This window comes from Melospiza melodia, chromosome 15, assembly GCF_035770615.1.
Source record: "Melospiza melodia melodia isolate bMelMel2 chromosome 15, bMelMel2.pri, whole genome shotgun sequence".
NCBI classification, from domain to species: Eukaryota; Metazoa; Chordata; class Aves; order Passeriformes; family Passerellidae; genus Melospiza; species Melospiza melodia.
Genome location: NC_086208.1, coordinates 20067628 through 20126688, shown reverse-complemented (window position 1 = coordinate 20126688; position 59061 = coordinate 20067628). Strand labels below are relative to the sequence as shown.

The window sequence follows — 59061 nt, the reverse complement described above, 5'->3', positions numbered from 1 at the left end:
TGTGTGCCCCTGCACGGCTCCGTGCCACCGCCCAAACTGCACCCCCAGCTCTGACAAAAGCTCAGGGACAGGGAATGGGACGCTCTGGTGGCCCTAGGGTGGCTGTCCTGGTTCCTGCAGTGCCCTGGGGTCCTTGTGCTGGGGCACAAAAGGGTGAAAGTTCTTCTCTGGAGCAGCAATTTGGGAAAATGAGCCAGATGCCTAACGCAGGCCCCTGGAAGCAGGGATGTTCCCGGTCCCTCGGGCAGTGGAGCATTGCTGGGGCACTGGGAGGTGACTCCCGGGAGCTGCTGCATTTCCCAGCGTTTCCAGTTCAACTGGGCTGGGGAGCCCTGTCCCTCCCTGCTGCTGCTGCCCCACGCACCGGGCTGGGCATTTGCTGCCATCGGCCTCTGGGGACACCGAGGAACAGCCAGGGAGCCACCGAGGAGGGGACGGGGCCAGTTCCATGGGATCCCATCGGGCAGGATTTGGGGCGCTGGAGGAACCCGGGATGCTCCTCCAAAGCCGGGAGGACACACAGGGGCCACCACCCTCATCTGGAGCAAAAAGTCCTAAAATCGCTCCTTGGTATTAGGAATCCTGTGCATTTATAGCAGGGAGGGACAACTGCAGAGGGCACCAGCGAGCCACGGCACCGCGGCGCCGGGAGGAGCCTGCCGGGGACCCAGCCCGGGGACCCAGCCCGGGGACCCGGCCCGGGGATCAATCCCGGGGATCCATCCCGGGGACCCAGCCCGGGGATCCATCCTGGGGACCCAGCCCGGGGACCCAGCCCGGGGATCAATCCCGGGGATCCATCCCGGGGACCCAGCCCGGGGACCCAGCCCGGGGATCAATCCCGGGGATCCATCCCGGGGATCAATCCCGGGGATCCAGCCCGGGGATCCAGCCCGGGGACCCAGCCCGGGGACCCAGCCCGGGGATCAGTCCCGGGGATCCATCCCGGGGACCCAGCCCGGGGACCCAGCCCGGGGACCCAGCCCGGGGACCCAATCCTGGGGACCCAATCCTGGGGACTCAGCCCGGGGACCCAATCCTGGGGACTCAGCCCGGGGACCAATCCCGGAGACCCAGCCCGGGGACCCAGCCGCCTTTCCAGGGCTGAAATCCCGTTTCCATCCCGGAGCTCCTGGCTGGAGGAGAAAGAGAGCCGGGGGCTGCTCCCCTGTCCCATGGCCACGCAGAGCGCTAGGGTTTGCACACACTTTACTCGGGGTGTAACTTACTCACCGCAGACGGCAGCGGAGCAGTCGCGTGTACAGACAGAGCTATTTTTACCGCGTGGGTATTTCTAAATGTTTACACCCGGCTGAGCCTTCCCTCGGAGCGGGCTGGGGGCTGTGGGTTGGGGCAGCCCTGCCCTCCCACATGTGGAACAGCTTTACTGAATTTCCCAACCAAATGATTGCTCCGGGTGAGCAAACACAGCGTGCCCTGGTACCAGCTGGGGAGGGGGCAGCTCCTTTCCCTCCCTTCCTGCCCTTTTCTGGGCTTTACTTCCCCCCGGGAATGTCCCTGTGCAATGGCAGCCCCGGGGTGAGCTGCCGGAGCTGTGGCCGGGGTGCAGCACCCCGGGGCGGGTGGCTGGGTGAGGGCTGTTCCCTCCGGGAGCAGCTGGCAGGGATCAGCTGCCAATAACATCCAAACAAAAACATCAACCAGTGACACTTTCAAATCCTTCCCTTGCTGTCCTGGCTTTGCCGCCCCTCTGTGCTGGGCCCGTGAAGCCTTTCTGTGTGGCACAAGGAGGTTTTAAGAACAAGAGGAAATAAACCCATTTGTTATTGTTATCTAGAAAGCACCGGTGGGAGCTGAGCTGCTCCTGGCCCCTCTGGCTTCGCTGCCTCCTTGCCTGCTCAGGGTGGGATTGTGCCCCTCCCAGCCCATGGTGAAGGGCTGGTGACCCCTCTGGCTCCCTGGGAGCTAAATCCCTCCAGGTGAGCTCACCTGGGCTGGACAGAGGTGAGCTCTGAGGGCTGTGAGGTGAGGTCTGAGGGTGAGGTCTGAGGGCTGTGACCACAGGTGCTCTGTCAGGACATCCAGCAGCTCCCGGGGCTGCGGAAGCGCTTGCAGCGTTCCCGAGGGCCTGAGACACAAACAGGCTCCTCCACAGCTGCTGCTGCTGCTGCTGCTTCCCCACCAACGAGCTCCTCTTCCTTCCTGGCTCCAGCGTGGAAACGGCTGGGGGTGACCAAGGCAGGCACCAAGGTCTGACTTCTGGTCTGAAGCCAACAGGTCTCTCAGAGAGTCCTCCAGGAGATCATGGAAGCACGGAGGGCTTTGGGTGGGAAGGGACCTGAAAGCCCACCCAGTTCCTCCCCCTGCCACAGGGTAGGAGTGGATGGGCTTTCAGGTCCCCTCTCACCCAAACCATTCCACGATCCTATTTCAAACATCTTTTGATCCACGAGCCCTTTCCTCCTTTCGCCCCACCGCAGCAGCTCTGTCTGAATAACATCCTGCTTGTGTTGAGACAATAAAAGCGCCTTTAGAAGAAGAAAAAAGGCATTTCTACATCCCATCCGAGCCTGCCCTCTGTCAGTGGGAAGCCATTCCCCTTCTCCTGTCACGCCAGCCCTTGTGAAGAGCCTCCTTGCACAGACACTCACTGGAGGTGTCTCACTGAAAGAAAATATCGCAGATATTTAAGCCAGATGTGTTTTATTGTCACTGACAATGCAGTTTCTGTGCTTGTTATGTGGCTAAAAACGGCCTGGTGTCCCACAGGAGGGATTACCCGTGCCCTCAGCCACAGCTGGGACCCTGCACATGGAGAGGCACTGCAGGAGGGGCTCACCAGGTCCTGTGCCACAAATAAATTGATTTTCAGAATGATTTACCCCATCAGCCCGGCTCACGTTTTAATCAACAAATCCCAGTTGCAAAGGGCAGCTGTGAATGATTTTCAGATGCAAACTGATCCTTCCTTCCTGCTGCCAGTGCCTGAACCATCTCCAATTAGCTGAAAACCTTCAGAATTCCCCACGGGGAGGAGAAAATGTGAAACCCACCTGCTTCCTTCAGTAACTGTTTAATTTAACAGTTTGTGAGCTGTGGCCACGAGACCCCAGCACAAGGGTCATCCCTTTGCAATCCTGGGAGGGTGACAGGGTGTGGGACAGATGGTGCTGGGGACAAGGAAACCAGGGCTGGACACGGGTTCTTGGACCATAAAAACTGTACACCACCTTGGAACGGAATAAAGCACAAATGGTGAGGTCACGGCTTGTGTTTTACATACAAACCACACACAGGCATTCGGGCTGAGTGCTGCTGCACCTGGAGCTCTGCAGCCCAAATGGGATGGGCTCCAGCCTGGCTCTGCCCATGCAGGGAGGACTGCCCTTCAAGGTGCTCCAGGTTTTGGGCACCCTCCATAGCCTGAAGAGTAATAGGGAAAGGAATTCCTACCTAAACGCTCCTGCCCTCCTCCAGAGACCAACCTGGCAGGAACCCCTCCCCAGACAGGCAGGGATTTGTTCCCACGCCGCTCTGGGAGCGGGCAGTAGGGGCTGTGCCTCAGAGTAAATTGGATATTCTAGTTAAAAATCAGCTAACCTTAACAGAGGAGAATCTAGATAAGCAGGGAAAAAGGGTTCAGCCCGTAAGGCCACAGAAAAACACCTTAACCAAGCATTACACTGCTACACATAGAGAAATCCAGGGACTGAGCACTTGGCTGCCCACGAGGGAGGGGATGTGCCACTCACTGCCAGGGCAGCTTCCCTCTGCTGCCCAAATCATGCAAGGGAATGCCCTGGTGGCCTCCAAACCTCGGTGTCCCTGGTGGTGCCCTCTGCTCCAGAGGGACACAGCAATGGCTTTGGCAGAGAAAGCCAGCAGTGGGGAGACAGAGCCCTGCACAGCCCCAGCTGAAGCTGAAACATTACTCCTCTGCCCTGCCTCCACTTCTTAAATTAAATCTATTTAGCTTCAGTGGGTAAACATTTTAATGAAAATTACACGAGTGGGTTGCCAGCTTCAAGTCCCTTAAAGTTAAAATAAAAAACCCCTACCCCAAAGGGTCGGCAGAGCCGGTGGAATGCTGGATGCTCACCTCAGAGATATAAAAATAACAATAAAAATCAAGGTTCGTGCTGGCCAGCCAACACCTTCGAGAGGCTGCAAATGTCAAATGATAGCACCATGAGCATTTCTGAGAGGTTCTCCCCAAATTATTGCTGCTTGCAGTTCCCTTTCCCTGCCCTCCGCTGGCAGGCTGGGGCAGGGTGACCCTGGCAGCATCCCCTGGATGTGGTGGGGAGCAGCGGGACGTGCCCAGCCCCAGCAGCAGCCCCGGGGATGGTTTGAGCACCGTTTGAGAGTGGCAGAGTCGGAGAGGCGGGCACGCCGGGCACGCCGGGCACACGGAGCGGCGGTGCCAGCCTGGTGGGCGCGGCGCTGTCACCTGCGGGCCAGGCGCTGCTGGCCGCGCTGCCGCCCCGGCGCTGGCAGGGCGGGCTGGCAGCTGCGGCAGCACTGGGCACGCACCGTGGGCAGCGGGCACCGGCCCAGCAGCCGCAGCGTCTGGCAGAAGGCGAAGCTCAGGCGGTCGCGCTCGCAGGGGACGCCTGGAGGGGAGAGAGCAGCACGGGAGGGCGTCAGTGCCGCTGGCACCGCGGGCACCGGGTGTCTGCTGTGGGAACGAGATCATCGTTAGTGTCCCTCCAGCCCACACCGACCCGGGCTCTGTGGGAGCTGCAGGGCTGGGGAGACACGGACAGGGCAGAGCCCTCCTGCACCTGGGCACCTGGGCACTGCCCATCCCCAGCAGCTCCAAAGCACCTGGGCACTGCCATCCCCAGCAGGAAGCACACCTGTGCTGCTGCCAGCAGCTCCAGAGCACCTGCCCAGGGCACAGAGCTGAGGTGCAGGGGACAAATCCCCCCAGTGTTACCTCCTGCCAGCCCCCCCAGTGCCAGCAGAGTGGCGGAAAGGCCAGAATTCCTTTTTTCTTTGAATTGTTTTGGTTATTTTGAGAACCTGCATCATCTGGTTCGCTTCCTGCAGGTGTCCTGCAGCCCTTAAAACAACTCTGGTGCTGCTCTGAGGACGGGCTTTGTTTAGGGAATGGCTGCTCCAGGGGCAGCCCAGGCCCCACTGGGCTCAGTCCAGCAGCACAGACCCATGCCCAGGTACCCATGGTTTATATGAATACAAAGCTGCTTTGTTGGAGTTTTTGATTTCCTCCTTCTCTGTCTCAGAGCAAGGCCCAACTCGCTGAGCCTGCAGCTTCTCACCCAGCGGTGTCAGACTCACATAAATTACACCAACTCAAAACTGAGCCTAAGCTTGAAATCTAAGATTCTGTGATTCCAATGTTACCTCCCGTACAAGGAACTAAAATAGATGACAGCTTTCCTCTGCAAAAGGGCAGAGCTGATGCACTCTGGGGCCACCCCCCCGTGGCTTCTCCCTGGGCCATGGGACAGAAATGGGGCAGGGCAATGGGATCTTCTCTTTCTCAGGACACAGGGGAGCTCTGGCTGACCACTGGCCCTCTCCCTGTCCCCTCTGGGAACAAAGGCTGTGCTGAGGGAAGGGCTGCTGGCCCCATTCCCACGGGAGGAGCTGCAGCGAGGGATGCGGCAGATGCAGAGCAGAGACTTCTCCCTGCTTTGGGATTTCAGCCACAGCCCCCTCCCCCAGCCCAGCAGAGAGAAGATCACTACACTGCTCGAAAACTTATTTTCTGTTTCAGCTGAGGTATTTCCTCCCTGCCTCCCAAGCTGCAGCTCTTTGTGCCCGGCCAGGGTGTCCCTGTGCCCCCAAAAAGCGATTTATCACTGCTCTGCTGGATCAGCAGTGCTGAGAGAGCAGGGTGGAGGGATCCCAGCTTCACAGCACACCTCAGCCTGGGGGCTGCTCCAGCCCTGCATGGCGGGGTGGGAATGTCCTGGGCACTGCTGGGGGATGCCCATGGAGGGGTGGGAATGCCCTGGGCACTGCTGGGGGATGCCCTGCCCTGGTGGGAATGCCCTGGGCACTGCTGGGGGATGCTCTGCCCTGGTGGAAATGCCCATGGAGGGGTGGGAATGTCCTGGGCACTGCTGGGGGATGCCCATGGAGGGGTGGGAATGCCCTGGGCACTGCTGGATATTCCCTGCCTGCCCAGCCCCTCAGGACATTCAGCACTCACAGCTTCCTAGAAAGTTATTTATGGATCACCACCAAGCTGCCTTCCCTGGAAAGAGCTGGGAAGGCTCACACTGCTTTCCAGGCCTGGGGTGATGGTTCAGCTCTTTGCTGCTCCCTCTCCAGTGGCTCAGGAAATTCCTGGGCCCATCAGGAAATTCCCGTGCCTGCCCCATGCCCAGGCAGCACCGAGCCCACCCTGCCAGGGGTCACTGCTCCCTGAACAGCTCCTCAGCCACCCAGGGTGGGCTCACTGCGCAGAACAGCAGGGATGGGCTTGGGGATGGGGAGAAGAGCCACCACCCTTGGCTGCAGCTCTGCTGACCCTACAGGAGACCCCAGCAGAGCCTGGGCCCCAAAGCCAAGCGACCTCGTGGATGATCAAATATCCAGCTTGGCAGGCACACACAGGGACCATCCTGCACAGGACACCCCCTCAGTCCCAGCCCAGGCCTGAGAGCGTTCCCAGCGCTCCCTGAACTCCGTGCAGCCAGTGGGAGTCACTGAGGGGCTGAGTTCCCATCACTCTCCCAGATCCTGCTCAGTCTCAGCGTGGATGCATGCAGGGTCAGCCTCAGGTCTGAAAATCTTGGCTGAGCTTGTGATTCCTCCCTGGAATTTGGGCTTGGGCAAGGGAAGCTGCAATAAGCACTTAATTTGTCAGCTCTTCAGAGAGGGACCTACAGAACCCACCCAATTCTCATTGAATGCTTTTACTGCTATTTCTTTCTATTAACAATTTTTTATATAATGCTCACACTTCATTTGGAAACACATTCCATAATTCCGTGCCAAATTTTAGGCTAAAGAAATAGCTTAAAGCAGGGCTTTAAAAATCCAGGCTAAGTCAGCACATCAGGGACTGAAAACCCCCACTTTTTTTGGGGCTGTTTTTTTAGGTCGGCGTGGAAGTCACTTTAAATTTCATTTAAGCTTCTGCCAGCCAGGCCTAAGCTTTTACTTTTATTCCTGGGAAAAACAAACTTCCTGGAACAGGTTTTGTGAAAACAAGGAAAGGTTGAGCTTGGAGCTGAGCTGGCAAATCCAGGGAATTAGGCTGCTGACCTCTGGCCCTCGGGACGCTCTCGGAGCCAGGGCTGAATTTAACAAGGAAATTATCCCAGGGTCCTGCTCTGGGTGTCTGGTCAGCATGAAGGGATGGAGGGGATGGGGAGGATGGATGGGATGAAGGGGATGGAGGGGATGCATGGGATGCATCCCCACTGACACGGCCACAGCTGGCAAAACTGGGAGAAACCCACAAACCCCACAGCTTTCAGCCCTGCTGCAAACATCTTTCTCCTACATTTTATCAAAACAGGGAGTCCTTTCTGCAGCATCCCTTTCCCACTGGCTCCTGCTGTAAATTAGCAGTTAATTAATTGCTCTCCATGCCTCACTCAGCAGCACCTCCTGGCCTCACCACTCGGAAAATTGGGATTTGTTGCAATTATTTCCCACACGGATCCCTTGTGGATGAACTCTGTGACTTGCTGAGCCATGGACAATTTCATTTCCTCGCTCAGAGCACCACGTTTAATTGGCAATTAATGGAAATGCAGCCAGCCCTGGCTAAGGAGGCAGCAAACAGGAGCAGTGGGACAGAGATGGTGTCAGGGACTGACCCTGTGTGAGCAGAGCCCTCACTCCTTGCCCCCAGGCTCTGCTGCTCCCAGGACACGGGCTGGGCTCCATCCTGCTCCCAGAGGAGCTGCACCCCTGGATACACACACACAGCACTTTACACACACTTGTCCTCCAGCCAGTGGAGCGTGCACCTCATCCCCTTGGAATTCCAAGCTGAGACACCTGTGGAGCAGCTGTGTTTGCTGCTGGAGCCAAGAACTGGCCCCATCACCTGCCTGGGCAGATTTGGGGAGCTCAGAGACCTCCCTGGTATCAGATCTGGAGAAATGGGCACAAGAGAACTGACTAATTCCATGGTATGACCTGATGAGCACCCAGGGCTGCCCTGCTCTGGCCGGGGCAGGGATGTGTCACCACCACCACCACCACCACCAGGAGCTGCTGTGCCCAGCACAGCCACCACCCTGCAGGGACCAGCTGAGTGACCAGCTCCGTTCACCCTGATTCCTCCTTCAGTGCACAGCAAATTCCCACTTTTCTGTTCTAAATCTGGTTTAAATCTGGATGAACTGCTGCAGGCTTCTCCAGGCCCCCACGCAGACCTGGGCCCAGCTCCTTTCCATAACACCATAAACAATTCCCAGATAAACATCCCCAGGCTCTGGAGCATCACACGGAGGCACTGGGGTGCCCACGGCCCTGGAGCTCCCAGGAGCCATCTAAGGACACCCTCACAGCTGGCTGCAGCTGTAAGGCAACAGCCACATTCAAAAATAACCTTGCTGGAATCTCCAATTAATTTATAACCTGGCAACAGCTCAGAACTCTGGTTCTAATTAATCCCGACCTCCTTTAATTGAGGAGCCGACTGCTGTGAGATGTTTGTTTGTGCTTCATCTGCTCCATCTCTGCTCCACATCCATCTGATAACGGTTTGAACATTTAAACCCTGCTGGGGTTATTGGCACTTTCGTGTCCAGTGAGGACATGGGCAGTCACAGAGCCAGCCCTGGTTCTGCTGGCACTGGAGCACCTTGTGCAGAGGAGGGAGAGGCTCCTTGTGCTCCTCACAAAAACACAGATTGCTCCAGCCTGAGCCCATTTGTGCAGTAAAGATCCCCTAAAGCACAGGAAAGGGCTGGAGTTACATTTCTGTCTTTCTGGGATCCTTTGCCTGTGCATTTACACATCTGGGATTTCCTGCCATGTGAAAGTTTTGTTCCCCTTCATGCTTTGGCTGGAAACGTTTGTATTTCCAAGAGGCGTTTCCTGCCCTGGGCTGCAGCCAGAGCGTTTATGTCATTTTTGATCCAGGCTTTTACCATTTATTTGTGTGCTTCCTACACATCTCAGTGGTTATTCTGGTCCAGCCTTGGCTCCACAGCTCTCATCACCAAGCCTGGCACGGAAATTTTCCCCTGACCAAAACAGCCGGAACCGCACATCGTGTCTTGAGCAGGGCTGACTCACCATTTCCTAAACGCTGGAGTGCCCCATGGCCCTGCAAATGCTCCAGAAAAGGAGCAGATTCATGGCTGAAAACTTCCTGATGGCCAGCAGCGCCAGTGCCCAAATCCCAGCTAACCAAAGCCAGCGCTGCCTGCTCTGGAATTGGTGTTGGGATAAACAAAAAGAGCTGGAAGGCTGGAATGAGTGTCCAGAGGGGACCTCAGGGATGTGTGGAGCAGCCATGGACCCACTCCTCCACCCCAGGCAGCTACTGCTGCCCCCTGCCCCACCTCTCAGCCCTCCCTTTGGCCAGCAAACCTCCTGGAGGCCCAACAATACCTTCTGGGCAGCCAAAGAGCTTTTCTTTTGCACAGACACATTAAAGAGATAAAGCTGGTAAGTGACTGACATGCTGATATCAGTGACATCTAATCCCTCATTATACTGCTTTTCTGTAAGTGCTGTTAACCCTTGCAGTGCCCAGATTTCTGTCTCCCAGGGAACTGTCTGGTGCTGGGGATGTATCTCTGTGAGTGGAAGAGGGAGAAGAAGCCAAGTGAGTGCCCGTGGTGTGGCCAAGCATTGTGGCTGCAGCTGGGGCAGGTAAAGGACAAACAGGGGCTGGCTCCCTGGAGCACCTGCTCAGACACACCTGAAGATGCTGAGAACGGTTCCTTTATTCCATTTTCTCATGCTGGGCCCAGCCTGTTTCACAAGTCTTGTGTTCTGGGACTTTACCACTGAACAGCTTCCTGAGAGCTCCATCGCTGGGTATTCCCTGTGCCTTCCTTTCCCTGAATGCCCTGTTGCCTCTGGATGGGTCCTTTCACCCCACAGGGTCCCTGGGGTGTCCCTGAGGTGGGTGACACTGCTGACCCCAACAAGCCCATCCCACCTCACAAAACCCTGCTGGCCCCTCGAGGGACAGATGCTCTGGACATTTACAGACAGTTACAACATTCCCACTGAATCCTCAGGTCATCCTTACACAATCCACGCAGGAACCGCTCCCTCCACCTCCCAGATCTCCCACACCATTCTCCAGCCTGGTGCTGCTCACCTGGCTCGGAGCTGTCGCACTCCTGCGGGTTGCACTTCTGGGTGCTCTCTGGCCACGGCTCGTGGTCACACAGGCTGCTGTCCTCCTCGGCCACCCCGCTCCTGGTGTCGATGCACTTCACCTGCCGCCGCTGGATGCCCCCTCCACAGGGAGCTGAGCACTGTGGGGACGCGGGGCTCAGCCTGGGACAGCCCCAGAGGGTCCCCATTCCCTGCAGGTGCCCCGGGAGGGCCCAGCCCCGCTCACCTGTCCCCAGGAGCCCACCACCCAGGTGGTGCAGGGCTGGCTGTTGCAGGGCCGGGTGCTGTTGGGCCTCAGGCTCTCCTCGCAGCGCCCCGGCTCCGGGCACGTCACCAGCCGGGCCTGCTCCCCGCCGCCACACGGCTCTGAGCACTGCGGGACACACGGCACGGCAGGGCAGGGCAGGGCAGGGATGAGCCCCTGCTGCACACAGCAGGGCCTGGAGGGGCTCCAGGAGAGCTGGAGAGGGGCTGGGGACAAGGCATGGAGGGACAGGACACAGGGAATGGCACTGCCAGAGGGCAGGGATGGATGGGAGATTGGGCAGGGATGGATGGGATGTTGGGCAGGGATGGATGGGATGTTGGGCAGGGATGGATGGGAGATTGGGCAGGGATGGATGGGATGTTGGGCAGGGATGGATGGGAGATTGGGCAGGGATGGATGGGATGTTGGGCAGGAATTGTGAGGGTGGCAAAGAGCCGAGATGGAGTTCCCAGCACAGCTGTGGGTACCCCTGGATCCCTGGCGGTGTCTCAGGCCAGTGGGACATGGGGCTCAGAGCCACCTGGGATAGCACAGGTGTCCCTGCCCTGGCAGCAGGGCCGAGCAGGGCCCAGGCCAGTGGGACATTGGCGCTTGGAGCCACCTGGGATAGCACAGGTGTCCCTGCCCTGGCAGGGTGGGCCGAGCGGGGCCCAGGCCAGCCCGTACCTCTCTCCAGGAGGACGTGTACCAGTCCAGGCACGGGGCACTGTGGCAGGGCAGCTGTGCCGGGGGCTGTGCCAGCCCCGCCTGGCAGTGGAAGGGCCGCAGCAGCCGCTGGTCCCGCGTGTCAACGCAGTGAACGTCCCGCACCTTGGTGCCCCCGCCGCAGCTCCTGGAGCACTGGGGAGGACAAGAGACACTGTGGGGAAGGGGACAGAGCCACGGAGGGAAAGGACACAGAGCCACCCTGGGCCCCGTACCTTGCTCCAGGTGCCCACACGCCAGGCCGAGCAGGGTCTCAGGGAGCACCTCCGGGCGGGGACGGGCCTGTCGGCCATGGGACAGCCACCGTCAGCGCCACTGCTGCAGCGCACCGAGCGCCACACCGCACCCAGGCCGCACGTGGCCGAGCACTGCAACACAGGGAACGCTGAGAAACCTGCCCCAAAACCCCTCTCAGCAATCCCACATCAGGCAGCACTCGGGGAGGGAAGGGGAGGAACATGCTCCTCCACGGCCCATTCCAGCTGTTTCTGCTCTGGCTGGACCAACCCTTCCTCTCCCTGCTCAGGGTTTGCTCCCTGGATTCTCGTGGCCACAGCAGAGGGGAAAATGGGGCAGCACCCTGGGGCTGGGGGTGCCTGTAGCTTTTGATTACCAGTTGCTTCTTAATTAGCACTAATGACCCCATGCTGCCAAGAGAAAGGTCCCAGAGGCAGCCAGGGCAGGGACAGGTCTCACATCCACACTGGCCCTTTCAATGGCACTCACCACGTACCTCACTCCAGTTCCCGACCTCCCAGCTGGGCTTGGCAGTGGCTGCTGCAGAGGGTGATGGTGGAAGCACAGCCTCCTCCTCTTCCTCCTCCTCCTCCTCCTCCTCCTCCAGCCTCTTCTCCCAGAGCGGGGGGGACAAAGGGGTGGGCTGGGACAACTCCTGCCCCCCGTCACCAGAGGCAGGTGTCCCTGGGGGTGCCCGTGGTGAAGGGTCCCTCGTTGGTGTCCCGGAGGGTGCCCATAGTGAGGGCTCCTTTGTTGATGTCTCTGGGGGTGCCCATGGTGAGGGGTCCGTCGGTGATGTCTCTGGTGGTGCCCATGGTGAGGGGTCCCTCATTGATGTCCCTGGGGGTGCCCACGGTGAGGGATCCCTCGTTGGTATCCCTGGTGGTGCCCATGGTGAGGGGTCCTTCATTGATGTCTCTGGGGGTGCCCATGGTGAGGGGTCCTTTGTTGGTATCCCTGGGGGTGCCCACGGTGAGGGGTCCCTCACTGACACTGCTGAGGGTGCCCATGGTGAGGGGTCCCTCGGTGATGTCTCTGGTGGTGCCCATGGTGAGGGGTCTGTCGGTGATGTCTCTGGTGGTGCCCATGGTGAGGGGTCCCTCATTGGTATCCCTGGTGGTGCCCATGGTGAGGGGTCCTTCATTGATGTCTCTGGGGGTGCCCACGGTGAGGGGTCCCTTGTTGGTATCCCTGAGGGTGCCCACGGTGAGGGGTCCTTTGTTGGTATCCCTGAGGGTGCCCACGGTGAGGGGTCCTTTGTTGGTATCCCTGGGGGTGCCCATGGTGAGGGGTCCTTTGTTGGTATCCCTGGGGGTGCCCATGGTGAGGGGTCCTTTGTTGGTATCCCTGGTGGTGCCCACGGTGAGGGGTCCTTTGTTGGTATCCCTGGGGGTGCCCATGGTGAGGGGTCCTTTGTTGGTATCCCTGAGGGTGCCCACGGTGAGGGATCCTTTGTTGGTATCCCTGGGGGTGCCCATGGTGAGGGGTCCCTCGGAGCAGGGATGCTGAGGGGGGTCCCATGGGAGGTCAGCTCGGTGTGGGACAATGCCGGATCCGGGTGCAGGGACACCCCCTGTGCCCCCCATTCCCGGGGGGACCCTGCACTGTGGGCAGCTGGGGCTGTGGGCACGGCTGGGCCCAGGCCACCCTGCCGGCCCCTGGGGGTGAGCTGGGGGGCTGGCCCGGCCATGGCAGGGGACAGGGACACTGCAGGGGCTGCTGTGGCCATAGAGGGGGTGGAGGTGGGGGCTGTGGGGCCGTGCAGCTCTGGCTGGAGCCCTCCCTGCCCCACGGGAGCCCCATCAGCACCCACAGGAGGGGGGCTCAGGACAGGGTGGGGGCTGCCAGCATTCCCTGCTACCCCCCAGCCCGGGCCCTGCGGGGTGGGCAAGGCAAGATCTGCCCTCTGCATGCCATGTGATTGCCCTCCTGCCCGCGTGTCCAGCATCCCCTCTGGCACCCCTGCCCACCCGTGCTGCTCGCTGGGCTGTGGGGCTGCACCAGGACTGTCACTGCTGGTGGCCAGAGCCATTTCCCTGGAGTCCCCACGGCCTCTCCCTGCAGTGCCATGCCCCTGTGTGCCCACACTGCCCTCGCTGCTGCCCCGTGCTGCTGGCCCCAGGGACACGTCCACCCGGGCACCGCCCCAGCCCACACCGGCAGGGTGGGGACCCCAGGGAGCGGGGACACCCTGCCCCAGGCTGCTCCTGCTGGGCACGGCTCCCTGGGGCTCATCCCAGGGTGCGTGGCCGCGGTTTGCAGAGTCAGGGCCCATGGAGCTCTGGGTGGGCGGGGGGTGCTCAGAGTGGGGCACAGGCACTGCACCCTCCTCCTCCTGCTGCCCCAGAAAGGCAGGGGTGGTGTATCTGGGAGCGGCTGATCCCACATCCTCGGGGACCACGCTCAGGAGGTCGTTCCTGCCCGAACCCCCAGGCTCTGTGTGTCGCCCACGCACAGGGGCAGAGGTGTGCTCCTCCCGGGGGCCTGGCTGCCCCTGGCCCTCTGCTCCCAGCTCTGTGGTGAGCAGGGCCTCGGTGGGCGCCTCCCAGGGCCCCTCGGTGCCATCCGTGCTCAGCTCTGCCCTTGGCCCCTCGCCTCTGCTCTCCTTCTCCGTGAAGGGGTAGTAGGACAGATCCTCGTGGAAGTTGATGAAGTTATAATCGTAGTAAAAGTCATCCACAAAGACGTTTCCTTTCCTGGCTGAGAAGTCCTCCTCGGTGATGACGTTGACCTCGTTGGACTCCGGGCCGTGCGGGATGAAGGGGTTAAACTGAGGCACGTGCTTGCTGGGGACGTACTGGATGTCATTGAACAGCTCCCTGCTGGAGGAGCCGCTGCCAGACCAGTCGGTGCTGTCCCATCTCTGGTGGCACTGCGGCGAGGAGCAGGCCCTCTCGGGGCTGGGTCTGCGGGCAGGGTCACACGGGGTGCCGGTGCTGTTGCTGCAGTGCACCGGGCGCCGCTGGGTCCCGTTCCCACAGGTCACCGAGCACTGCCAGGGCACAGAGAGGGACAGCGCTGTGGGGCGGCGCAGACAGCTTCTGTGGAAAATCCTTTCCTTAAGATTTTCCCTCCTGAGAAGCTGGGAGGCCTCAGGAACAAAATGTAAACATTGGTTATCTGCTGCTGTGGAATGCAACAGGTGCATCTGGGATTGGCCCATGTTAGATGTTTGTAATTAATGGCCAATCTCAGCCCAGCTGGCTCGGACAGAGAGCCCGAACCACAAACCTTTGTGATCATTCTCTGCTATTCTATTCTTAGCTAGCCTTCTCAGGAAATCCTTTCTTCTATTCTTTTAGTATAGTTTTAATGTAAATATATATAATAAAATATGTAAATCTATAATATATATAAATATAAAATATATAAATAATGTAAATTTATATAATAAAATAATAAATCAAAAAACATTCTGAAACATGGAGTCAGATCCTTGTCTCTTCCCTCAGCCTGAGACCCCTGTGAACATGGTCACAGAGGGGCACGGCCAGGAGTGGTGCCAGTGCTCCCTCTGTGAGGGCTCCACGTCCCTCTGCCAACCCCACCACCCCAGACAGCTCCTGTGCCAGTCCCGCCCTGGCAGCAGAGCATTGCTGCCCAGAGCCCCACTGCAGACCGTGCCAGAGCAGGGCTGGGGCTCTGGGGGTTTGCTCAGGGTGATCCTTGCCCTGCTTTCCTGCCCAGTTTTCCCGGGAGATGGAGGCTGGGAAGGGCAGGGGTGAGATGAGCTAATGGGCCTTTCCTGTGACCTATGGCCATGAATTGCAGCTCTTCTTCCAGAAGAGCGTTCTTTGAAGCAGGGAACAACAACATGGGTGTTGTCCCAGCAGGGAAAAAGCAAAGGTCAGGAAGGAGCTTTGTGGGGACACGGCATCCCCCCATAATGGGCTCTTTGAGATGGGCCAGCACAAAAGGAACTGAGCAGCTGGAAAGGAGAACAGCAGCATTTTCTGCTGCATTTGGGGCTTGCAGCAACGCAGGCTTGTGAGAGGTGTCCCTGCCCATGGCAGGGGGTGGAACCAGATGGGCTCTAAGGTCCCTTCCACCCCAGAGCATTCCAGGATTCCCCACTGGGAACGGCCATCACCAGGCATTTCCAGAGCTGGAATCAACCATTACCACACACAACACTGTGACAGGGCTGCAAGGAGCTGCTCCCCTGAAGAGCCACAAACCAGCTCCTTGGGAAACTCCACAAAGCTGTGTGTGCAGAGCTCTGGGGTCCTCCTGAGGCACTGAGTGCCAGTGTGATGCAGCTGTGGGCCCCCAGAGCACCCCTGTGCCAGGGCCAGGTGCCCCAGTGCCAGGTGGGCACACTGCTGCGGCCTGGGCTCTGCAGACAAAGCTGTGCCACCCTGCCGGTTCTGCTGACAGAAGGACCACAGCTCTGGGAAGCTTCCCAGCCCCTCCAATCCCCCTGATTATGGTGGAAATGGAAAAGAAAGGGGGCTCTCCCTTTAAATTAAAGGACAGGAAAATTACAGAACCTCAAAATCCCAAACACATTTTATCCAGGGCTCACAGGTCCACTGGTGCCAACACCACAGAGGCCAGCAGTGAGGACTGGGGCTGCCCTGCCCAGCTCTGACCCACCTACAAGCCATAATTTTCCCTTTAAATCATTGCATCCATCTTTCTCAGCCCTTAATTGTGGCTTTTGTGGGCCCCTAGAAAAATATTTCCAACTCGCTCTCATCTAGCCTTCAAATCCTCTGCTCACATTTGATTCCATTTGTTCCTTAGCAACAAGCTCTGTTCCCAGGCTCTCCCTTTCTCTCCTGATATTTGTCTTCACTCTGAACACTTTTGGAATGGCTGTTTAAATTAGGAGTTATCATTTTCTGCTTGAAACCCTCAGCCTGTGGCTAAGCTGATTCACAAAAACACAAAAATAAATCAAGGCCGCAGAGAATGTCACCATTAATCACCCCATGGAATCATTTGGCTTGGAAGGGACCTTGAAGATCATCCAGTTCCACCTCCTGCCCTGGGCAGGGGCACCTTCCAGTACACCAGGCTGTTCCAAGCCACGTCCAGCTGAAAACCTCATTTCTGCCCTCCTTGTGCCAAGCACAGAGCGTGGCACTCACCCTGTGTGAGAGAGGGGGCTGCAAAGCCCAGGGCTGGGGCAGAGATAAACTGCCGAATGCCCCCTCCTCATCCTGAGACTTCCATGAGCAATGAAATTCCTTCCATCCATGGGAGCTGGGGCGCAGTCAAACTGCCCGATGCCCCTATCCCACCCCGAGAGCTCCCCAGGCAATGGAATTGCCATCCAGGGGAGCCCACAGGGACACAGCCATGGGTTTCTGCGAGCAGGAGCACACCCATCGCTCTGGGGCAGGCTGAGGTGTCCAGGGACCCCTGTGCCCAGCTCCCACCCTTTGTCAGACACTGGCACATCCCCAGCGTCCCCTCTCACCTCAGACCAGTTGCCCACAGCCCACGGGGAGGGACAGGGGACCTCTGGGTGGCAGGGCATGGTGGCATCTGGCTTGGTGAGGTGCTGGCAGTCCGCTGGCTGCAGGGCCCTCTGCTCGTCCAGCCCCACGCTCTGGATGCACAGCACCGTCCTCTTCATCAGCCCTGCCCGGCCACACGTGGCTGAGCACTGCTGCCACTCACCCACCCACCACCTGCACAGGGGCGAAAAGGGGGGAAAGGGAGAGAAAGATCAGCCAGAGCAAGCAGCCATGCTCCAGGATCCATCCCACTGCCCATCACGTGAGGCCGTGGGGAAAGGAGGATCCCAAACGTGTCAGCCCGAGGTCTGGGAGCTTGGACAGAGGGTCAGGGATGGGACGGTCCCCGAGCTGTGCCAGGGATATGTGCACAGAGGCAGAGAGGAGCATCCTGCCGGCACGGGACCATCCGCGAGGCTCAGCCTGAGGACAGGCAATGCCTGCGGCGGTCACACAGCCCCAGGGATGCTGTCCCGGACCGGCCCAGGGCCTGGGGCCCGTGCCCAGGGCGAGGGAGGGGGGACGGGGCGGGCGGCACCTGGCCGGGCAGGGCTCCTCGCTGCAGGTGCGCTGCTGGTCGTCGGGGCGCGTCAGGGCATCGCAGAACCGCTCCTCCACCAGCCCCGCCAGCCTTTCCACGCAGTGCACCACCTGCCGCTGCACCCCTGCGGGAACACGGGCGCTGAGGGCACCCCCGGGGCGCTGAGGGCACACCCGGGGCACTGAGAGAACACCCAGGGCACTGAGGGCACCCCCGGGGTGCTGAGGGCACCCCCGGGGCACTGAGGGCACCCCCGGGGCGCTGAGGGCACACCCGGGGCACTGAGAGCACACCCGGGGCACTGAGAGCACACCCAGGGCACTGAGGGCACACCCGGGGCACTGAGCGCACACCCAGGGCACTGAGGGCACACCCGGGGCACTGAGGGCACCCCCGGGGCGCTGAGAGCACACCTGGGGTGCTGAGAGCACACCCGGGGCGCTGAGAGCACCCCTGGGGCACTGAGGGCACACCCGGGGCACTGAGCGCACACCCAGGGCACTGAGCGCACACCCAGGGCACTGAGGGCACTCCTGGGGCACTGAGAGCACACCCAGGGCACTGAGAGCACACCCAGAGCACTGAGGGCACACCTGGGGCACTGAGAGAACACCCAGGGCACTGAGAGCACACCTGGGGCACTGAGAGCACACCCAGGGCTCTGAGGGCACACCTGGGGCACTGAGAGCACACCTGGGGCACTGAGGGCACCCCCGGGGCACTGAGGGCATCGCCGGGGCACTGGCACCACACAGGCCCCAGCACCACTTTGGAAACCGAACCCAGCAGGGCACAGGAGGGTTCACTCGGTGAGCCAGGACAGTGGGAAGGAAATGAAAGCACCACTCGAAGGTGCGGGTCCATCGGTGCTGAGGCTGCGGTGCCCTCACAGAGCCCCTGGCACGGGGCAGGATGGCAGCTGGAGCCGTGCAGCCGCGGAGCTGCACCCGGCTGGCAGCGCTGCCCTCGTCTCCCCCGGGCACCGTGTGCCCTGCGAGCTCTGGGGCTGCCCAGGGGCAGCACTGGGCTCCTCGGGCAGCCGCGTCCCCGCCCAGCTCAGGGACAGACGCTGCCCAAGGCCTCGTGTCCCCAGGCTGCTCACACACAGGGGTTGCACGGTGACCTCAGCACACCCCTCGCTCGGCCCTGTCCCCGTTTCTGTAACACGTACTTGACCTGGGACATGGAGAGCTGTCACCACAGACCCAGCTGAGACTGACAGAACCCAGCTGAGACAGACAGAACCCTGCTGAGACTGACAGAACCCAGCTGAGACTGACAGAACCCTGCTGAGACTGACAGAACCCTGCTGAGACTGACAGAACCCTGCTGAAGCTGCCGAGCTCTGGCTCAAGCACTCGGGAGCTTGCAGGGCCTTGGGTCTCGCCAGAGGCTCGCTGTGAGCTCTCCCAAACCCCATCTCATCTCACATCATCGCTCAGTGCAGGAAGAGGGCTCAGCCCTCCTCCTGCTGCTCACCCTCACCCCACCCCTGCCTGATTCACTCCTCTATCTCCCTTCCCTTCTGGAAGCCAAGCACTCGAATCATACGTAGAAAAGCTGGTTTCAAACAAAGCCATGTCCTGGCACTCTGTGCTACCTAGAAAGCAAAAGTGTCCTTGAATTCCCCTTTTTTCCTGTGCCAGCTGCTCTCGAGGAAGTGCTTGCTGCTCCAGCCTCCCCTGGCAGTGCTCCAGAAATGTCCCTCTGCCCCAAAAGCTGCCCTGGGCACCCTGGGACACCCAGGCAGTGGGGCAGGAGCGGGGAAGCAAATGTCCACACACAGACACTGCGGGACCCCAGTGCTCTCTGTAAAACCCTGGATATCCTCCCCCTGGAGAGGCCCAGCCAGGCAGGAGACCAGCCCTTCCACACTCCCTGACTTCTCTAAAGCTCTTTTGTCTCCATCCCGTGCAGGGTAACAGGACACCTAGCACTGATAAAGCCCCGGGGTTCCGGCTGAGCACCGCGGGCACGACCTCGTCAGACGTGCCTTGCTTCTCCCCTAGCACCTGTGAAACCCAAGCGCCAGGAATCCCAAAGGCTCCCCAGGAACGCCCCCCTGCTCAGAGCCGTGTCCCAGGCCGTGCTCACCTGTCCCACAGGTGGCCGTGCAGGTGGTCCAGGAGCCAAAGCGCCACAGGAACTCGGGCTGCTCAATCTCGTTCTCGCTGTCAGCCGGGCGCTGGATCGTGTACTGGTACCTCACCCCGGGGTTGGTCTCCTGGAACAGCAGCTGGGGACACAGGGGACAGAGGAGGATGAACAGGGGCTGGGGGACACAGGGGACAGGCAGGGGTGAGCAGAGCTGGGGGACACAGGGGACAGGTACGGGGTGAACAGCAGCTGGGGGACACAGGGGACAGGTATGGGGTGAACAGAGCTGGGGGACACAGGGGACAGCAGCTGGGGGACACAGGGGACAGGCACAGGGTGAGCAGCAGCTGGGGGACACAGGGGACAGGCAAGGGGTGGTTGGGCAGGGCAGTGGGGGGTGGCACTGCCCCAGGGGCTTCTCAGAGTGAAGGAGCTGCCCAGCAGGACCAGGAGGACGTGACCCTGTGCCCAGCACCCCAACAGAGCTGGGTGGCATTTGGAGTAACCCGGTGTGTGGAAGGTGTCCCTGCCCACGGGTGGAATTTCCCAAGCTGCCTCCCACTGCAGAGGGGCTCCTGCTGCTCCCGTGGCTGACACAAGCCCTGCTGGAAGCGCCCGCCTCGGCAGGGCCGGGAGTTCATCCCTGTTTTTCTTAGCCTAAGCGCTCCCATTATTGCCAAAGCTTTGTTGTTCTTGGAGCTTGGGCGGGAGAGCCAGGGCGCCTTTCCAAAACCTCTCCACGAACATCGAAACGTTGTTGTCCACGGGTTTTAATTAGGCTATGAATCCCAGAAAGTGATTTGTGGGTGCTGAGCGCGCCAGCGCTCCCATTAACAGCAGCCCTTGGCAGCAGCAGGCCCAGGACGCTGCTCACATCCCACCCGAGCTGCTGCCGAAGGAAAGCAGGAGGAGATTGCGGCTGCTGGGGGTGAGCCCGTGCAAAGGAGGGGATGTTCTGGGGACTGCGTGGGGCTGAGCCACAGCTGCCAGGGCAGGGGGATCCTGGGGGTCCGTGGCATGCAGCTCCGTGGCCGCCACCACCACCCCTGCCCCACGAGGGATGCCAGCCTGGTGCCAGCTGTGCCATCGCGTGTGGGATCATTCCCACTGGTTTCTGCAGAGGAAGGCTTGGCCTCACGGTCACAAGGACAGTGACTCCCACAGCTCCGCGTGAGCTGGCAGCTCCCTCCCTCCTGTCCAGCCCAGCCAGAAGCACCGGGGGCTCTTCCCCTGCTGGTGATAAGATATGGGACAGGCCTCAGGAAACAGCTCCTTCTCCTCACATTCCCTCTCCTGTGCAAATATTCTGCAGAATGCTGCAAAGGGGATGAGGCTCAGCTCCAAGTGGTGTGGGCTGGAAACATCCCCGGGCTGGCAGCGTGTGCTTGGCTGCCCCAGTGCTGGCTCCCACAGAAACTCACCCCGAGGAGGGCAGGATCTATCCCCTGCATGCAGGGAGGGCTGGGAGGGACCATGGCAGGATCCATCCTACCTGGATCCATCCTACCTGGATCCACACGGGCTCCACGGTGGGCCCTGGAGAGGTGAGGTTCTCCCAGTTGCCTGTCCTCTTGTAGGTGAAGGTGGTCCCTGCCACCCTGTAGTCCCCGTTCCACTGGATGGTCCAGCCTCCATTCAGGAAATACTTCTCGGGGTCCTCGCTCCGCAGCGCCAGGAAATTCCCGGCTTCTGCCACCTCCTCAATCCGGATCTCCCGGGCTCCCACGGGGATAATGCCAATGTCCACGTAGCCTGGGAATGGAACCAAGCGTTGGGCTTGGGGGAGTCAGAGGTGTCTGAGACCATTTTTGTCCTTGGGTGGGTGCTGTGTTCCCCGGGTGCCAGCACTGTGGCAATCCTTGCACCTCTGTAAGCACCAGTGGGCACCAAGCCCCACCTGAGTTCTCTGCTGTCTTGTCCCCCAAAAATGAACCAGTTGGAATTAAACTCCCCTTCCAAAGGGGCAGCAGCAGCCCAGCTGTGCTGGAGCAGCACGGGGTGCTCTGGGGACAGCAGTGGGTGCCCTTACCCAGCCCCTCGCTGTCCTCGAAGGTCTTGTGCACGGTGTGGCAGGTGGAGCCGTCCCCGTGGCACACCCCGCAGCGATCCTCCACGGCGTGAGAGTCAATCTCATAGTCACAGCCCACGTTCTGCAAGGCAGCCTGTCAGCCCCACACACACCAGCCCCACACCAGCACTTCCCAGGCCGTCCCAGCACCAGCTGCATCGTCCCCAGGGGATTCACAGCACCCTGGGATGCCTTGGGGTGGGAGGGACGTTAAAGACAATGCAGTCCCAGCCCCCTGCCAAGGGCAGGGACACCTTCCCTGAGAGCAGGGTGCTCCAAGGTTGCTCCAGGTTGCACCCATCGTGGCCTGGGTGGTGCCCTGGCTCCTTGAGGCCAGCACAGAGGCTGACACAGCCCATAGCACTCACCCCACGGGAACCAGGAACGCTCTCCAAGGGGTAATGGCAAAGGAGCGAGCTCAGCACCAGAGGGAGGGGATGCTGAGTGCCCAAGGCTGGGTGCTGCCCCGGGGGTGCCCCCAGGTGCCAGCCCACCTTGCAGATGCCGTTGATGCAGACGTCGCGGCTGGCGTCGCTGTCGTAGCAGGGCGTGCCGTCCACCACGGCGTCCCGCAGCTTCTCCGCAAAGTACTCGTGCTCGGGCCGGCAGTGCAGCTCGCAGGGGTTCACTGGGGAACAGGCACGCGCTCAGCCCCGGCACTGCAGAGCCGAAAGCACAACCCGCCCCGCAGGCCCGGGGCAGCGTCAAACACAAAACACGGCACGAGCTGCGGGGCAAGGCAGGGACACAAACGGCAGCTCCAGGTCTGAGGGGTCTGCTCTGCACTCACTGTTGTTGGGCACCGGTGTCCACTTGTAGAGCTTGCCCTTGTAGAGCATGGGGTTGAACTGGCTGCACTGCACCTGGCGGAAGGAGGGCCCGTCCGGGGGGCAGCGCCGCACGTTGCAGATCCGGAACCGCTTGCGCTCGCCCAGGCAGTACCGGCCCCCGTACTTGGGCCTGGGGGAGGCAAACACAGTCACCGGGGCTGGCAGGGCACAGGCCTCAGAGTCACAGAGCTGTGAATGGTTTGGGTCAGCAGGGACCTCAGAGCCCGTCCCTGTTCCACCCCCTGCCACGGGTGTTCCATCCACCTTCCACAGAGCAGGCGGCTCCAAGCCCCTCCAGCCTGGTGCCCTTCCTGCAGCTGCTCTGGAGGAGCTGCTCTCCATCCCACCCAGGGAATCCTCCTGGCTCTGCTCCTCTGCTGCCCCGGGGAATGGCAAAGCTGACAGTGGGCTTTGTAAAGCAAGAGAGACTCGAGAAGCACAGCAGTGCTCTTCCAGATGCCAGCACACCCTCACAACAACCATCTCCCACCCTGCTGCCTCGTCCTTCGGTCACACCACTGTCCACATCCCATGTCCCAGTGACCCCATGAGAATTCCTTCTCCTGGGCACACTGTGCTGAAGAGAATGAAGCTAGTGATTATTTTAGGGCTGTGTTTACACGCTCTGCCCTGAGGAATGGCTGTGGGAGGGGGGGATGCCCAGCACATATTTTCTCACCTCATCCCAAGGGCAAAGCTGAAGATTTACCTCCAGTGGCCAAAGCAAACAACTGCCCGGGAAATTCCCAGTGTTTGCTCTCCTGCCTGTCCACAGCTGTGTTTGAACACTCCACAAACCACCACAGCACCTCTGCCACAGCGTTTATGTCAAACACAAATCAGGTCCTGACCCAGGACCGAGATGACAGAGCACTCCCCTCGAGAGCCCAGCAGCACTTACCAAACTCACCCGAGGAAGAGGATGGGCAGAACATGGCTGGGAGGGACAGGAGCTCACTGCAGGGGCTGCCAGAGCTCCCCATGCCATGGAAAAGCAACTCCCATGGAAGATCACTAAAAGCCCCTTTCCTCCCCACCCCAGGCTGCTCTGACACCAGGGCAAGCTGGGGGCTTTGGCTGAATCTGTGCAGCAGGGGTTTGGTGACCAAGGGGACATGTGGGGAGCAGATGGGTCAGCAGAAATGCCAGGACGGAGATGGCAGCTCCTCCAGCAGTGCCCGGACACTTCCAGCCAGCACTGGCTGATGGAATGCAGCAGGGTGATAAACTGCAGCAGGATTTTTCAAAACAACTCTGAATCAGGCTCCAAGAATGCCTGGGTTGCTGTTCTGTCACTGAAGGACACTGTGGATATGTTTTACATCTCTGAGCGTGGAGCCTCTGCCCTTTGTTTGGGTCACAGTGCAGCACTCTGGGGCAGGGGATGGAACCAGTCCCTGCCACCCAAACCACCCCAGCACTCTGGGGCAGGGGATGGAACCAGAACCACCCCAGCACTCTGGGGCAGGGGATGGAACCAGAACCACCCCAGCACTCCAGGCAGGGCTGATGGAACCAGTCCCTGCCACCCAAACCACCCCAGCACTCTGGGGCAGGGGATGGAACCAGAACCACCCCAGCACTCCAGGCAGGGCTGATGGAACCAGTCCCTGCCACCCAAACCACCCCAGCACTCCAGGCAGGGGATGGAACCAGAACCACCCCAGCACTCTGGGGCAGGGGATGGAACCAGAACCACCCCAGCACTCCAGGCAGGGCTGATGGAACCAGTCCCTCCCGCCCAACCACCCCAGCAGTGTGTGACCCTGACCGCTGTCCCGGTGCGGGCAGTGCAGGCTCGGGGCTGGCTTACGTGGGCTGGCTGCAGTGCCTCTCGGCGCTCTGCACTCCCGCCCCACAGCTGCGCGAGCAGGAGGCCCAGGCGCTCCAGGAGCTCCAGCCGCCGTCGATGGGCTCGGGCCGGAAGCCCACGGGAACACACTCGCCATTGAAGCACCACTGCGGGACAGGAGGGGAGCGCGGCGTCAGGGGCGGGCAGCGCCGAGCCCAGCACACAGACTGCGCCCTGGAAATCCCTGCTTTGCTTGCGCGGGAGTGCCTGGGCTCAGCTGGGCTCTGCCAGAGCCTGCAGCTCCTCAAGCTGTGGGAAACCCAGAGGTGTTGGGCTGTGTGAGGGTTTGAGGGAGAAAACAAACCCAAAGCTCCATGGAGACCCCTCGGCAAGGGGATCCACAGCCCAGAGGGGCTCCCCAGCAGTGGGAGAGATCCCAGGGAGGAGCATCCACCATGGCAGCAGAACCAGCCTTGTGCTCTCCTGCCACGGTCATTAACTGTGGGTTTCACCTTCCCAGGTGATTCAGGTGACCCCGAGTGAGTGAGGTGAGGGCAGTCCCTGCTGGGGCAGCGGGTGTTTGGGCAGAGCAGGGGCAGTGGGATGAGCCCAGCCCTGTGCGTGCAGGAGCAGCGCTCCCCCAGGCCATAGAAGGGTGTCCCCACCCGCCACCATTACCTTGCTCTCCCCGCAGGCTGTGCCATCCACAGCTGCGTCCAGCTTGGAGTGACACGTGTTCCCCACCGTGCACCACAGCGTGCTGCAGACACTCTGTGGGGAGAGAGGGACAGGTTCCTGCCTGGCACAGAGCCCTCCCTTGGGCACAGATCCATCCCTCAGGCACAGATCCATCCCTCGGGCACAGATCACACCCATCCCTGGGGCAGGGTGGGCACAGCCCCAGCCAAGCCCCCCATGTCCCCCTTACGTCCATGTCGTCGCAGAAGGTGGAGTAGGGGCCGTACTGCAGGCGGCACTGGTGGCCCACGTCGTACAGGACACCCGGGGGCACCAGGGGAAAGTCCAGCAGCTCCCGGGCCGGGGGGTCATCGAGGCACAGCCCCCAGCCCCGGCTGCAAGAGAGGGCACAGCAGTGTCACCCCGTGTCCCACACTGCTGGCAGGGGATGGAACAGCCGCTGGTCAATGTCCCGGATGAGCAACCAGCATTTCCCAGTGACACAGCCCCAGCTCTGCAGTCCCTGGGGCTGCCCCGGTGTGGGTGGGCACCTCTGGGTACCTCATTGGGATGGGAGCCCCCAGAGTGATCCCCCCATGTCCCCCCAGAGCGGCAGGACATGGGGAAGGCGAAGGGACAAAGACAGAAGGGGCAACAGCCATGAATGTCCCAGTGACATTTATGTCAACAGCCAGAAGTGTCCCTGCGGGCACTGCTAACAGGAATAAAGGAGATGAATAAAGGAGATGAATAAAGGAGATGAATAAAGGAGATGAATAAAGGAGATGATGAGCAGCTGGACGTGCCCCTGCCCTGCTCAGACCAGGCTGGACAGCACAGCTCTGGGGCAGAGGTGCCTGCCCTGCTCCAGCTGCTGCTGACACCTCCCAAACACGCCGGGATTGTCCCGCTCAGCCCACGGTGTTATTTGGTGTTATTTCAACAAACTCGTTTCCAGCAAGGCCGGGGCTCTGGCAAGGCTGCGGTGGGATCGGGTTACTCGGGGTTGTTGGGAATTCACGTGCAGTGAGATTCCTTTTTGAGCCAAAGCAGCAGCGTGGAAACAGGGCTGGGAGCAGGGGAGCTGCTGCAATGGGGCGCTGGCTGGCAGTGCCACGGGTGATGCCCAGCAGAACCAGCACCCTCCTCCCTTTCCCATGCCACCACCGGGTTCCACACGGGACACCTGCAAACAGCTCCCTGGGCTGGAGACAGCCCCTCAGCTCCCCTGCATGTCCTCACTGAAATACACCTATATTTCCCTATGGAAAGGGGTTGTTTTCAGCACCCCAGGGACTCAAAAATCTCCATTTCCAAACTCCCAAGAGCAGGAGCATCCTGCTGCTGCCAGCCCAGTGGGAAGGGCAGGATCCCATCCCTGTGGGTGATGTGGGGCTGAGCTGGGATGGACGGGGCATGGATTGGGCAGCCTGTGCCAGGCACACACTGCAGGGCACCTCCCCACGTAGCTCCACAGAATCTCAAAGTCCTGCCATGGTTGGGTTGGAAGGAGCCTTAAAGCCCATCCCATTCTGTACACTTGGGGTGTTTTCTCTAAAAACAGAAGGTGTCCTTACTGGAAAAAGTCCAGGCTCAAGCACTCCATCCTGGACGAGCCCCAGGTGTGACACTTGTGCTGCTCTGGACTCCACCCCGTGCCTGTTTGTGTTCCCCAGGTCCCCCCTGCACTGTCCCCAGCCTCCTCCTGTTCCTCTGACCAGCTTGGGGCACCCCCTGCCCTGCCCCAGCTCACAGAGGGGTCTCTGTCCAGTCTGGGGTCACTGGGATCTGCCTCAGCTTTCAGCTTTTCCAGAATCTATTGCTTTGTTAAATATTTTACAGTCATTCTCCTTTTCTGTTCAATTGGCCAAAACACATCTCCAAGCAGGGAAAAACTGGCCTGAGTTTCCCTCTGGCTTCCAGGGATGTGCAGTAAATCCCAGTCCACAGGGAAAGATGCAGGGGCCTGCACTGCTCTGCCTGTTCCAGCCCGCTCCTTAACGAGCTGGAGGATGGAGTGGATGGAGCAATGATTAAATCCCCATCTGTGAGCAGCCTGACAGGATCTGCAGATACATCTGAGAGCAGGATTAAAATTCCAAAAGCTCCCAGAGAACTGGAGGAAGGGTCCAAAGAAGCCAGGACAGAATTCAACAAAAACAAAGGCAAAGCCTGGAGCTCGGGAAGAATCAGCAGCAGAGCCACGGGGCTGCAGGGGCTGGCAGAGGGTGGCAAGGGCAGGGCAAGGGCAGCAGGCCCTGGCAAGAGGAGGATGATGGAAGAAGAGCTCCAGCACTGAGGAAGGAGGCTGAAAATCAGTTTGTCTGATTAGAGCAAAGACTGAAGGGTCCCTCCAGCACTGAGCATCACAGCCACGCTGTGCCAGCACCCTACAGTGGCCTGAGAGAGGGGACACTTCCTTGGGGACAGCTGCCACAGCAGGGACAGCACCCTCCCAGTGCCCCCTGATGCCCAGGCAGACCCTGAGTGAAGCCCCAGCTGCAGCAGCACCGACTGCAGTGCTGGGGCCCTGCTGCTGCCAGAATCACTTTCAGACGCTCCGACACTCGGCAGCGCTTGTGAAATAACAATGATCTTGTGTAAAATAATAATCATCACCATGCAAGAGCGTGGCTTTTCCGAACATGAGGTCTGTTCCAAGCACAGCCAGCAACCCCAGGTCAGCAGGGTCGGGTTTCCTGGCTCCCTCCCTGCCGTCCTCCTGCCGTCCTCCTGCCAGCATCCCGTTACAACACTCCTGTCTGTGCCCTGGTGTCACGGGCAGTGACAGACAGCCCAAGGAAGAGCTGCTCCTTTTGGGGAGCTGAGACACCAAAGCCCAGCAGAGGAGCCTCCAGCTGCTCTGCCTCCCCATCAGCAGCAGCCCGGGGTCAGCACAGGCAGGAAATTCCTCCTGCCCAAGTGAAGGTTACAAGCAGAGGGCCAAGAGCGCTGAGGAAGCGGGAGAGCTCCATTCCTCTGAAAGCCATAAATCAGCACTAATTCCCTGCACGGGGCCAACCCACACGGCCCAGGCTGGGATCTGGGAGCGGAGCCTGGCCCCAGCAGCCTCCCTGGCCCAGCTCTCCCCTCGCTGCTCCTCAAACCTTCCTGCAGCACGGGGGAAATGTTCCTCCAGTGCAAACCACTGGCTGACAAACCAAGCTCGGGCTGGGCTCCTTGGAACTTCCTAACAACAGGCTGGAAAATCAGCCACGGGTGCTAAAAATAAACAAAGGCAGGGAAGAATTTGGCTGGATCTGGTTTGCCCATGACAGGCAGAGAGAATGGAAGAGACTGCAGAACATGCAGGGAGCACTGAGGGAAAACACTCTGGTTTGATCTGTGCAGGCACAGCCCCTGTGCCCCCACAAAAGCCCCTGCGCCGCCTTCACAGCACAGAGTGAGGCAACCCAGGGAGGATCCATGGAATTGTGGAATGGTTTGGTGGGAAGGGACCTCAAAGCCCAGCTCATCCCACCTCTGCCATGGGCAGGAACACCTCCCACTACCCCAGGCCTTGGACACTCCCAGGGATGGGGCAGCCACAGCTGCTCTGGGCAAAGACCCCCAGCTCTCTTAGAGAGATATCTCAGAGATAAGAGCACCCCCGTGCCTGGGCCCCGACCCCCAGCCCCATGAGTGAGGAGGAAGAGGAGGAAGCACTCACTCGAGGAAGCGTGTGATGTACTCGCGGCTGCAGCGGGACCAGGTGAGTGGGGACGTGTCATACAGGAGCTGTGGAGACATGATGAAAGGTCTTTTCCCAACTGGCTCACAGTCATTGCTGCTTCCATCATGCTGAATCCCAAAACTGTGTAAGACACAGCCCACGGAGGGGAGGTGAGCCACGAGCACCACAGCCACCGCCGCCGCCGCTCCCAGCCCCGGAGCAGGGACTGCCCTGGGGATGTGCACCGACAGCCCTGAGCCCTGTCCCTGCTCTCACTGCAGCTTCCCCACTGAAACTCAGGGATATTCAACAAGATCTCGCTGGTGGGTGCTTTCCCACATGCAGATGTCTACGGGGAATGTCTGTGTCTTCAGTTAGATGTCTATGTCTAACTGAAACTGCAAGGTTCAAGTGATCTTGTCAAATTTAACTGAAACTGGGGCAAGCGAAATTCTGTCACTGATATTACAGACAGATCCTACTTTAAAACTCCTCACTGGGCAACCCCTGCTCCAGAACCTTCCCACACCACCCCAGGACAATACACAGGTGCAATTTCTCCAGGTTGCCTTGGATTGTGTGTTCTCATTAAACGTGGGACAACCCAAAACTTAACTCTGGAATGAAACCCTCAGGGAGCAAGGGAGCGTTTGCACCCGTGAGGAACCACCTGGGAACCATCTCCCAACCTCCCCCGCGCCCCCTCCAGCCCCAGGGTGCACACAGAGAACAGGAGGAGGAGGAGGAGGAGGGTGGTACCTGTGTCCCAGCTCGTGGGCCACGGTGAAGGCCAGCGGCAGCCCCGTGTCCTCGTTGATGTTGCAGCTCCGGTGGGGCTGGCACATCCCGGCCACGTGGGACAGCCCCAGGGTCTCACAGGGCCTGTTCATGGCAGCACAGATGTCCTTCCTTGGCCGAGGGGACACACAGACAGACAGACAGACATAGAGCAGAGAGGGCGTTGGAAGGCGGCGGGACCCGGCACACGGACAGCAGCCAAACAGGAGTGAGAGCAGGACATCCAGCTTCCTTCCACAGGGGAAACATTTGTGACCTTTCCTTCCCCCTTTCCTCTCCCAGTATCCCCAGCTCACCATTAAGCCTGATTAATGGGAGCTGCTGGCCAGCCTGGCTGCATTTGTTCCCTTGTATAAATAAAGCTGATGCTGGGGATAATCAAACAATGCTTTGGGGAAGCACATCCCAGAGGTGCCGTGGTTTTCCAGGGCAGCTCCAGCCACCCAGGAAGAACAGCCCCACTGAAGTACAAGGCCTGAAGTGCCTCATTTCTGCTACAAAGCAACCTCCCAGGGAAGACAGAGCTGCTGTGGGTTGTGAATCATCACCCAAAGCACCACAGCAGCCAGCTCAGGCAGCCTGAAAGCCTCAAAGCAGGCTCTGACTGCAAGGTACACAAACTTGGCCAGAGGCAGGAATTCCTGCCAGCTCCGTGGGAGGCCAGGGGCTTCGCAGGGGCTCCTCTGCCAAGCCCAGCCTCCCAGGGAAAAGGAGAGTTAATGCCATGTACAGCTCCTGGATCCAGCCCTTCTGGGGCTTGGCAACAGGGCCACGGTGAAAACCTGGTTTGGAAACCTCAGCTGGGAGCTGTGGCCAGGTTTAAACCTGCGATCTGGACCAGTCCATGGAATCACAGACTCATGGAATGCTCTGGGGTGGAAGGGATCCTAAAGACCATCTAAATGCAACCTGGTGCCACAGGCGGGGCCACCTTCCACAGCAGCTCCAGCCGCCGGGAAATGTCCCCAGATTTCACATTACATGCAGGGGTCCAGGCAGGGAGAGTGAGACTCCAAGAGCTGCCAGGAGATGTTCCCTGGCTGTCCCACCTGCAGCCAGGTGAGTTTTTGGCTACCCCAGCCCTGTGTGGGCCCCACACCTGGTGAGCAGCACGGCCACGTCGTGGTGCAGGGGGTGTGAGTCTCCCTTCACGTTGATGCTCTTCTGCCACTTGCAGAAGCTTTTCAAGGTGTTGTCTGCGTGGTGGGAGATCTTCAGGTCCTCCTGCCAACAAAAAGGGAGATCTGCTGGAGCTGTTTGGGTTTTGGGATGGGGAGGGGAGGGGTCCAAGCCCAGGCACATCAGAGGGGGATTGGGAGTGACTCCCATCCAGATGGAATTGCTCCGTGTTTATAGCTTGTAGGCTGGGTGGGAAGACAGCCCTTTTCCTGCTTTCTTTTCATCTGTGATTCAACCAAAACATTAAATCATCCAGTAACAGGGGTTAAGAACCACAGCAGGAAAACCCCGAGTGCTGGCTGACAGAGAAGGACGTGGCTGTGGAGACCCTGAGTGGCCTCAGACCCCCCGAGCCACCACAGCAGCTTGGACACGGCCACCAGTGCCCCAGAGCCCTCTGGCAGCACAGTGACACCATGTGTGACACCATAAACCACCCAAAACCAGAGGTGTGCAGCTCCTCTGCCCACCCCACACCATCCCTGGCTCCACCTGCCACGAGTACAAGGCAAAGGTGGGAACGTGGATTTCTCCCACACACAAACGGAGCCAGGCCAGGGGGACAGCCCAGGAGGGAGGCAAACCCCGGGGGTCTCCAGCCCAGCCCAGTTTGGGGCTCACCTCCTCGTGCTCCAGCAGGATCAGCCGCACTATGGCGATGTTGATGGGGTTCCCGATGCTGGCGTGGTGGAACAGCCCTGCCACCTGCAGAGGGACACCAGGGGACACGGCTGGGGACACGGAGCAGCCAGCACGCTGCCCCTGCCACCTCCAGCTCGGCAGCTCCTGCAGGGGCAGCTGCTGAGGCTGCTGACAGGAATTTCTACCTCAGGAATTCCCCACATGGGAGGCAAGAGCAGACACGGGGCTGGAGCTGCCATGAAATCCATTTACACTCCAGGGGATCTGAGCAGGCACTGGAACCCAGCCAGAAACACCTGGGGGACCCTCTGCTCTCGCTCCTATTGCATGTGTTTAACATCCCAAAGGATTTGGTGCTCTCTGGGTCCTTCAGCACCCCCAGAAACCCAGGGATGTTACCTGAGCTCCTCTGCCCCATCCCAGCCTTTCCTGGCATCAACCAAAGCTTTCCTCTGAATGCCAAGAGGCGCCACCCGGGCAGCAGCAGAGGGACAGACTGAGCCACCTCCTTCTCTGCTTGTGTCATGCACTCACCATGTTCATGACGGTCAGCACGTACTTCTCGATGTTGGCACTGCCGTGGAACTCCACCATCTTGGTGTCTGCCACCACCAGCGTCTCCACCCACTTCTCCCTGCTGATGGAGCGCTGCTTGATCCTCCTCCTCCTCCTCCTCCTGTGCTGCTTCTGCTCCCACCGCTCCCTGCGCCCCTCAGACCGCTCCAGGCTCTCCTGAGACTCTGAGCCATTGAAGGGGAAAACATGGTTTTTTTTCCTCCTTGATCAAGTGCCTGCAACTTTAATATCTTCCTTTTTAATTCAAAGGAGTCACCTTTGATGTGGAGAAGGCTCCACACTTAGAGCCATAACTCAATAACTCCTGTGCATTTTGCTGCGCTCTGTTCCAAAGGACTCTGAGCTCAGCCTGCTGCACATGAGCAGGACACAAAAAAACCCCAAAAATAACCCCAAAACCAGAGCATTTGAATTTGAAGGAATTTCTTTGACCAGAACAAGATTTGCAATATTCCACAAGGAACAGGGAGCCTCCCAAAGCAGAGTGCCATAACTCAATAACTCCTGTGCATTTTGCTGCGCTCTGTTCCAAAGGATTCTCAGCTCAGCCTGTTGCACATGAGCAGGACACAAAAACCAAAAAAAAAAAAAATCAAAACCAGAGCATTTGAATTTGAAGGAATTTCTTTGACCAGAACAAGATTTGCAATATTCCACAAGGAACAGGGAGCCTCCCAAAGTGGAGTCAGGGTTTATAATGACACAGGAATTTACAGAAAACACTGCAGAGATGCTTGAGAAACAACCGGAGAGGAGAGGAGAGGAGAGGAGAGGAGAGGAGAGGAGAGGAGAGGAGAGGAGAGGAGAGGAGAGGAGAGGAGAGGAGAGGAGAGGAGAGGAGAGGAGAGGAGAGGAGAGGAGAGGAGAGGAGAGGAGAGGAGAGGAGAGGAGAGGAGAGGAGAGGAGAGGAGAGGAGAGGAGAGGAGAGGAGAGGAGCTCTGCTCTTTCCCGAGGGGGAACAAGGGGAACGTCGGCTGGGAGTGCGGAGGCGGGCAGAGCTCGGCTCCTCACGCACACCAGCCACTGGGAATTGTGCAGCGGGGACTTTTCCTGTGACACGGCTCCAAGAGCAAGGTCAGGGCCAGCCCGAGCCGGGTGAAGGCTTCACAAACCTCATCCCACACAGTGGGAATCGCTTTCCTGGCTCCCCTAACAATGGACTCCTACACTTCCTGGGCTGCGCTGAGCAGCAGCGTGCTGTGAAAGGGCGTTTGAGCCCCAGCCTGAGAAATCCCAGCTATCTGCACCTCCCGATGAACTGCTAACGCCACTGTGACAGTTTGATCGCCTCAGCTTCCTTGGAGCTCCTTCCCATTGTGTCCTTAGTGCTGAGCTCCCAGCTGAGATGGGAGGTTGCTGCAGGGCTGGGGGCATTTCCCCTTGGGATAATCCCTGCCCAACACCACCCAGCGAGCATCAGGGCATCCTTGGGCATTTCCCCTTGGGATAATCCCTGCCCAACACCACCCAGTGAGCATCAGGGCATCCTTGGGCATTTCCCCTTGGGATAATCCCTGCCCAACACCACCCAGTGAGCATCAGGGCATCCTTGGGCATTTCCCCTTGGGATAATCCCTGCCCAACACCACCCAGCGAGCATCAGGGCATCCTTGGGCATTTCCCCTTGGCATGATCCCTGCCCAACACCACCCAGTGAGCACAGGGCAGCCCTGGGCACTGACAGGAGTTAAACAACACCAGCAGCACCTGCCTGCTGTGGGCACAGCAAAGAGCAACACAGCAGAGCTCAGTGAGAGGATGGCAGTCACTAAAATCCTACAGACTCTGAGACTCCTTTGGGATTCCCCTCCAGGGCATGCACAGCACGTCCACTCCACTGGTGCTGATTACAGAGAGCCACGTGAATTACACACAGGCCATGGTACACCCAGAGAAATTAATGGTCAATAATAGACTTCAAAGTCCAGAATGGACTTGAGTCAAGAACAGACTTCAAAGCCTAGAAGACACCATTAAGATCATTACCACAGATTAAATAATTAATTTAGATTATCAGAGGAATGCCTGAAGATAACCCTGTTACAGAAGCAAACCCCGGTTTGTGGAAGCAGAGAGCTCCAGAAAACGTGCAGCACGTAATGCACTGCAGCTTCATCAGGGAGCAAAGTGCCCATGAGCTTGTGGGAATGCACTGAATTCCTCAGCACTTGAAATGTTGGATTTGGGAGTTTATCCATCTGCAGTGCACAGGGAGGGACCCACAGCCCCCTGCCCACAGCGGGAACTCCCAGGGCAGCCGCAGAGTTCCGCTCCCAAAGCCCAACATCCTGGCAGGTCACAACCAAAGTTTTGGTGTAAATGAAGGCAAAAGCTCTGTCTCCACATCCCCCCTGGGGCAGCAGATGAGCCCTCAGGCCTGGGGTGCAGCCCCGCTGGTGACACGGAGGAAGGGACAGTACCTGGCACGCCGCAGGGCTCCCGCGGGGCCGGGGGGCTCCTGCCCTGCGCGGCCCTGGCCTCGGGCACCTGGCGCTTGTAGATCCTGTGGGGCTGGGCTGCCCCCTCCTCCCGGCGGCTGCTGGACACCGGCTCAATGAAATAGTCCTCGTCCATGAGCTGAAACACTCCTTTCTGCCGGGGAGACACAAAGTGCCGCCGTGAGGCACAAAGTGCCTGCAGCCCAGGTGCAACCTGGCACTGGGAGTGATCACGGAATCAAGGGGCCTTGGAATGGCTGGGGAATCAAGGAATCAATGGAATCAAGTGGAATGGTTGGGGAATCAAGGAATCAATGGAATCAAGTGGAATGGTTGGGGAATCAACAGAATTAAGGGACCTTGGAATGGTTGGGGTGGGAAGGGACCTCAAATCCCACCCAGTGCCACCCCTGCCATGGCAGGGACACCTCCCACTGTCCCAGGCTGCTCCAGCCCCAATGTCCAGCCTGGCCTTGGGCACTGCCAGGGCTCCAGGGCAGCCACAGCTGCTCTGGGAATTCCATCCCAGCCCCAGCCCACCCTCCCAGGGAAGGATTGTCCCCAGTGTTCCATTCACTCCTGCCCTCTGGCAGTGGGAAGCCGTGGAGGACCCAAGGGAGTTGTGTCCCCTCCAAAGAGAGGGACATGAGCGTGAGCACTGCCCCACCAGATACATGTGACATTTCTGCAAACACACAGGAGGCTCTAAACCCTTTCCCCCGAACTCCTCCAGGTCACTGGAGGAAATACAAACAGTGGAGAATTGAGGAAACAGCTTCACTGCCCAGGAGCTGTGCTATCACACCTGCAGCTCCCGGCCCCTCATTCCCAGGTGTGCTCCTCACAATCCCACTCATGCAGCACAAGGCAGGGAATTGCTCTTTTTGGGAATTTGGACACAAACAAGTAAACCCAGCCCCGGAGAGCTCCCAAACCACTGCAATCCACGGGAAATTCATAGTCAGCCCATCCATGGTGTACCAGACCTGCACGATGAGATGCTGACTCTGCTGCTGGGAGTTTTGGAGTCTCTTTTGGCAGAAACAAGGGTTCCACCGAGCTCCTGCCATTCCCCTACGGCCCAGGGCTGCTGCGGAGCGGGGCTGTACTCACCAGGCCGTCGCAGGTGCTGAGGGCAGCCAGCCCCGCCTGCCGCGGGCCCCGCACCTCCCCGATCATGTGGCACGGGTTGTGGGAGCGCGGCCGGATCTTGGCGCCCGCGATGCCCCCGAAACGGCGCTCGCTGACAAAGCCCGGGGCCAGCAGGTGCCTGTTGAGGCTCAGGTTGAATTTCAGGGCTTGCCCCCTGTACTGCAGCTCGTAGAAGGCGGGGAGCTGGCTCCTGGAGGCCGGAGATCTCCGGTGGAGCGCCCGGTGCGACAAGTCGTAGGACAGGAAGGCTCCGCTCTCGTCGACCTTGATGGGATGGACGATGTCGCTGCCGGAGCGCGGCTCTGGGGAGAGGGGGTGCAGCGCTCACCTGCAGGGTCCTTCACCTTTCCTCTCACACCCTTTCCCCGCCGGATTCCCCTGCGGCGGCAGCTGGATGGACAGCAGCGGGATGTGCCCGCTGGGACGGAGCGGGGACAGCAAGGACAGTAGGACAGCAGGGACAGCAGGGACTGCCCTGCTGCCCCCGGGGCCCGCGCTGGGCTCCGCCGGGGACAGCGTTAGGGTCGGGGCTGGGGGCCGGCCGGGCGAGGGGAGTCAGGCAGCTCCGGAGCCCTGCCCCGGCTGGCCCCGCGTAACTCCCGCGGTTCAGCTCCGGCTGCCAGTAAAATAACCACGGAACAAACAACGGAAAAACTCCCGAAAAATGCAATCCCCGCTTTGAGGCGGCGTTGGGACACGCCGTCTCTGGGGGCAAAGCACCCGCGGGCACGGAGCGCTCCGGAGCCTCCCCGGGCGGGGCTCGGTGGCCGCGGGGAGCCGGGCGGGGACCGGGGCTGGCTGCGGGCTCCGAGCGTGCCCGGCCCGCGGGCACGGGCCGCGGCAGCGGCGGGGGCACCGGGCTGTCCGGATCGCGAGCATCCCGGGACAATCCCGCGGACCCCCAGCACTCGTTCCCGTTCATCCCGCGGACACCCCGCGCTCATCCCGCTCATTCCCGCGGACGCCCAGCGCTAATCCCGCTCATCCCCTCGGACAATCAGGCGGACACCCAGCGCTTATCCCCGCGGACAATCCCGGCGTTCATTCCCGCTCATCCCGCGGACAATCCCGCGGACACCCGGAGCTCATTCCTGCTAATCCCGCTGACACTCGGCGCTCATTCCCGCTCATCCCGCGGACGCACGGCACTAACTCCGCTCATCCCCACGGACAATCCCGCGGACACCCCGCGCTCAAACCGCTCATCCCGCGGTGCCCCCCGCTCCCCACGGACATCGCGCCCCCATCCCCGCGGAGCCCCGCGCGGCCCTCCCGCGGTCCCCGCCGTGCCGTCCCCTCGGACCTGTCCCCGCGGTGCCCCCGCCCGCGGCCAGCGCCAGCGCGGCGGCCACGGGGACGAGGGGCAGGAGCGGGCGCAGCGCGGCCGGGGCCGCCATGGCTGCGGCGGGCTGGGGGCTCCGCGGGGCGGGGCGGGGCGGCTCCGCGGGGGCGGGGCTACACACAACAGGGGGCGGGGCTATGTACAAAGGAGGGCGGGGCTATACACAACAGATGGGCGGAGTTGTGGCGTTGGGGGCGTGGTTATGCACATCAGACAGGCGTGGTTATGTATATTAGGGGCGTGGTTATGTATATTAGGGGCGTGGTTGTGTATATTAGGGGCGGGGTTATGTATATCAGGGGCGGGGTTATACTGATGCCTTTAACTTTGGCTTTCACATTTTCCAGATTCTGTACCGTGTTAATTTATAACTCTGAACTTCATATAAAGTATTAGCAGTTCTCCTCACAGCTCAGTCAGATAAATCAAACCTGTTCCAGCCCCAGAACAAGGACACTGCAGCAGCTTCAGGCCCAAAAAGTGTAAAATAACACTGAATTGAGGAGAGCAAACTGGGAGGGTGGGACTGCATAACCTGGAGCTGCAATTGGACAGTTAACTCCAATATGGAACTGGACCAAAATTTATGACTGTGTGAAAACTTGTGACATGGAGCCCAAGCTGGGGTGTAGCCACAGCCAGGCTCTTTTACTGCCCAAGGTGTGCCCTGTGAAGGCCTTTTAATAAACCCCTACTTTACTCTTTAACTCTGCCCAGCTCTGTTCCAGGCAGCCTCTCAAGGAATCAATGCATGCCAGATGGGCGGGGTTATGCATATTAGAGCAGGATTATGTACATAAAGGCGGGGTTATGCACATTAAGGGGCGGGGCTGATGTTACGCGTTGCCGGCGTGGCCCATGGCGCCCTCTGGCGCTCCCTTGCCGCATTGCTTTGTCTGCCCCGTCGTGAGGATCGCGATTAAAAAAATCACAAAAATTCAGTGAATTTTCGATCACAAATGAAAAATGGTGCTTGTCTGATGCCGCCACGTCCCTCCTTTCCTCTCCCGAGGCTGCCCGTCGCTGTCTCCTTTTATTTTCTCTCAGATTGAAGCGCACCGGGAGCAAACACCCGGGATTACTGGGCTCTATGAATTACCCCCTCGGATACTGCTCGCCGCCCAGGCAGTCCACAGCTTTCCCGTGACGGCCGCATCTCCGGTCTCTCCGTACCTGCCGGGATGAAGGGATAATGTTTAATTAGGGGATAATTAACAGACGTTTGCGATGATGTTTAGTTAGACGATAATGTTAAATATGCAGATCAGCCGGGGCGCGCGCCCTCTGGCGGCCGGAGCGGGGAATGCCCGGGACCGGCGGGGCCGCTGCCGACACCCGTGCCGGCCACCAGGTGCGCGTGGTGCCCGGCTAGCTCAGTCGGTAGAGCATGGGACTCTTAATCCCAGGGTCGTGGGTTCGAGCCCCACGTTGGGCGCATTCATTTTTTCCTGTTTTTTCTCGGATTTTATTTTTTTTTCCGCCCAGTGTGACTCCTCACGGCGCACGCACTCAGCACTCAGCAGCCAAGCCGCCCCCGCCCGCCGAGCGGGGCGGAGCGGGCGCGGAGCCCGCGGACTCCATGTCCCGGCATGCCCGAGCCGCGGCTGCGCGGCGGGGCCGGGCCGGGCGGCGGCGGGGCCGGGCCGGGCAGCGGCGGGGCCCCGCGGGGAGCGGCCGGAGGAGGGACCGGCCCTTATAAATGGCGCCCAAGCAGGACCCCAAGCCCAAGTTCCAGGAGGGTGAGTGCGGGCCGGGCTCGGGGCCGCGGCGCGGGCGGGCCGGGGGTGCCGCGGATCGCGGGCCGCGCCCGGCGCGGGGGGCTCGGCTCCGGGCCCGGGGCTCGGGATCCGCTCCCCGCGCTCCCGGCTCAGCCCCCGGCAGGTGCCGGTAGGTGGGAAAGATGGGTTCCCGCAGGCTTTGTCTGCTCCCGGCCCTTCTCTTTCCTACCGGGAACACGCGGGCCCTTCCCACCCCGTTATTCTAAATATGCTTCGTTTTCCTGCGCGGGTGTTCCTTGGCATTAAAACTGCTGAAATCCCTCTGGTTTGTCGGGGGTTTGGTTTCAATGCCTTTGAAAAATGATTATTTATTGTCCCCCGGAAGGGAGCCCCGCGCAGGAGGATTCATGGAGGCAGCGCTGGATTCCAGCACAGCTGGAATCCACATCTGCCGCAGAGCACCGGGCTTTGGGTGAATGAGGATGAATCGGGCTTTTCAGGAGGCTTTTTCTGTGTTTATTTTGATTTTTATGTAATGGTTGCGGTCGAGAGCAATGCAGGTAGGATAAATAACAATAGCAATGCAGTGTAAGATGGATGCCCCATCCCTGGAATGTCCCAGGCCGGGTTGGATGGGCTTGGAGCACCTGGGACAGTGGAAGGTGTCCCTGCCCTGGTAGGGGTGGGATGGGATGGGCTTTGGTGTAAGGAACAGGGTGTGCATCCAGGGAACAGCCCTTGTGTGAGGGAGCAGGAGCCTGCCGGGTTATCATGGAGACAAAGAGCCCTTTCTGCAAATCATCCGTGTGCTTTTTAAAAATGAATGTTCCTCAGTAACCGGGGGCATCTCTCCTGGAAAACACTGCACAGCCCTGAGGCAGGGGCGTGTCTGCCACCAGCACTGTGACAATGAGGGTGGAAATGTCACCTCTGATTGCCAGCCCCGTCTGTAGGGACATTTTAAATAAATAAAAGTACTGCCTGTGTGATGTATCAGTGTGGGCACTTCCGGGAGAGCCCTTCTGAGCCTTTCTCTTTGTTGAGACACAGAAGCATTTCACAGCTCTGCAGCTCATTTCCCAAAACCGGGAGGCACTGCAGCTTCCAGCAGGGGATGTGTGCCCTCAGATATCCTGTCTTATGTACCCTGCAAATCCCACAGTGGAACCACGCAACGAGGCTTGGCCAGGAGCAGATAAAGCCAGGCTGAAGGACAATCTCATCCTGCCCCAAACCCCAGAGTGAGGGCGTTCTGCTGCTGCCCTGTCCCACAGGCTGGGTGGGGAAGCAGCATGGGGGTCTCCCTTCCTGATTCCCCAAGCTGGGAATGCCATGTGCTGCCCTTCCTGCAGGAAAGGGACACGGGTGACAGTGGCTTTGAGGTGCCAGGGCCTTCAGGCAATGCCCTGGATCAGTAACGCCCCAGAGGGGCAGCTCTGCCTGCCTGTGGCTGAGCCCAGCCTGCTGGGGGGGCTGCAGCCTGATCTGGGCATGCCAGGGAGGGGCAGGGATGTGGGGTTTGCTGCCAAAGGCACCAGCGCTGTGACTGTGCCAGTGTGCAGCTGCTCCTGGGATCCTCAGGGATCTCAGCTCTGGTCCCTTTGGTGGGACAGAGAAATCGCTTCTGCGGTCAGTTCCAGCCTCAGAGCCCTCCCTGGCTGCCCTGTGCTGTTCCTGGTGGCCCTCTGAGCTGTCTCTGTGCTTCCCTTGCAGGTGAGCGAGTGCTTTGTTTCCATGGACCTCTCCTTTATGAAGCCAAGGTGGGTGTGTGTGGCTGCTGCTGCTGCCCAGGAAAACAAGGACGTGTTTCTGTCTGCTGTGCCTCTAGGTGGGACCAAGGGCTGCCACTGAAATTAACAAAAACCTGTCTGAAATCAGTGTCAGGCCCTGGGGCTCCATTCCAGAACAATTTCAGGAAGTCCAGTGGCACGGCGCAGCTATTCTGGGAAGCTCCCAGAGGCTGTTAGAACATCCCAGAACACTGCAAATATCCCAGAACACTTTGTGCCTGCAGGATTTGGTGCCTGAGCTGCTCAGGGGGAGAGGGCTGAGTGCAGTCCATGGTCTTCCTCAGTGCCCAGGAGGGGCTGCACTGCAGTGACAAAGGAAGTGGCAGCCCCAGTTCTGCTTTCCAGTTCTGGCATTTTAACCACAGGAGCCTGCACTGCAGATTTGTGCCCCTGCTGCCTCAGTGTCTGAGTGCTCCCACTCCCTCTGGAAGGGAAGGAAAGGGCTCTTGGAGCTGTGTGGGTTGGAAGGTGTGCAGAAATTCCTGGGGTGCCTCAGACAGGGATTTCAGTCCTTCAGGATTTGGTGTCAGTGCGTGTTAACACAGGGAGGCAGGAGAAACACTCAGTTTCTCTCTTCGGGACAAAGAGTTGTAATGCTAAAATCCCACCCAGAGCACTGAGAGGGTTTGGGCTGCTCCAAACCATTCCCACCTCAGGGCTCCTGATGTGCTCCTTGCTGCCTCTGGAGCAGGAGGGTGAGGTTGTGGGAACATGGGACAATTCCCACCCTTTGTTGGGAGCTGTTGTGCCAGTGCTGCAGACAGGAGGGTGGTGGAGGCTCCTGGTTTTGAGGAAATAACCATGTGCCACTCAGCCTGAGCTGGAGAGCAGCTGTGCTTGCCCTCCTTTCCCAGAGTGGAATGGGTGCTGCAGGGCAGGCTGTGCCAGCTGGGTGCTGAGGGGATCTCCCAGCTCACAAGTGGCTTTTGGCTGCCTCTTTGTACTGAGTGCATCCTTCTGAGTTCCTGCACTGGCACAATGAGCTTGAAGTTTCATTTTAAAAAGGTTTGGCTTGTTTATTTTAAGGGTTTAATTTTAAAAGCTGCTTTGTCAGTATTAATGAATAACAACCTTGGCTTTCTTCCTGCTCCTTTGATCTGTTTTTCTCCTGTGGTTCTCAGTCCAGCAGTTGTTTTGTTCCTGACCACATCCTTGGTGTGCCACAGCAAGGTGGTCAGAGCAGCTCTTTGTGAGGGCTCGTGGCAAACAGGAGCTGTTTGTGCATCTCTGCCATGCAGAGTTAAAGCAGATTCACTTCAGGCCCTTCTAACCCCCAGCAGGGAAAATATTTTGCTGCAGAACTGTATTTGAGTCATCTTTTGCTTGGTGCTCAGCCCTTTATTCTCCAAGACAAGCAGGGGCAGGCACAGGCTGTGTGTGTCTGGGTTAGCTCCAGGTTGTCAGAACAGGCACTGCTGCAGCAGGAGCACCTTAGTCCTGGCTGGTTTTAAGTTGCATGTGTGGCATTTTGCAGCTGTTTCCTGAAATGGGAGGTTCCTCTCTGGCAATATTTTGTAGCTGAAGTGGGTACAGCACAGTGTGGTCTCTTGAAAATGTTGTATGGCCAAAGGTTCTGCCCTCTCAAACACTTGGAGGTGGCTCTGTGTGCCAGACAAATGCCAATTATAATTTTGGGAGCAGTTTTTACTTCAGTGCAGGAAAAGCCCCTTTTACAGAGACTCAGATCTGGAGCCCTGCAGGTTTTACAGCAGCCTCATTCTGTCACTGCTCAGGGGGCAGTGGCAGCTGAATCTCAGCACCTCCAGAACAGGACTTGAACTTCCTGGAGGAAGTGTTGAGTTGGTGGATTTGATTTGTGCAGCCAAGAAGTTCAGGGGCAGGGAAAACTCTGCAAGCTAAAGCAGCAAAATTTCCTGAGCTCTCCTTGTTTTCCCTGGGACTGACTGACCTTTCTTCTCTGTTCCAGTGTGTAAAGGTTGCCATAAAGGACAAGCAAGTGAAATACTTTATCCACTACAGTGGTTGGAATAAAAAGTAAGTAGTGCATGGAATAAAAGCAGGATTTCTCTTTCCTTTCCAGGGAGATGCTTTGTCTGAGTGTGGGCTGGGTGCAGCACCCCTGCCTTGTCCCTGCAGGTGGCAGATCCTCTGGGACTGACCAGAGTGATTTAATACCTGAGCTGCTGATTTAATACATGATTTATGGAACACAGAGAACGTTGCCAAACTGGCCATTTCCTGCAGAGCTGTCAGAGGCTGCTGGGAATGCTCTGGGACATTCTGGTTGTTCAGGGTGGGAAACACTGGAGTTCCTCCCTGGCAGAAACCTCTGCTATGAAAACTTCCTGGTTATGCCTTGGGAGGAAGGGCAGCTCCTGCTGAGGTGGGGCAGAACCACTCAGATCCCCTGCCTCTTACCCCAGTGTTCAGGGGATTTTGGAGCACAGCTTGCTGAGGGCTGGCTTAGCAGCAGGTGCAGCCTGTGTTTCATCTCCAGCCTCTCAGATTAAAGTAAACCTACGGATGCTTTTTCCTCCTGCAAAACTGGCAGGGTTCCAGGTGGGAGATGGCTGAGGGCTACAGGCACCTCTGTGGGATAAATGGCTGAGCCCATTAGAGATGAAAGCTTCCATGAGGTTGTTGTATTGATGTACTTTTCTCCCTTTTTTGAGTTGTTTTCTGCCCCTCAGGTTGAATTTAGGAAATGGAGGTTTTTTTCTAGGTGATTAAAAACCTCAGCTCTTCAGACCCAGAAGTCTCAGAGGGCAGTTTCCTGTTTGGTTTGGTTTGCTTTCAGTGCTGAGGACTCTTAGTCACAGCAGCCTTGATCTCTGTGATGTGACTAAAAGCTGAAGCTCGTGTTTTAGATGTGACTTTTAATTGCATCTGCTCTCCCTGCTGCCAGAGGGCCAGGGGATGGCCCAGTGTAAACACAGCACTTACAGGGGCACAGTCACTGTGTGCTGGCTCCTCTTAATGAGGCAGCATCAGTGTGGCCCTTCCTTCCCTTGTTTGTGCCATGGAGGGGCAGAGCTGCTGTCCCGATCCCGCTTTTCTTGCTTGTGCTGTTTGAGTTTTCATTTTTGCCTTCAAGCTCCAATTAAGGACATTAAAAGTGGCATTGCTGCGAGAGCCCGGGCAGCACAGCCTTCATCTGCAGCTGTCAGGGCTGGCTTGGAATTCTTTTGCCAGTATCCAGAGTCGGGATAGCGCAGAGCTCTGTCACTGTGGGGCACAGAGGTGTCACCTGGGCACACAGCACATCTGGAAGGCCCCTTGCAGCTGGACAGGCAGGAGTGGGAAAAGTGCTGACACAGCTGAGCGCTGCCTGAACCCCAGGGGCGTTGGGCACAGCTGGAGCTGTCTCTGCAGTCTGCAGCTGCTGCCCTTGCCTTCTCTCCACCCTCGGAGCTCCTGGTGCTCCTGCAGCAATATTGGTTTGGCCACGTGCTGCTCCAAGAGTGGCAGCTGCTGAAAACTGGCACAGAACTCTTCATAAAGAGCTTTAACTGATGTGCTTTGGAATACCTCGGCCACTTTTAATGCGTTTTGTTTGAGAGAAGTTGTCAGATTGCTCAGCTGAGGCACTCTGTGTTGAAGTGGAATTCCTGCTGTAATGGCAATTTCCCCAACACCTGTTCTCTTAAATCGTTCAGATTCTGCAAATATTCATGCCATCTTGGTTCCCTTCACAGACAGAAATCAGAGCTCTTCTCCTTACAGTAAGATCCTATCCTGAATTTGTTAACCTATACAATGTTGGAATAGATAAAGGAAACTTTCTCAGTAATATACTGTGGCTACAGATATCCCATAATTTTGTAAGCATAGAGTAACTTTTTTTCTCCTGTGATGCTTCTTTTGAATGAGATTGTTCTCTCCCTCCTAAGCTGCCCATCCCTCAAGTTTGGGAAGCTGGAAATGCCAGAGGGTTGCACTTCCCTGGACAGATCATTCCAGCTCCAGTCAGTGGGGAACATTTGGTGACTTTGGCCTTGAGCTGTGCCAGTCCATGACTTGACACAAAGCAGAGTTTAGTCCCAAATTCTGTGAAGCTTTTAATTGACTGTTGTGTGTAGAAAGCAATCATGGGGGGGCTTTGAGTGATGATTTATTTCTCTCTGGGTTTTTTCCAGCTGGGATGAATGGGTTCCAGAAAGCAGAGTGCTCAAATACGTGGATACCAACCTGCAGAAACAAAAAGAACTCCAGAAGGCAAACCAGTGAGTAGTGGGGAAGGAGGGATTGTCAGGGAATGCTTGTTCAACAGAGCTTCCATCCACAGTTATCAGGGGAAGCTACTGACTTTCAAACCAAAACCAGAGAAGCTTCTTTTTCCACCAGAATCTTATTTCTGAATACGCTCTGTTTAAAGGGAACAATATGCAGAGGGGAAGATGAGAGGAGCTGCTCCAGGCAAGAAGACTTCTGGTCTGCAGCAGAAGAATGTTGAAGTGTAAGATTCTTTTTATTTAAAAATAAAAAACCCACCCCCAACCCTGCCCAAAACACCTCCCAGACTTTGGCTCATCAGTTTTACTTTAATGGCTCTGCAGCTCAACTCCATCTCTTGTGGCACAGCCTGTGCAAAAGCACTTCAATGGCACCAAAAAGGCCTTTGTTAAAGTATTTAATTTAAAATGCCTTTTAGGTGGCGCACAGTTAATGTTGAATTGAGGTGCTGAGCAGACACACTCTGCATTTTTTGCAGTCTATTGTTGGTGGCCTGACACTCAAAAAGTGGTGATTCCTCATAAGTCCTGTGTATCTCAGTAAAATCAGTTTCTCTATAGAATTTCCCAGCTCTTCCAAGCACTTTGGAATAAAATCCTCACAATGCCTTGCCTTCTGCCATGGTGCAGCTGTCAAAACTGCATTTAAAGAGCCTTTCTTTGGCTGGTTTTGACAAAACTAAACCAATAAATACACAATTAAAAATGGGCCTGCATCCTAAGATACCAGAAGCAAGCTCAGGCATCTACTAGAAAAACTCAGTTTGAGCTGTGATTGTCAGATTTCCTTCACTCCCTCCTTTTGGTGATTCGGGAGAGATTTTATGGTAGATTTGCAGACAATCAGTCCAGCTCTGCTCATTTGTCATCTTCAGTTTGGGCAGGGTTTCATTTAATGATGAACATGGCTCTTGCTAATGGGCTGTTTTGAATCCCTAACTTCATTTGTGATCCCGGCTGTCACAAGGAAGCTGCTGAAATGCCACCAGTGCTTCAGAAGTGGATTTGGCAGCAGCCTCAGGCTGCAGGGCTCACTCAGGGGCAGGTTTGGCGTGGAATGAGAGTCATGGCTTTGAGGAGTGCAGCACAGCTGGGACAGGGAGTTGGGGTTTGCTTGGGATCCTGGGGCAGTTTCACTTTGGGACTGGCCAAAACCTGGCCAGGGCTGGCTGTAGCTGGCTCCTGGTCTTGGGGAAGGGGGAATCAGTGGATCTGCTGGATTCCCCTGGATCCCCTGGCTGGGTGCTCCCCTGTGCCCAGGTGCTGAGCTCCAGCTGAGTGCTGCCAGCTCAGGAGCAGCCTGCACAAGAACCACTCACTCACTGCTGTCCTCACCTGGGGTCAGACAAAACCCAGCCCAACTCTGTAGGCAGCTGATAATGATAAGTGTCATTAAAACCTAATTAAAACAGGTCTGAATGATGACCGGCACTGATTTGGCTGCTGAAGGGGCTGTTGCAGCTGGGTGTCTCCCATGTGAGTGGTGGGAGGGAGCTGATGGTGGGTGTGAGTTTGACTCAGCTGTGAGTGTGTGTTGATTGCACTGCAGGGTAATGCTTCCCAAAATACACTTCCAAAATCCAGCCTCGGGATTGTTCCCTCGTACATGGAGCTCATTGCAGACACACGAAGTACTGGTGGTGGGGAGGGGAGAAACTGTTCTAAAAGGGTGACACTGTCCTCCTCTGTGAGCCACCTTTTGTGGCACTCCTGGAGGATCTGAGGGAAAGGTGGTTTATATTAATACATTAGTTATATTAATATATTAATACATCTGAGATGTATTCGCCTGCTGAGCAGGCGGTGGTGGCACTGGTGTAAGCACGGCGTGTCCCAGCAGTGCTCGGTGTGGTGAGCTGCAGGAAGGCAGGAGGGCTGTGTGGGGCTGCCCACGAGCTGTGTGTGCCCTGTCCCCAGGTTTTTCCGGCGGGATGGAGCCCACACCGTGTGCTGCCTGGAGACCCCGGCCATCTCCACACGGTGAGTGAGGCCTGGGGCAGCTGCCACGCAGGGCTGCCAGCCCGGGGCCGCCTCCTGCTTCTTCCCCGGCTGCTGGGCAGGCCCTGGGAGCCCTCGGCTGTCTGGGGCCCAGCCTGCCTCTCTCCTGGGTTCTTTCCTGGTTTCTTTGTTGCTTTCTGGGCAGGCCCTGGGAGCCATCAGCTCCCCTGGGTTCTCTCCTGGGTTTTGGGCAGGCCCTGGGGCCCACCTTTCCTCTCCCCTGGGTTCTGGGCAGGCCCTCCTGGCCTTTGGCTCCCCTGGAATTCTCCCCTGGGTTCTGGGCAGGCCTTGGGGTCCCGTGGCTGTCCTGGATTCTCCCCTGGGTTCTCGCCAGGTTCTCGGCAGGCCCTGGGGGCCCTTGGCTCCCCTGGAATTCTCCCCTGGGTTCTGGGCAAGCCTTGGGGTCCCGTGGCTGTCCTGGATTCTCCCCTGGGTTCTGGGCAGGCCCTGGGAGGCCTTGGCTCCCCTGGGTTCTCCCCAGGTTCTGGGCAGGCCCTGGGTTCCCCTTGTGTTCCCCCTGGGCTCTGGGCAGGCCCTGGGGGCCGTGGCTGTCCTGGGCTGCTTTGGCAGCCAGCAGGGCCCTGTTTGGGGCTATTGAAAGCCCATCTGCAGCTCCTCTGCCCTGCACTTTGTGGTGGGGCTGGGTGCAGTGGGAGGACACTCCCTGTGCCCAGCTGACTCCAGGCTTTCAGCCCTGGATGTAGAAGCCTGCAGCTCCTGGAAAGCAGCGCCGAGGAGTTTTCAGGGGCCTGGGGAAGGGAGAGCTCAGAACCTGCTCCTTGTGCTGTGCCTTTGTTTGAGTCTGTTCAGGGTAACTGTTCTGCAAACTGCAGCAACTGGTTCCAAAAGCTGTGGAGCAATCTGTGATCAGATAGAAATATGTATGAAGTGCAGGTTTGGGTTTGAAATAATTGCTCATCTTCTGATAACTGGAAACTGTAGCAGAAAAAAAATGTGTAGTTAAAGCAGGCTGCCTGTGCAACACCTTCTGACTCTGTTAAATGTAGCTCTGCTGAATCTCAGCTTCCAAAAGTTTATTCTACATTTCATGGGCCTAAAAATCAGGAAACAGAGTTAATGGGTGCTTGAAAACTAGGAAAGGTAACCCAAGTGTTCTGGAGGAAAGATATGGCACTGAGTAACAAATTAGGGAATAACATCTGGTTGTAAGTTACCTAAATGGAGTTTTTAAAAACTCTGCTTCTGTTCTAATTGTTAACCTGATTTTTATCTTGTGAATTAATCCTGGGAAGGGCTCCCTGTTCCTCCTTTGGAAGAAAATCCTTTCTCTTCAATGCACCAGCCCACTGTTGGTGACTTATTGTTCCTTCTGAGGGATGAGCTTTATCCTGCCCACAGTTTCAGCCTCATTTCAGCTGCTTTGCCTTTAAACAAACCCTTTATTCTCCCTATCTCCAGCCCTTCCTCAGAGCTCTGCCTGTTTCCTGGCCCTGATAAACCCAGTCCAGAGCCTGAAAACAAGAGTCATTGATGGAGTGCTCAGTTTCCAAGGGATCAGTGTTGGCCTGGTAGGGTTTTATCCACCCTGTGCCCAGTTTTTGAGCACTGGATCCAGGCTGCTTCTGGCAGGGAGCAAACTGAGAATAAATCATGGTACTCCAGCTAAAACTGGCTGAAAATGGACAGAAAATAGACAAAGTGCTCCTGCATCTTCCCTCTGCTGCAGCACTGGTAAAGCTGGAGGGTTTTTCAGTCTTTTACTGGAATTTAATTCAGTTTAGTGAGATTTTTCTGGCAATTCCCAGCACTTCCATCTCCTTGTGCCATATTCTGTCCAAAATAAAACAGCCACAAACCTCATGTAGTCCTCCAAGAGCACTTGGGAAGGACAAAACTTCCCAAAAACAGTGAATTCTAACCTGTTCCATGAGGAATCTTGTGGTACCATAGCTCTGAAGCCAAGTTGTAGCTTGTGTTTCCTGTGTGTGTCCTTAGCTAAATACTGCCCAGGCCCCTGAGGATTGCTCCCAGTGCTTGAAACGTTTTCTGGCTTTCTGCTGTGGCTTCCTTAAGTATCACTCTCTTGACATGTGCACTAATTTGTGTTCTTCTTGCAGGAAAACAAAAAAGAACAAGCAGAAAAGTAAGTGTGTTTGATTTTGCATCTGAGTGGGTCTCTAGTGAAGGGTTTGTGGCTGAAATAAGACCTGCAGCCTGCCCCAATAATTCCCTGACACCTTGTGCTGTCCCTCCTGGGGCTCTCCCTGCTCAGGAAGGGGAAGGTTCACACTTCTCTGCTTGGTACAAAATGTACTCGTTCCAGTCTGTCAGGATTTTGGGCTCTTGCAATTGCATAGCAAAGCTGATCTGCTGAAATAATTTCCTAACTCAAACTTAGGTTTTCTTAATGAGATGGAGACATGACACAGCTGCAAAGCTGAGCTGCTGGCTCCAAAGATTCTCCCCCCAAAAATGTGACAGACTGGTGTGCTTCTAGTGCAGAAACCTCCCTCAGATAAGTGCCAGTGCAGCAGTTTAAACTGGCACAAATGGGAGGGACTCCCAGAACAGAAGTAATACTTAAAACAACAACAAAAAAAACCCCAACAGGAGCAAAGGTGACCTGAGAAAAATCTGAGCCTTACTTTGAAATCCTTGCCCTAAATGTTGCCTGCTGTTTTCTGTGCTGCTGTGTGTGCTGTGCACAGCTCCAGGCATTGGGGAGGGGAGCAGCACCAGTGAGACTCCCCAGCCTCCCAGGAAGAAGAGGGCTCGGGTGGATCCAACTGTTGAAAGTGTGAGTATTTTCTATTCCCTCCCAGGGATTTTGGGTGGAAAACAGAAGGGTGCTGTGCTCCCAATTAGTACCTGAGAGTAATTAGTCTGGCTTGGCTGTTCTCAGGAGGAGACGTTTATGAACAGAGTTGAAGTGAAGGTGAAGATCCCTGAAGAGCTGAAGCCATGGCTGGTGGATGACTGGGACTTGATCACCAGGCAGAAACAGGTACCTGTGAAAATCCTGCCCTGCTCTGGGGGACACCTTCCACTTTCCCAGGCTATCCATCTTGGCTGGGTTTTTTAATGCCCAATTAAACTCTTGGAGTAAGAGTAACTCTTTCCTAACTTGTGTCATCTTAACCTGCTGATTTCATCCTAGACATGTCCTGGTGAGAAAGGGTTTCAGTTCAGCTTCCAGGTACAAATGTCTGCAAGAATGAGACAAACTTGTATTCTGTTTTGCATTTGTAGCTCTTCTACCTCCCTGCCAAGAAGAATGTGGACTCCATTTTAGAGGATTATGCAAACTACAAAAAATCCCGAGGAAATACTGATAACAAGTGAGTAGTGCTCCCTGCCAGCCCTAAACACCTCCTTGGCTCTTGTTGTTGGACTTGGATTCCATGGAAAATGGAATAAGGCTGTGGAACCTGACCCAGCCCCATGTCCAATGCCCTGTTCCAAGCCCAGGGTGATAGTGGTGCTCAGAAATCCTGAGGGAGTAATTCCAAACTGCACGTCTGCTTTCTGGATATGAGTTCTGCTTCCCCACTTGCCCTAGGCCTTTTCCTGAAGGAAGCTGATGAAACTTCCCAGAGAAGCCGTGTGGGGTGAGCTCAGTGCCCCAGGGCTCCCTCACAGAGCCAGGGGCCAGGGAGGTGCGGAGGATTTGTAAATACTCAGATGGGCAAAGCCAATTATTGTTTGTAATTACCCAGCAATCAGCCCTGAGCAAAACAAGGTGTGTTTACTCTGCAGGAGGCTTTCCTGTTTGAAAGGGAGAACAGAAAGGGAAGTAATTTTCTTCCATTCAAGAGGAAGCAGGTTATTGACTTGTCAGGGTGTTTTAACCTGCTCTGATGTAATTGTCCTGATGCCTGTTCTAAATTTGTTGGCAGGGCGGGGTGAGGGCTTGCTCCTCTGTCACTGCCAGGTCCTGTACAGGCAGGGTGAGGTTGGAGGCCTGCAGGAATCTGGCAGGAGAGGCCTGGGAGGAAGGGAGCAGGTGCCTGAAATACCAGGGGACTGTCCCCCTGCTCAGTGTAATTAATTCAGTATTGTCCTTTGAACATGGTGTGAGCTGGGATGAGCTTTGGGTGACAGAGAAAGCTGCTGAATGTCCCCAGTGCTGCCTGTGCTTTCAGAAGGGCTGCTCCAAGTCCATCTCTGCTGCTCTTGGTTTGCCTACATCCTGGCTGTGTTCAGAACAGCCCATTTTCCAGGGAGGTCTGGGATTGCATCCCTCCCTGTGGCTGTAGATTTTAAGGTCCCCAGACAAATTTCCTTGCAAGATGTGAAAGACCCTCCTGATTTTGGTGGTCTCCCCAAGCCAGGCCTCGCCCTGGAGCAGTCGCTGTTCCTTGGAGCAGGCCTTGCAGAGCTCTGTGTCCCCAGGGAATACGCTGTCAACGAGGTGGTGGCTGGCATCAAGGAGTACTTCAATGTCATGCTGGGCACCCAGCTGCTGTACAAGTTCGAGAGGCCGCAGTACGCCGAGATCCTGGCGGATCACCCCGACGCCCCCATGTCCCAGGTGTACGGGGCCCCACACCTCCTGAGGCTCTTTGGTGAGTGCCACCTGGGCAGGGGGGGTGGACAGCACTGGGAGGGGGTCAAGTGCTTGTTTCCCCCTCTCGAGCCTGTGACAGGCAGCTCTGAAGGGAGGGTTCATTCCCTAAGGGTGGGTTCATTCCCTATCCGTGTACCCAAAAGGCTCAGAGCCATTGTGGGGTTTGGGATGGAAATGAAGTTTTAAAGTCTGGTTGGTTTGGGTGAAATTGTGTATATGGGAATAGATTCCTGGGCTGCTTTCCTGTGCTGCTGTAAGGCTGTGGGCTTACACAGTGACCTGAAGCAGTGTTTGTGACAAGTGTCCTTGCTTCGGGCAGTGCGGATCGGAGCCATGCTGGCCTACACGCCCCTGGATGAGAAGAGTCTGGCTTTGCTCTTGAACTACTTGCATGACTTCTTAAAGTGAGTACTTGTGAGGTCTTCCAGCAAGAAAGAGAGAGGTCAGGGAGCTCAGGCTGCTGTGAGGCTGCCCCTTCTCAGTGAATTGTTGTGTAACTGGGGCCTGCGTGTGGGATCTTCCCCACGGCTGCAGTGAAGCCTCTCAGACTCCACTTCTCTGGTTCTGTTAATCTGCACTCCTACCCTGTCCCATCTGCTCCTTGTTGCAAAATAAATGCTTCAACATTTATTTATAGCTGCTAAAAAAAGCAGATGATAATTCCAGCAAGCTATTAAATTACACAACAGTTACTCAACAACAATTGAGCAAATGTTTAAAAAGTGATGAACTTTAGGAATGTTATTTCTGGGACAGACTGTCACCAGAGCCTTAGTGTGCTATGGTTCCCTGTAGCTGTGGGATGTTCAGGAGGGAAACATCCTATAATAATAAAGCACTTCAGTGTGAAATGAGGTGAGCTTTAAGGTCCCTTCCAACCCAAATCATTCCGTGATTCTGTGATTAGGAGCTATTGGAAGCTGAAAGAAAAGCCTCAGTAAATTCAAGACAGCTCTGAAGCAGGGCTTGACAGGAGTCAGCCTGGTGGCCAGGGAAAACCTGCCCAGGGATAGCCCTGGTCCTTTGGGGCAGTCTGGGGTAAATGCAGGTGCTGGAGAGCTCTGGCTGTGAGGTAGAAATGTGAACCCAGTGAGCAGAAATCCTGAACCCATCCCATGAGAATTAATGGCACACAACCTTTACCTTTGGCCATTCCTTGTTTTGCCATCCTTCACTCAGCCCTGGAGGTCCCTGTTTGTGCAGACAGAGCTTCCTGGTGTCCTGTTCTGTTCCTCCTCCTTTGAATAGAGCAGTACCAGATCGATTCTTGGTACAGCAGCTGCCTGAACCTCAAACAGCTTCATCCTGTTCATCCTGAGCTGCCAGAGCTCACCTGGAGCCAGAGGTGCTTGGCAGCTCGTTTGGAATGGATTTTTTGGCTGAGATTCTCAAACCCTGTTGTGTGTCTGGGCATTCACTGAACCACAGAGGATTTGGGCAAGCAGCAATGTAATGCTTTTGTTGTTTTTGTAGATATTTAGCAAAGAACTCCTCTGCATTGTTCAGTGCCAGTGACTACGAGGTGGCCCCTCCGGAGTACCACCGGAAAGCGGTGTAACCCATGGAGCACGGCTTGGATCCTGCACCACTGCCCACTCCTGCATCCTGTCCTTCACCTCCCCGTCACACAGCTCCTGTAAACATAGAGTGGTTCAAGTTGTGTGTGTGAAGTGCAGCTGCCACGTGAGTCCGGAGGATTCCTTGTTCTGCCCTGGAATCTCTTGTCCCACAGTGGAAGCTCTGGGAGCTCCGTGGTGTTTCTGGCTCGGTGTGTGCATCGCTGGGATGTAAAGGAATGTGTTCTGGTGTGTCATTGTCTGGACTCAGTGCTCGTAGGGCTGCTCTCCCCAGAGGCTCAGCCTCGCTAACCTGCTTTATTCCATAGTAATGACAGACCACGAGGGCTGTGTCACCTGTCTCGGTGCTATTGACTGTCTCACTCACCCCAGTGACTTTTTGGTGTTGAAAGTTCAATGTTTGGTTCATAAATGTCTGCTTTTCATGGGGTAGTTGAAGGACTGTGACTTTTTTTTTATATTCTAATGATAGGAAAATGCATTCTCATCTCGTAGTGTTTGGAAATGTTGGTCTTTGGCAGAGCTGTTTTACAGATCTGCAAATAAACTTTTTTAATTTCAAATGTGGTTTCTGGTGTTTGTGTTTGCATCGGTCTCTGCCGTGTGAGTGTCCTGGCCAGGCTGAGCAAGGGAATGAGGGGTTTGGATCTCTCAAAGGCATTGCATGACTTGGCTCTGAGTAGCTGCTCTTTGCAGGCAAAATACCAGGTTTTAATCACAGATGTTACTGCAGGAAGCCACAGTGGCCAGGGAGCTGGGACCCATGCTGTGCCAGGGCCGCTCTGGGGTGGGACTGAGCCTTTCCTGCAGGGGCTGAGGGGCACGAGGGTCCCACCCGTGTCCCAGCATGGGGGTGAGGATGGGCTGGGCTGCCCGGGCACATTCCCTGGACGGGAGCCCAGCAGGGCCGTGTCCCACCCTGCCCTGGTGCCCTCCTGCGCTGAGCACAGCCCCGGTGGTGCTGGGGAGGGGATGGTCCATTGGATAAGGAGCTGTTTGAAAAAGCAGCAGGATCTGCTGTTCCATGGAAAAAGGACAGTATTGAGCAATGGGGTGAGGGGAAGTTGCCATGGGAACTGAGGCAGGGCTGGGAGCAGCTGTGGCCCTTCCGAGGCGGTTCCTGCTCTGAATTCTGGTCAGGGCAGGCCGGGAGTAGGGACAGGGGCGCTGTGGGTTCCCTGCCCAGTGCCAGGCTGGGCTGCACAGTGGGGGAAGGCGGGTGCTCCTCTGCTCCTGGTGCTGCTCCAGTCTCAGCCTTGTTAATTAGCCACTTCTCAGTATTTGTCCTGGCCATTACCCGGAGCCAGGATCACGTTCCAATCTGAACAATGGATTTATCCTTTGCCAACCACCCCAAGAGTGAAAATGGCCTTTTGCTGTCAGTGCTCGTGCTCACAGAACAGGGTTTGTACCAAGGCCTGTTGGGATCTTCTGGTCATTCTGTTTTATGTGGGAAGCTCCCTGGGCTCCTGCTGGCAAACCAGGGTTCCCAGGGAGAGTTCACCTGGTGCTGTGTTGCCCCTCCGAGCTGGGAGCCTCCGCTCCCTCCAGCAATCCTGGAAAGGGTGAGCTCTTCCAGGCTGGCCTGAGGCAGGAGTTGTTGGCTTTCTTGGTGCCCTTGGCCCCCAAGGAGGCTGGGTGTGGTTCCTCAGACAGGGCTGTACCCCCTGGAGAAACTGAGGAGTTTGTAGGGCAGGAAGCGAGATCTTTGCAAGGATGGACTGCTGGAGGCCAAGCCCCGTGCCCAGGGAGGGAGGCTCTTGGAAATGGAGTCTCTGGCACAGCACGATGTGACAGAGCCTGGGGCAGCTCAGCCGGCCGAGCTCCCTGCTGGAAAAGAAAAGGTGCTTTCACACATGTGAGATGATTGGTGAGGAGCTGTCCCTGTTGGGGTGACCCTGGCGGGAGGGCAGGGCCATGCTGTGCCAGCACAGCTGTCCCAGCTGTGCCATTCCCGATGTCCCAGCCCTGCTGTTCCCAGTGTTTGGCTGTGCCTGCTGCCCCACGCCGTGTCCCTCTTTCCTTCCTTTGCCCCGATGTGAGGGTGGTTTCCTGTGCTGTGGGTGCGGAGGGCTGGGTCCCTCCTCGCCTCTTTTCCTGCTGCCCTTTCGAGCCTGGCCGGCACAGCAGCGCCTGTGCCAGATGCAATCCCAGTGCTGCTCCATCCCGGGGCTGCTGCCTCGGGACAGCCTGGAGAGGAGAGGGGGAGCAGAGTGATCCCTGTGGCACTGCCCCAGCTCAGCCATGGCATCTGCACAGGTGAGTGCTCCATAACCATGTCCTGGTGTCCTCCTGGCTGTGTCCTCCATGTGCTGTGTCCTTGTGCCTTGGGCTGTGCTGGGAGCTGTGCCCTGCCCAGGGATCTGTGCTGGGGGGGCTTGGGGGCTCAGCCCTGACATGGCTGAGTGAAGGACCTGGGGCTGTCAGAGCTGCTGGGGCTTCTGGAGCTCTGTGCAAGGGACAAGGAGCTTATTGCAGGGGATAAGGAGCTAACGGGTCCCAAAGCCCATTAAGGCTCCATGGGGCTCCCTGTTACCTGCAATAGGCACGTGCTCACTGGGCTTTCTGCACTCTAATGCCACACCAGGATTATGCCAAGGCTTTGCCCTACTCTCTCCTGTTAATTATTAACTGGAATTAATGAGATGAAGGGTGGAGAGATGCAGGGAGTGCTGCAGAGGAGGCTCCCCTGCCCAATCACCTCAAGGACCTGCTGGTACCCCCAGAGCAAAGGCAGCACCAAAGCCTTCAGCCCCATGTGGGTTCTGCTGCCTGTGTGGCCTTCCTGGGTGCCAGGGAGCTGTAATCAGCTTCTCTGCAGTAAAGCAGCTTTCTGCAGCTGCCCTGGGCCATGAGCAGGGGCTGCCAGGGGCTGCCGGGAGCCGTGTGTCCCCTTGAGGACCCTGCTGCTGGGTGGCACTATGAGGTTCCATTCCCATGGCTTCACCAGCTGCTGGAGGGTCTGGAAGGCCTTGGCCAGGCAGCAGCCACTGGCCGCATGAGTGGGTGGAGGGTGGGAGTCCCATGGGATCCAGTCCCTGTCCTTGGCAGGAGCAGCTCTGGCTCAGCCGCTGCTCTCACCTGTAATTGGCACGGAGGGCTTGCTCAATGCAGCAGTGAAGGCTGCTGGCTAATTAGTTTATTCTCTAAAACAGCCTCTCAGTAGCAGCTCAGTGATCTGGGAAAGGCCAGGGCTGGACAGGGGTGTCATTACCTCGTTAGGCCGGCTAATGGAGCTGGGAAACACAAACCTGTGCACGCTCTGCTGTGACACAGCAGCCGTGGGCCCGTGAGTCCCTGCTGTGGTACGGGCACCCCCGAACCCGGGGAACCTTCCTGGGGGACAGCGCTGAGCAGCTGCCCTGGCTGCCAGCCCTGTGACAGCCCGAGGGAAGTGGCTTTTCCCGAGCCATGCGGTGTGAGCTGGCTCGGGATCCCCTCCCTGTACAGCTGCGGGAGCGCTGTCAGCCCCTCCTGCTGCCACAATCGCTGCTTTTGTTCCTCAGCCGGGTGGGGAGTGGAAACCCGGCGTCCATTCCCGTATGAAACAACAGGGCTTCGTTATCCAGGGCCCCAGTGCTGGAGCTCCCACCCTTCTGCACCCCTCCTGCTCTCTATGGAGCTCTCCATGGAAACGGGATCAGCATCATCACCCGAGTCCCACAGCCGCGCTGGGTTATCAGGGCTGGGGCTCCGAGCTGGCACCAGAACAGCTGTGCCCTCCCTGCACTGAGAGGATGCCCCGGTCCCTGTTCTCTCCCCGCACTGAGAGGACGCTCCGTGCTTAGGGACAAGTTGGCCCTTCCCTTGCCAGGACCTTTGGTTCCATACAGCAGCAGGGCGGGTGCCAGTGCCCGCTGACATCCGAGGGGCAGCGGGACGGAACAGAGCGCTGCACGGCAGCCACTGGGCTGTGCCGATGTTCCCTGCTCCTCCCTGGCTGGCTCAGCGCGTGGTGATGCCGGGAGCGAGGAATGCGGGGCTGGCCGAGCTCCTCCTGCCGCTGGCAGCCCAGCCCAGCCCAGGGCAGGGCAGGTATCGCCACCACACCCAGACCTGTGCGGGGAGCCCTGACCCGACAGCCCCGAGCCTGCGCTCGAACCCGGCCGCAGGTGCAGGTGATGCTCCGAGGAGGAGGAGGAGGAGGAGGGATAATGAGTGGCCCGGGCCATCCTTTCGTGGTCCAGCGGCTCGGCAATTAGCGCTTGGGAGCGGCCGGGGAGGAGCCCCTCGTGATCCTTTGTCTCTCGGGGTTTCCCAGCAGGAGCTGTTCCCCGTGATTCGTGATTTGCTCTGCGGTGTGGCTGCCCCAGCCGAACCTGTGCGGCAGCTGCTGCCTCACCTGCCCGCAGGTCTGGGCAAAGAAAACGCTGGTTCCTCCGCAAAGCCAACATCACAGTAGGCTCTGATTGTATCCTGCAAACAGACGCAGTCACACATATCCATGATATTTTTTTCACCCATGGGGAATTAATGATAGAGAAAAAATAATTTTAATTAACAACTGTTGTGTCACCAAAAATGATTTTTTTTTTTTTTTAATGAGAGGGAAAACAGTTATGCCAGAATAACCCCAAACTGATTCCTCAGCCAGTCCTCTGAGGAGATGGGATCAGTACTCCAGGAGCAGGGGAAACTGAGGCAGGCGGAGGTGAGGGTCGGAGCTGGAAGGAGAAGGTGCAGCAGGACAGAGGGCTGTCAGGGCTTGGCTTGTCACCTGCCGCCTCTGCTCCACGCTCAGCTCCTGCATGCCCAGGGCAGTGCTGGAGGCTGCAGGAGTGCTGGGCCGGCTGGAGCTGGGGCACGGCAGCTCTGCCCGGCTGTGACACCGGTGACTGAAGTTCTGGTGGGTGACCTGCAGAGTGTGGCACCTTGTGTGCCACCCCAGCACCTCCTGCCCGCTGTGTGGCAGCCAGGGGCTGTAACCAAAGCTGGGAGGTGCCCCAGTGGTGTCTGGAATGTCCCCTGGCCCGAGTGGGAGCGCTGGGATGAGAGCCCTGCATCCACTGGCATGTTTCTACTTTTAACATGTTAGGGGTTGTGTCTGTAACCTGCCCTAATTTTAGGTCTCTGGCGCTGAATCCCGCAGGGAAGGATGAGTGCAGGTGTAAAATTAGCTGGATTATTCTGGGCTGGCAGTTACCAGCGCCCCACCACAGAAATGTCCTGCTCAGCCTTGTGTGTGTGCTGCTGCCTCCCCGCAGCCCTGCTCCCACCTCAGGGTCAGCCTGCAATCACAGTCTTGTTATCCACCTGCAGGTTTAGAGGAAAAGGACACCATCCCTGCATTCAGGAATTGATCCATGTTAGGGGCAGCTAAACAGAGCAGCCTTGCAGTCCCAGTGGTTTGGCGGGGAAGAGATTGGGAGACAGAGCCTGAACAAGGATAAATGGTGCGTTTCCAGGCTCTGCCGCAGCTGGAGAAGAGATTATGTGAAATAACTAACATGGAAATGTTAATCAGCATTAGCTGTAGCCCAAATTCCATTAGAGGAATGCTAAACAAAGAGAAGGAAAAGGCTGGGATTAGGGTGGCTTGGCAACAGGCTGTCCTCCCCAAAGTTTGGGTCTCATGCTCCAGCATTTAAGCTGTTATTTAAAATCCAAGGCATTTTCTTTCCCTCCTCGGTGCAAACACCAGAATGCCCAGGTGCAGAGCAGCTGGAACCAGCAGCACACGGAGTGTGCAGCAGCCTGGAAGGCTCTGCTGAGGACACAGCACAGCAGCAGCTCCTTGGTGTGAGCACAAACAGCCCTGCCCAGGCTGCTCCTGGCACGGCACTGCCAGGGACTGGTGTCACAGAGAGGCAGTGACCGAGGGGGCTGCAGGGGACACGGCCAGGCTGGCCAGATGAGGGGACTCTGAAAGGACATTTCTTGGGGGTTTGGTTTTTCCTGCCTGGGCATCATCTCCTGAGCTTTTGAGTTTTAAACACTGAATGTTACCTTGTGTTTGACTGCTCGCTCCCTGGTTTCAGTACTTTTCCCTGCTTGCTTTGTCCTGGCCCTTTTTTACCAAGTTTTCAGAGTTAGTATTTCTGAAGTATCTCAGGTTCCTCCTGTTCTTCCCCTAAGGAGCCAGCTGGGAGAGCTGGGGGTTCAGCCTGGTGAGATGCCCCATGGCAGGGAAGCATTCCCAGATGGCATGCCCCATGGCAGGGAAGCATTCCCAGCGGGATGCCCAGCCAGGGAAGCATTCCCAGTGGGATGCCCCATGGCAGGGAAGCATTCCCAGTGGGATGTCCCATGGCAGGGAAGCATTCCCAGTGGGATGCCCAGCCAGGGAAGCATTCCCACTGGGATGTCCCATGGCAGGGAAGCGTTCCCAGTGGGATGCCCAGCCAGGGAAGCATTCCCAGATGGCATGCCCCATGGCAGGGAAGCGTTCCCAGTGGGATGCCCAGCCAGGGAAGCATTCCCACTGGGATGTCCCATGGCAGGGAAGCGTTCCCAGTGGGATGCCCAGCCAGGGAAGCATTCCCAGATGGCATGCCCCATGGCAGGGAAGCGTTCCCAGTGGGA

At 57.6% G+C, this 59061-nt stretch overlaps 2 protein-coding genes and 1 non-coding gene across 3 annotated transcripts; 2 read left to right on the top strand and 1 right to left on the bottom strand.

Annotated features, from left to right (window-relative positions):
* Nucleotides 1-4407: 4407 nt before the first annotated feature.
* ADAMTS7 (ADAM metallopeptidase with thrombospondin type 1 motif 7) lies at nt 4408-36315 on the bottom strand. The gene is made up of 26 exons (XM_063170150.1): nt 36114-36315; nt 35355-35716; nt 34224-34395; nt 31762-31967; nt 31207-31290; nt 30506-30630; nt 29368-29517; nt 28606-28749; nt 25186-25330; nt 24936-25028; nt 24279-24424; nt 22426-22595; nt 22130-22263; nt 21597-21717; nt 21075-21319; nt 19565-19706; nt 17468-17594; nt 16890-17103; nt 12436-14456; nt 12198-12382; nt 11961-12148; nt 11443-11595; nt 11189-11362; nt 10481-10627; nt 10235-10394; nt 4408-4574 (listed from the first exon to the last, which is right to left on the bottom strand). Exons 1-26 carry the CDS (start codon nt 36313-36315, stop codon nt 4408-4410), a joined length of 6177 nt encoding a protein of 2058 aa, XP_063026220.1.
* A 1782-nt stretch (nt 36316-38097) lies between these two features.
* Nucleotides 38098-38170, top strand: TRNAK-CUU (transfer RNA lysine (anticodon CUU)). The gene has a single exon. It is a non-coding gene; the product is annotated as a tRNA-Lys (tRNA).
* A 199-nt stretch (nt 38171-38369) lies between these two features.
* MORF4L1 (mortality factor 4 like 1) lies at nt 38370-53102 on the top strand. Its single transcript, XM_063170045.1, has 13 exons — nt 38370-38474; nt 40167-40213; nt 42171-42238; nt 44341-44427; nt 44580-44660; nt 46354-46416; nt 48513-48538; nt 49104-49192; nt 49298-49399; nt 49645-49733; nt 50788-50960; nt 51282-51366; nt 52436-53102. The coding sequence occupies exons 1-13, from the start codon at nt 38435-38437 to the stop codon at nt 52518-52520; spliced, it is 1035 nt and encodes a 344-aa protein (XP_063026115.1). The 5' UTR covers nt 38370-38434; the 3' UTR covers nt 52521-53102.
* Nucleotides 53103-59061: the final 5959 nt, after the last annotated feature.

Coding starts and splice junctions, on each gene's coding strand:
- ADAMTS7 (XM_063170150.1), bottom strand. CDS start 36,315: ATGAACGGGAACGAGTGCTGGGGGTCCGCGGGATTGTCCCGGGATGCT. Junction 35,717..36,113: donor GGAGCGCTCCGTGCCCGCGG/GTGCTTTGCCCC, acceptor CCTGCAGGTGAG/CGCTGCACCCCCTCTCCCCA. Junction 30,631..31,206: donor TCCTGCTGGAGCACGAGGAG/GTGAGCCCCAAA, acceptor TTTTGTTGGCAG/GAGGACCTGAAGATCTCCCA.
- MORF4L1 (XM_063170045.1), top strand. CDS start 38,435: ATGGCGCCCAAGCAGGACCCCAAGCCCAAGTTCCAGGAGG. Junction 42,239..44,340: donor TACAGTGGTTGGAATAAAAA/GTAAGTAGTGCA, acceptor GGTTTTTTCCAG/CTGGGATGAATGGGTTCCAG. Junction 49,400..49,644: donor TGATCACCAGGCAGAAACAG/GTACCTGTGAAA, acceptor TTGCATTTGTAG/CTCTTCTACCTCCCTGCCAA.